Genomic DNA, 53,422 nt, shown 5'->3' on the forward strand with positions numbered 1-53,422 from the left:
GCAAGGCACTTCCTGTCTCTGAGCCTCAGTCTCCTCAGCTGTAAAAAGGGATGAGTTGTTGACAAGATTAAAACGCCTGGTTTCTGCAAAGCCCCCAGCAGGATATTAAGTAGTTCATGAAAGGGAGTTAGTACTCATCCCATGAATTTGGAAAGGCTCACCTTGGATGTGATGAGCTCTCTCTACTCACACCTCTACTCCAAGCTTTACCCTGGAGCCCACTGTCCCCCACTCTGAGTCTCTGGATCTTTGTTTGTTTTCGTTTTTCGCTCTTTTTAGGGCTGCACCCACGGCATACGGAGGTTCCCAGGCTAGGGGTCCAATCAGAGCTGTAGCCACCAGCCTACGCCAGGGCCACAGCAACATGGGATCCAAGCTGCGTCTGCAAACCACACCACAGCTCCAGGCAACACTGGATCCTTAACCCACTGAGTGAGGCCAGGGATCGAACCCTGCGTCCTCATGGATGCCAGTCAGGTTCATTAACTGCTGAGCCACAACAGGAACTCCTCAGGATTTTTTTTTTTAAAGGAATTTTGAATCCTTTATTAGAGTGGGGGTGGGTCTGCAGGGCCTTTTGCTTTCGTTTTTTTTTCTGCCAAAGCCCTGTCATCTCTTGGATCCCACCTCCTTCAGGTCTTACCTCTTCAGGACACTTCTGGGTCCTTGAGGGCCTCAGGCCCAATGAAGGGGATTTCTGCCTCAACATTCCAATTCAGCTCTAGTGTGTAACACATATTGGGGCAGAGACACAGGAACTCTCACGTGTTCCTAGTGGTAACCCAAAGTTACTAAGACCCAGCAATTCCACTCCTAGGTACGTACCTGAGAGAAACCTACACACAAATAATTACAGCAACATGATTCACAATGGCTAAAAGGTGGCAACAACTCAAATGTCCATCAATGGATGAGTCGTCCCGCCACACACTGGAATACACTCAGCCTTAAAAAAGGAAAGAAACACACTGACACTTGCTACCACGTAGATGGACCATGAAAATACCACGCTCAGTGAGAGAAGCAGACACAGGACGACACACCGTGTGGGATTCCATGGATGGGAAACATCCAGAACAGGCATGTCCACAGACACAGAGAGTGGGTTCCTGGTTGTCAGAGGCTGGGAGAGGCAGGTGAGGAGTGACTACTGATGGGAAAGGGGCTTCTTTTGGGGTGATGAAAATCTTCTGAAACTGGAGAGTGGTGATGACTGCACAACTTTGTGAATGGGCTTAAAGACACTGAACTGTTCACTTCAGAATGGTAAAAACAGTGAATTTTTGTGTTACACAGATTTTAACTCAATTACAAAAACATGTATGATATAGTGTCTCTCCTGCCACCCCCTCCCCCATGCCCCCGCAGGCTGCCTCCTCAAAGGCAGAGCCCAGCACCATCTGATCACCACTGTGGCCCTGGTGGCCAGCCCAGGGGTCAGGCACTCCATAAATGTTTTGCTGGATGAATGAACGAGCATGTGAATCAACACATATAGGCACCTGCTCGTCTTGAGAAAGAACACTCCATTTCTTCAAGGTCTGGATGAATCAGACCGGACCCTGGCCATGGGAACATCAGAGCCTTCTCCTCCCACACCTGCTCACTCGGAATCCAGATTTCTCACCAGCTCAGGCACACCTGATACGGCCAGATGTACTTGATCTTTCTCGACGAGAGAGGGCAAATCAGTGAGGACCCAGGCCTTTAGCAAGTAAAACTTTTATTAAATAAACTTTCAGTTTCTCCAGACCAAAGAGAGGCGTTTGGGACATGAAGATGATGTCTGCAGCTTCTCACCTGAAACACGCCACCGTGACAAGGACCTCGAGGCTCAAACAAGTCAACCCGAAGTTCCCTCCAAGTCTTTTTCTTGTCTTTCTTTGTGTGTGTGTGCGTGTATGTGTGTGTGTGTGTGTGTGTGTGTGTGTGTGTGTGTGTGTGTGTGTGGCGGTTTGTCTCCAAAAGTCAGTTTGCAAGTTGAAACTTCATGAAATTACTCGTAGCAGAAATAAAGTACATCGTACAAATCACGTAGGTCTTTGACGTGGAGTATAAAAATGGTATTTACAGCCAGTAAACATGGACCAGAGGATACACGCCACTGCACGCCAGCACGCACTCCCAAGCAGGCCTGGCGGGGGCGGGGCAGGGCGGGGCGGGACACGGACGAGGCCCCGTAGCCCCTGAGCACACACGCTTGCACACGCAGACGCACAGGACACAGGCACGCGAGAGAGTATCTCGGAACAATTATCAAACTCTGGAATATCGAAACAGGTTGGTCAGAAGATTTTTTTTTTCCTTCCTTTTTTTGTTTTTTGTGGGTTTTTTTTTTTTTTGGCTATGTTTTTTTTCTTTTTTTCCTTTTTTTTTTTTTTTTTTTTTTCTGGGTCGGTCAACACATTTTGGTAGAAACAAAAGGGAATGCTTTTTTTTTTTCTTTAAAAAATTTTTTTTTCTTGAGCTTATTAAGTTCTCTGGCGCCTCGTCTGGCGTGAGGCCCCACCGGACGTCCGAAAAAAACCGAACTTGACTCTGTGCTTCAAGGGGGGTTTTCACGGTTTGAGTAGCTATACAGAGGCACCCCACAGGATATCCCTCCCCGCCCCAAGTAGGAAACAAAAATCCACTGTTTGATTTTGCCCCCATTTCTCTTCTTCTCTTTTCTTTGTACCTGCTCAGAAAGACCGAAAAAAAAAAAAAAAAAAAAAAACTTTGCAGAGGTATCTCCGGTGAAGGGGTGCTTGGCCAGTGCAGGTTGGGCCTGTCCAGTGCACGTGGCAATCTTGGTCATGAGATTGTGAATTCCAGGCTGGTGATCCAAAGGCAGGGAGGGTGTCCACCTGCCCTTGGGAGAGGGCTCAAGGGGTGGGGGGCTTCCCCCCAACCCTCTGCGCCCCCGACGGAAAGCTAAGGGCTATTGGTCACATGAGTAAGGCTATGACTGGGCGGGGGGGCGGGGGGAGGCTTGGGGGAGGCCAAGGGGTCTCTTTTGTGCCTACATCAGGGGAAGGCAGGGCCCTGGGACGAAGGGCATGGGGGCTCTGGAAGCTGCAGCTAGGACCAGGGACACTGAAGCCGGCTGAGCCCACAGGCCCGCGAGAATAGAGAATCGTCGGTGGCGGGGGGTCAAAGGTCCTGGAGGTATATCGCGTTAGGTGCTGATTCCCAGTGCTTCGCCGGCGCCCTGGTCTGACATGACAGCGGGAGGCAAGGGGACACTGGGCTGCCCCGCCAGCCTCAGCCCTTCTGAGCGTCCCTGCTGAGTGACCGGCCCAGGGTCACCTTCTCTTGGATGGAAGGAAGTTGAAAAAGTTTGGTCCCATGATCTATACTCAAAAAATATATATACTGTCTATAGCTCTATATATATATGCATATATATATATAGGAAAAGTTGTGATTTCGTTTGGGGAAGCCACAAAGTTTGTGTGTCAGGGGGTGGGGGGAGCAAGGAGATCTCCCAGGATCCCCCCACCCCCACCACCGCAGACCACGAAGCCCCCTCCCTGCTCCATGTGGCCTTCAACAGAGCTTCACATTTTGGGGAAGGGAGTAGGGGAGAAGGGAGAGGAGGGGGGGCTGGTGTCCAAACTCAGTTGTAATTTACGGAAAAGTCCTGGATCAGTTGGAAGCGGGAAACCCTCCTGGGGTGGGAAGGCCCCTCACCTGGCGGAGAAGGGAGGGGCGTTAGGGAGCGGCGATGGGGGAGGGGGCGCGTCGGCCGATGACATCACCTCCCACCCACCCCACTCCCCTGGCCAGACTGGGGTCTGGGAGCCCAAGGGCCCCCATCTTTGCAAAAAGAGTCCATTTCAGGGTTTGGAGGCTGACACGCCCTGCTTGGAAGGGACTAAGGGTTGCCAAGCCCGTGTCCTTATCCGGCTACTGGGGACAAATATCTGTTCCCGACCCCTTTCCTCTGCTCCCTGCCACTGAAGCTCCATGAAGCAGTTCCCCGGCCCCATTTCTGGTCACAGTGCCTGGTGCACAGCAGGTGCTCAGTGAGGATGAGCTGCCAGCAAGTTCAAAGCGCAAGGATCGCTGGTTGCTGGCTTCCGGGGCGGGGTGGGGGTGGGGGGTGGGGTGGATTTCCGTTGGCGCCCTCCCAAAGACATAGGACCCTGTGACTCAGCACCCTCAAATCTGTAGGTGCTGCCATGGCAGGGTCTGGGAGCAGGAACAGCCCCTCACTGAGCACCTGCTTCGCACCAGACCCAGGCGAGCCTCAGTGATCTCAGTGGCCACGGTGGTAAAGAGGAGAAAAATCAAAACGAGTTATCGCCAGCTTTCCAGGTAGGTGGCGGGTCCTGGGCTCAGCTGGGAAGACACCAAGTGCCCTGAGGGATTCCGTCCCATGGCCCCTGGGGGAGACCACCTGCACGGGCCCATTTGACAGATGAGGCTTGTCAAGGCTTAAGATCGGTTGCAAGTTTCCCCACTGGCCCCTTTTAGGCTCACAGTTCATTCCCCAGAGAAGTAATGAATTGACAGAGCTGGTCACCCTGATGGCACAGACACTCTTGGGTATCTGCGCCTTTGTTGGAGGGGATTTCCCTCCCACCCTGGCATGCCATTGGGTGGGAGCAAACTTTTCACTCTTCCATCAACCCACGGGGTATGAATTATGCCAAATGAAGAGTTCCCAGAGGGGCCTGGCTAGGAAAACAGATTCCTAAGACAGGACAGAAGACCCTCCCCACAGCCCGCCCCCACCCCAGACCTGCCTTCCAGGTGAACTTGGATTCATCATTCAAAGCCTTCTCCAGGAAGAATGCCCTAACCACCCTCCCCACTCCCATCCCATTGCTCTGCTTCCAGCCCTGACAGGGAGGACCAGGGGGACTTCGTCCAGCTCTGTCCCCATCAACCAAACCTGGGGGCTCCTCGTAGCCTCTTACAGCATCCCCCCAACCTTGGGGGGTTTGGAGAACAAGGAGGGGGTGAGGACAAGACCAGGGTGGGGGTGGGGCCGCCTGGCGGCTCACCTGGGCCAAGCCCGCAGCCTCAGGGCGGCTGTGGGCGCGGTCAGTAGGGGTGTCCCGGATCTTTGGGCCGCTTCAGCTGCACTTTGAGCCTCTTCATGCCGATCTGAAAGCCGTTCATGGCCTGGATGGCGGTCTGCGCGCTGGCTGGGTTGTCAAAGCTCACGAAGCCTGCGGAGACCGGGGTGGACCCACGATGGTGGGCAACACGGGCGTCCTCTGCTCGCTCCAGTGCTGCAGCCCTGGCTGCCCGGCTCACGGGGTCCTGGGGGTGGGGGTGTGTGCTTGCAGGGGCAGATGGCCCGGGAAGGTGGGAGGGCTTGCCAGAGGATGCACAGCAGCCTTGGCCTGCTTCTGACACCACCTGGACTTGCATGTCTCTGGGGATGGGGCGCTCACTCCTTACCTGGGGTCTGCTCTGCTGAGACCTCCCAACAGATGTGGGGGACAGGTGGGGCCCCTGTGGGTCACAGGAAGGCCACATTCTCCCTCCCCACCATGTCTGCCTCCTTCTATGCCCTGATGCCAACCCTTTAGCTCCTGTGAGACATCTATCCATCTGCAGTCTTATCTGCCCATCTGATTCTGTCCTTGTGTGCATGTGTCTGTCTGTCCTTGTCTCTCTGTCTTTATGTGTGTCCTGTGTCTTTGTATCCTTGTGTTTCTTCTCTCCGTCCCTCACTATTTGCCCCTTCTTTTTTTTTTTTTTTTTTGGCCGTGCCCAAAGCATGCAGAAGTTCCCAGGCCAGGGATCAAACTCTACCCACAGCAGTGATGATGCTAGATCCTTAACCCACTGAGCCACGCAGGAATTCTTGTCTCTTCTCTTTTTGTGTCTCTCTCTGTTACCATCAGTCTGTCTAGCCCCAGTCTCCCTCCACCCTGGGCCATCGTATTTTTTTTTCATATTGAGTTATTTTATTTTTTTCCATATTGTAATATTTTTTTCACTATGGGCCATCAGAAGTGCTCTAGCGCCACCCCCGCCTTATTTTATACCAAAGTAACTCTCTCCCTACTCCCATCCCTTGTCTGTTGGTCCTCACGGACTTCCTGGAGGACTGTGCAGAGGCCACAGGGGCTGGGGAGCTCTCAGAGGGGTGGGAGCCACATGTGCTAGCATTTAGGGGCGGGATACCCAAGCTCTGTGTGAGAGGCTGGGTGGGAGGTCAGGCAGAGAAATGATGGGATCAGGGCTGAGGTGTCTGGCTGAAGGGTCTCACTGGGGAGCCATAGGGAAACCTGGGACTGGGATGGGTGGTTATCTTCCTATCACCCACACCTCCCCTTAAGTGGATGAGAAAACCGAGCCTCTGAGAAGGCATGTGACCCCTGACTGCTGAATGCAACTGAGAAGGTTTTCCTCTAGAAATTTCCTTCTTCCTTGTGGAAGCAGGGTATAGAGGAGGGGGCCTGGGCACTGGAGCGGGGCGGGTGCAGGGGGAAGCCCTTTACTTGCTGTGTGACCTCAAGCATGTTGCTTGACTATTCTGTACCTCTTTTTCCTCCACTTGTAAACTGGAACAATTTTCTCTTTTATGGGCGAATAATAAGTATATATAGGAGATGTTTAGAATAGTCAAAAGCCGATCCTTCAAAGAGGATAGGGTGGGGTTAGAGTCCAGATGTTGGTTCTAGTCTAGGTTCTGCCTGTTTGCTGCTGTATGACTTTGGATGAGTTACTCACCTCTCTGAGCTTTAATTTCTTCTGTTTTGGGGGTCAAGGAAATTCTCCCCACAGCCCACAAGGCCCTGCATGACCTGCCTGCCCTCACCCCCTCCTTCTCTCCTCCTCACTCACTCTGCTCCACACACAGAGGCCTCCTCACTGTTCCTCCATTGCATCAGGCCCCATCCTGCCCCAGGACCTTTGCAGACGTGGTTCCTTCTGCTTATAACACTCTTTCCCTAGATTCCCCCATGGCTGGCTCCTCATCATTCACGTCTCAGTTGAAACATTGCCTCCTCCTTATCATTTTCTTACTAGTTTCATTTTCTTACTCATTTTTCTTACTAGTTTCATTTTTTCTCCATGCCATTTATAACCCCCTGGCCTATATCCTATGTTTGTTTCTTTCCATCTCCTCCCCCTAGACCTATGCTTTCTAATTCAGTGGTCAGCAGCCACTGGCCACAGGGGGTTATTTAAATTCAAATTGCGGAGGGCAGGGATTTTTGTTGGTTTCCTTCACTGCTGTGTGCCTGGTACAGAGTAGGTGCTTCATAAGTGTTCATTCTGATTATAAATGTGATTCTTTTGAACCAGACCTGTCTCATGACTGACCACACCCTCCCACCCCACCATTTCCAAGGGCAAGGGGCACATGGGATGGGGCCTGGTAAGCAGGGAGGGGCACCCACAGCACAGACTCACCAAAACACTTGCTCTGGTTGGTGGCCCGATCCATAAACACCTTGGAGGAGATGATATTGCCGAAGGGCAGGAACATCTGCGTCAGCTCCGTGTCTCCAAACTCCTGGGGGAGGTGGTAGATAAACAGGTTACAGCCTTCGGGACCTGCAGGTGGGGGAGAGAAAGACATAAAGCCCCCAAGGAGAGGAGGTGGACCCCCGGGGGAGGGGCATGAGTCCGGAGCTCACATCTGGTGTCTCCAGCTGTTGGGAGAGGGGTGCCCCCTTGACACCCAGAAAGAAGGAGCATCAAAGTAGGGGAGAGGGGAGGCAGGGCACCTTCACCCCTTATCTATATAACCCCAAACTTGGACCCTCCAAACCTCTAATGGCCCCCGGGCCTCAGGGAATTTATAAAACTCAGATGACCCCCATCCCCCAGAACAGAGAGAAATCCCTCCATCCCAGACCCCAAATAATGCAAAAATCCCAGACAACCCCAACCTCTGGAAAATCCCTAAACCTCAGACTCCAGGTCATTTACAGAAATCAGATGAACTGGGCGTGGCATATATGGACATGTTGCATTGTCTTTGCAATAACTCTAAGTCTAAAACGGGTTTTGTTTGTTTTGTCTTTTTGCCTTTTCTTGAGCTGCTCCCATGGCATATGGAGGTTCCCAGGCTAGGGGTCTAATCAGAGCTGTAGCCGCTGGCCTACACCACAGCCACAGCAACGCGGGATCCGAGATGCATCTGCGACCCACACCACAGCTCATGGCAACGCGGGATCCTTAACCCACTGAGCAAGGCCAGGGATGGAACCCAAAATCCCATGGTTCCTAGTCGGATTCCCCAACCACTGCGCCACGCCGGGAACTCCTAAAACGGGTTTTAAAATGAAATGTTCAGGAGTTCTCCAATGGTCTAGTGGTTAAGGATTCTGTGTTGTCACTGCTGTGGCTCAGATTTGGTACCTGGCCTGGGAATTTCTGCATGCTATGGGCACAGCCAAGAAAAATTTTTAAATAAAAAATAATAATAGGAGTTCCCATTATGGCTCAGTGGTAATGAACCTGACTAGTATCCATGAGGTTTTGGGTTTGATCCCTGGCCTCACTCAGTGGGTTAAGGGTTCAGCGTTACTGTGAGTTGTAGTGTAAGTACAGACATGGCTTGGATTTGTCGTTTCTGTGGCTGTGGTGTAGGCCGGCAGCTGCAGCTCCAATTTGATCCTTAGCCTAGAAACCTCCATATGCTGCAAAGCTCGGCCTTAAATTATAATAATAATAATAAATAGGAAGATAATTTAAACATAAAATGAAACGTTCATTTTTTGAAATGACCACATAATAAAATAAGACAAGTAATTCCCTGGTCCCAATCTCCAAACATCCAGATATTTTTTGTTGTTGTTGTTTTTGGTGTTTTGGGTTTTTCTGCTTTGTTTTGTTTTTGCTTTTTTTTTTTTTTCAGGGCCACACCCTAGGCATATGGAGGTTCCCAGGCTAGGGGTTGAATCGGAGCTGTAGCAGCTGGCCTACACCACAGCCACAGCAATGCAGGATCTGAGCCACATCTGTGACCTACACCACAGCTCACGGCAATGCCAGATCCTTAACCACTGAGCAAGGCCAGGGATCGAACCCTCAACGTCATGGTTCCTAGTTGGATTCGTTAACCACTGAGCCACGACGGGAACTCCAATCCAGATATTTTTTAAAACCTTAGATAATCCTCCAAACCTGGGATAATTTTCAAAGCTCAGATGATGCAAAAATAAAATCAAGTAAAATAAAAAGGTAATTCTCCAGTCCCAAACCCCAAATATCCTGAAGCCACAGATAATTTTAAATGATATACCATACCAACCAGAGATAATTTTTTGAAACACAACTAACTGTCAAAATCATCCCTTTCCCTAATAATACCCACTGCAGGGCTCACATAAGAATAAATAATAATAGGGAGTTCCCTGGTGGTCTAGTGGTTGAGATTCAGTGCTTTCACTGCTGCAGCCCGGGTTCAATCTCAGGTCTGGGAACTGAGATTCCTCATCAAGCTGCTGCATGCCAAGGCCAAAAAAGGAAAAAAAAAAAAAAAAAAAAAGAATGAATAATAAGAGCATTTAAAATCCTTGATTATTCGAAGGCATCAAGAGTCCTCAAACCTGCTGCTAATCTTAAACCTACAAAAGACCTTCTCCAAGGCCCCCCAAAACAAAGGTAACCCTCAAACCACTGAGAGTCCCCCCGTCCTTGCAATGAATATTCCCCACCCCAGAAAATACAAAAATCAAGATTAGCCATTCACCTCCACTTTACCTTTCTATTAGGACCACAGTTGCCCTAATAGGATTGTTTTTCAAAATGCAAGTATGTGTACCACACAAGTGACACTTTACAAAACAATTTTGAGCAGACACAAATTTTGTGTTTGCCTGTGTGTTATCTCCTCTCCAAGAAACACCTAGGTGAATGCAGACGGTCACGCCCAGCTGAACTGAATCTCCTAAGCAACACACACGCATACACACAACTCCAAAAACCAACTTTCTCAGTTCTCCAAGTGTATTATGAGCCACACCTGTCCCCATCTGAGGTTACAACTCTCCATCTGATGACAGACAAGCCTTTCCATCACTTCACAGTCACTCACATGGAGCAGCCCTTCAGCTGCCTCGTCCCTGTGCAAACTTCCGGTCTTTTCCAAGATAGTGCCCAATATATTATCATATTCATGTATTTCTTAACCATCAAACACACATACAACTGTGCTACCATTTTTACTAGGGTCTTATCTTTTATTTCCCTTTTTTTTTTTTTTTTTTACCATGTCAGAGCCAACATTTCTGAATTGTGTACCCCTGACCCTATTTCTCCCACAAGCCGAGAGGTTCTGCAAACTCTGGTGACTCTCCAGAAGGCATACGTCATGTTATAGCAGCAGGGACTGCATCTGGACCAGCTTTTACCTACTGCACTCCGGCAGCATTCCCCTTCCTGCAGACCAAGGGCAAGTGAGAAATTGTACAGAGCCTTACAGAACTCAATGAACAGGCCAGGCCATTTGGAAGCTTCCCATGTCATGGGGCGACTTGGGGCTTTCCCAGTTTAGTCAACACTCCTCAGCACCCACCCATCCCAACTCCAACTAGATACGTTAAGGAGAGGAAGAGACTCCCAGGTGCTGAGTGCCTACTAAGGGTCAGGAACAGGCCTCTTGACACAGATGGTTGCCTATGTGGCAGACAAGGGCAATGAAGTGCCTTCCTTAAGATGTTACAAGTCAGATCTGGGCGGATCTGAATCCTGGTTGTCCGACTCCAGAATTTTAACTCCTTTTCCCCTTGACTTTAATGAGGAAGCCTTATTTTACCTGAGATAGCTTATTATCCCACCCCTAAACTCAAAAAAGAGTTTTCTCTCCAAAATTTCTGAGAAACACCCCGTTCTGGACAGGGCTCCTGGTGGTGGCAGGTCACTGCTATCCCTACCAGGTCGACTAGAGAGAAAGAATCAGCTGCACCCCAAATACCCAGGGGCTGTGCTGGGACTTGAACCCATGTCTGTGCAGACCCCAGGCCGAGCTCTTAGCCGCTTGGCTGCCGGGCCGAGGGTCCTGGAGGTGGAGGGGGCGGTCAGAGGGCGGGGCTGGCGCCCAGGGGAGGTCACAGCCCCCTCACCTTCTCGCTGCTGCTGCTGCAGGAGGGGCGGCGGCTGGGGGACGCTGTGCGCGATGGGCGTGATGGCCGCGGTGGGGTACATGGCTGCAGAGACCAGGAGTGAGACACAGGGCAGAGGCGGGCGTGAGGCCGGCAGGCAGCAGGGTGCACGTGGGGGCGGGGCTAAGAGGTGATGGGAGGGGTCACGGCTGAGGGTGGGATCAAGACCCGCTGTTGGGGAAGGCGAGGGGCGCGGTCACTGGAGGGCAGGTCTGAGGGAGGAGCCAAGGCAAAGGGAGGAGCAGAGTGGGGCGGGGCCGTGAATCGAGGGGTGGGGTCGTGGCTGAGGGCGGAGCCAAATCCAGGTTCGTGTGATGGGGTCGTGATCACTGGGGGGCGGGTCTGAGGGAGGAGGGGCCAAGGCACCAGAGAAGTAGAGTGGATGGGATCCTACATGCCTAAGGGCGGGACCAAGGCAGTCTTTAGGAAAAAGAGCCAGAGAAGCGGGCGAGGCTCCGGCAGAGGCTGTTCAGAGTGTGGGCAGGACATGAAGGGCGGGACCAAAGGCAGGCTTGAGGGGCAGGGCTAGATGTTAAAGGAGGGAGGGGGGCCAATAATTGGGATTGGGCCCAAATTAGGAGTCCTGACTAGGCAGAAGCGGGAGAACAGAATGAGAGGGCGGCCCCTGAGGTGTGTGGCTAGGGGCGTGGCGTGGCTAGCCCAGGAAGCTGGGAGCCGAGGGGCTGGGTCACGCGGGGTCGGGGCGTGCTGCCTCCCTCCCTACCTGTGTACTGCTGGACTCCGGAGAAGGCAGGATGGAGAGTCTCGGCCACCGTCGGGCTCTGAGCTGCGGGGCGGAAGAAGTGGCTGAACGGGGCGGCGCAGCGGAGGTCTTCCATCCACCCCGCAACAAAGGTCAACCCCAGCTACATTTCTGCATAAACGTTTTACAGATATGATCCTCATTTTACAGGTGGGAAAACTGAAGCTCGGAGAAGTGAAGCAGCTGGGCCACTCAGGTAGGAAATGGCAGAAACCGAACTTAATTTCTTCAGTTTCTTCGATTCCAGAGAGGTTTAACCATCACCCCTAACTCTTGTCCCCATTCTGGCCACCCTGCTCCACACTTTCTTCTCAGGATTCTCCAGGCCTCGAGGCCTCTGCTTCTAATCACTACCCACCCCCTTCCCTTCCTCCTTTTCCCTCCTTCACACCTCGATCATCAGACAAGCTTTGGATACCCCATGCGGCTGTGACCTTCCCAGGGTCCCTATGCGCGGACTCTCCAACGCTGGAGAGTCTGGAGGAAATTGAGCCAAAAAACTACTTGAACGGCGAGAGGCTGCTAGAAGATGGAGTGGTGATGGAGGAGTAAGACAGTAAAGGGGTCACACCAACGAATTACTTTGTAGAGATAGAAGAGTTTTGTAGGAGTTCCTGCGCTGGCTCAGCGGAAACTAATCTGACTAGCATCCATGAGGATGCAGGTATGCAGGTTCAATCCCTGGCCTCACTCAGTGGGTTAAGGGTCCAGCATTGCTGTGAGCTGTGGTGTAGGCCAGCTGCAGCTCCTATTCTACCCCCAGCCTGGGAACATTCATATGCCGAGGGCGTGGCTCTAAAAAGACAAAAAAAAAAAAAAAAGAAAGAAAAGAAAAAAGAACAGCTTTGTATGCTGACTGTAGTGGTGGTTACATGAAACTTTACCTGTGATAAAATGGCATAGAACCACACACACACACACACTGTAAATAGTGAAGTGTGAATAGGCTCTCCAATTCCTTTTGGGTTCATACTGCACCGATGTCAGTTTCCTAGTTTTGACAACATACTGTGGTTACCTAAGATGTTAGCATATGTAAGATGTTGGCATCTGGGGACACTGGGTGAACAACAGTACCTGGACTTCTCCGTACTATTTTTGAAACTCTCTGTAAATGCCAATCATTTCAAAATAAAAATAAACAAATTCTCTGCGGTGGGAATGCAGATGATGTACTTCACCTAAGCAAAGTATGGGGAGATGTGTGCCTTGAAATCATGGCACAGGGTAGAGAAAGGTGAAGACTTCTGCTTCAGGAGGACAGACCCCAGCCCAAGTCAGTGTATGATCAATACTGAATGAAGGGGGGAAGAAATCTGGGCACTAGTATTTTCTCAACTGGTAATGATTAATAATGAAGATTGATGGTGGCTTTCTTGGTGCCAGGTGACACGTTAGCATTTTACATACTGACTGCATCATCGGTACAACCTCACAGAATGACTGGTTTTATCTGCCCCATTTCCAGATGTGCAAACTGAGACTCAGAGACTTAAAGAAACCACCCAGGGTGCCCAAACTGGAATTTGAACCCGGAAACGTCTGGATGCAAAGTTCCTATGTTTAAACTCTTTCTCTGTGCCCACAGCTATTATCTGTCCAACCGGGACTCCCTTTGTCCTGCCCCTTTGTTCCCTGGGCACCAAGGCATAGTCATGCTTGTCCCAGGGATGCCCTCCCTGCCAAGCTCCTAGGCCCTGGGGACCCCATGAGTTACCTGGATAGGGCACAAGGCCATTGGCATATACGGTTTCTAGGGCGGGGTGCCCACCAGGGAAGGGCACGACACCTGCGAAGCCATTGGTGATGGGAGCCACAAGGCCGGGCACGGCGGCGGTACCAAGCAGCGGGGGCGAGTGCAGTCCTGGGGAGCAGAAGAGCATCATGTGGCACCCGGTCCCAGCCCTGGCCCTGACCACCCATCCGCAGGCCCCTGATGGACTCTCACCAGAGGCAGGGGCGATGGGCGTGGCAGGCAGCCCATTAAGGCTGACGGCGCCGATCTGCTGGATGTGGCAGGGTGAGAAGGCCACGCCGGGGCTCAGGTAGCTGCCTGAGGTGGACAGGACCGTTGTCTGCTGCTGCATGAGCTGGGGGAGGAAAGGGAGTCAGCTTGCACAGTCAGTGTGGCACCTGGCCTGAGATCATGGCTCAGTACCTGGGGAGGGTCAAACTGTGCGTCTTGGCCCAGGTCAGGGTCAGGGCTCAGTGAGGAATTAGAGCTCAGCCTGGGCTCTAAGGTCAAGGCCTAGACTAGGTTCAAGGCTCATTTAGAACTTGGTCAAGGATTGGGGTTCAGCCTGGGATTAAGGCTCTGTCTGGGACCAGGGAACCGCCAATGTTGAACTCATCCAAGAATAGGTCTCAGTTTGGAGTCAGCCTGGACGTTTATTTAGATTTGGGGCCAATCTAGATTTGGGGGATAGTCAGGATCTGGGGGGGTCAACCCAAGGTTGGGTCTTTTTTTTTCGGCTGCCCCACAGCCTATGGAGTTCTTGGACAAGGGATCGGCTCCAAGCCATAGTTGCATCCTAAGCTGCAATGCCAGATCTTTAACCTACTGTGCCCAGCCGGGGATTGAACCTGAGTCCCAGTGCTCCCAAGACACTGCTGATCCCGTAGTGCCAGAAGGAACTCCCCAAAATTGGGTCTTAATTTGATGTTCACTGAGGGTTGGGGCTCAGGCCAGACTGAAAGGCTCGGTCTGGGTTTGGTCTCAGCCTGGATTTGGGGGCTGAGCCTGAGGCCCTGTCAGTTCAGAGTTGGAGTTCAGCTTGGGCTCAGAGCTCAGAGTTCATAGTTGGGGGCTCAGCTGGGGTTGGGGTCAAGAAGCAGCCTGGACTTGGGGATTCAGCCATAGCCAGAAAAGGACTCTGAGTAAGAGAGAGTAGGCAAGAGACAGAAAGATGGAGTTCCTGTCGTAGCTCAGCGGTTAACAGGCCCGGCTAGCATCCATGAGGACACGGGTTTGATCCCTGCCTCACACAGTGGGTTAAGGATCTGACATTGCCAGGAACTGTGGTGTAGGTTGCAGATGTGGCTTGGATCCTGTGTTGCTGTAGTTGTGGCCAGTGGCTACATCTCTGATTGGACCCCTAGCCTAGGAACCTCCATATGCTATGGGTGCGGCCCTAAAAAGACCCCCCCAAAAAAGAAAGATGAGCAAAGAGGCAAAAACCCTCAATAGACTGAGCCGGACCCCCAAAGTGGTCTCAGTAGCCCTACTGAAGGCAGAGGCCTGTGGGCCAGGGTCACTCACAGCCTGGGCGTAGGCACTGTAGGGGCTGAAGGGCAGTGTGAGGGATGGTGTCAGGATGCCCAGCTGGCCCACCATCTGCTGCATGCGCCGCAATGTCCGCTCCTTGTCAGTGTCGGCAAACTTGACCACCAGGCTGGAGGAGGCACCCTGCAGGGGCAGCCACGAGCAGGGAAGGAAAGAAGGGGGGACCCCTGGAGTCTGAGGGGTATTGGGGTGTAGATACCAGCAGCTGTAAGCCCTGCCCATGAGGCCCCACATGCCACAGTAAGTACAGCCTGGAGATCAGCATCTTGGGTCTCGCACTTGACCCTGTGAGCACAGGTGGGGTATGTGGGCCCCAGTGTAGGACCCTGTCAGCCACAATCTCAAAAAGGTAGAGAATCCAACTGCTAGAGAGGAACAATGGGGCCCGGATGGAGGACCCTATAGCTGCCACTCACACCTGAGAACAGGTAAGTGTCCAACCATCAGAGATGTTGAATACTTCCTTTCATGGAGAGCTCACTCCCTATCCGGTCCGCTAGCTCCATCACTGGACAGCTCTGAGTAGAAGAAAGCCTGACCTTGGGTGAGCTGACCCCTGCCTCTCCAGGAACTAAAACTAATGCCTGGGTACCCAGACAGCAAGAGAAGGGAAGATCTGGGACTATCCTGCTCTTCACACCTACTTTCCAGAAAAGTAGAAAGGAGAGTGGGTTCTCCAAGGCCTGTCTTCCCCATGACAGATCAGGACATGTATGTACAGTGATGGAGGCACCTGGGCAGGGCCACCCCCAAAGCCTGTGTGGTCACCCCGGCCTCTCAATGTTGCATACCCACAAGCTCCAGGCTTCAGTCTTGTCACTGCCCATCCCCACTCTGGCCCCACAGGGACATTTCCAAATGATGGGGCTCCTTCCCTCTCCTATGGAAACACTCTGGGACTCCCCATCACCCTAGGAGGAATCCCAGGCTGCTCAGCCTCCAAGAGCGGGTCCCGCCAGCCCCACCTTCCCCTGCTCCTGCCCCTCTGGGGTTCACACACATTTGCACACACTTCCACATGCATTCTACCCACAGACTCACACTCACCATCCACATTCACACACATGCATACACTCACAAATACATACATGTATACTCATACACTCATATGCACACATGACTGCCTACACTTAGATTCACACATGAGCTCACCCATCCACAGGCACACTCACACTCACTCTTGCCTTCACACACACCTACAGATGCACACATGCACGCTAATTCCCCCACATCACCCAGGCACACTCACACCTACTTATAAACACACATGTGCATCAACCACATGCTTGCACATGTGCACTCATACACACACCCACTCAGTACACTTGTCACATGAGTACACACGTGCATAGGCACCAACACATACATACTCACGCATCCATATCCATTTACATACATCTCATGTGCACACTGACACACTGACACCCATCTACTAACCATCCTTTCACACACAGACACACATGCACACTCTCAGACATGTGCACACCAACACACACCAGCAGTACGTCCATGCACACCCCACACTTACTCACATGCTCACACACATACAGACACACAAACTCACACATATACCCATCCACACCATCATCAGGGACTGCACATCTTCCCCTGCCCCACCCCATGCCCTCTCTGAAGAAGGGCCCGGGGCTATTGGATGGCTGGGGTGTAAGGCCAGGCCCCCTCACCCTTTTCCCACCCGCCTTACCATGACCCAGGGCAGCTCTGACTCACCGGCATGGTCTGGCTGCCGTGCAGGGCGTGGATGGCCGCCTGAGCCTCCGTGTGGGAAGAGAACTTCACGAAAGCACAGCCTGCTCCAGGAGAAGGAGAGAAGGTGAGGGCCCATAGGAAAGGGGCTGGCAGCCCTGCATGGCCAGTCAGCACAGTCATGGGCAGCCCGAAAGGCAGACAGTCAGACAAATGAGAGATAGCCAGCCATTTGTTCAGACAGACAGCTAGACAACAGCGGATTGGACAGTAGGACAAGGACATAGCCAGCCCAATAGCTGCTTGTGGAACACACCATCAGAGCGATGGTGGGAGGCGGTGCAGGGATAGTGGGAGGTGGTGCACAGTTGGGTAGGCAGGCCCTGCCCTGTAGAACAAGTGACAGGGGGCAGGCTCAAAGGACCTCCAAGCCATGAGATCCAAAGCTGTAATCAGATATGCAGAATTAAAATGACAAATCACCAGACAGAGACACAGAAGATGCAGCGCTGTGGGCACACATAGGCAGGGGATACACTTGGACCCAGACAGATACACCCACGTGACCAGAACTGGATGGACAGGGATGAAAAGTCACCACGCAAGGGTAGAATCAGGCAGACAGAGACCCCCAGACACAGGCAAATCCAGATAGACAATCATAGGGAGAGACCACCAGCTACCATTCCAGACAGACAGAGGGCTATGGACGAGCCAGGCAGATCTGGGGGAGGCGGGAAATGGTCTGGAACCGGATAGCAGGGACAGTTGCACCACTTTGTGAATATACTGAAAAGCACTTCACTGTACACTTTTAAACGGGAAATTTTACAGCATGTTATCTTATCTCAATTTTAAGAAAGAGCCAGGCAAATAAATAGTCAGGGACCATCAGATACATTCAGTCCTAGTAAGATAATCACTCCCAGACAAATGAACCCAAGTACGCAGAATCAAGTAAACAGACAGAGACCACTAGACACATGAAGCCATTTGGTTATTGAGAAAGAGTGGCAAGGGAGTTTCCGCCATGGTGTAGTGGAAATGAAGACAAGTAGTATCCATGAGGGTGCAGGTTTGATCCCTGGCCTCGCTCAGTGGGTTAAGGATCCGGCACTACCATGAGCTGTGGTGTAGGTGGAAGATGCAGCTCGGATCCTTTATTGCTGTGGCTGTGGCTCTGGCCGGCAGATATATAGCCCAGATTGGACCTGTAGCCTGGGAACTTCCATATGCTGTGGGTGCGGCCCTAAAAAGTTAAAAAAAAAAAAAAAAAGTGGCATAGGTGGCATGAGACTCAACCCTAGGCACATACAGTAATGTGAAAGGCAAGAAAACATGTTGCTGGAAGTGGTTCAACACTCATTTCTAGGGGGTGAAACCATATAGGAACGGTGAAGTGAGTAGGATCAGGCAGACAGTCCACAGGACACAGGCAAATCCAGATGGGAACAGTTCCAAGAACAAAGTCAGGTGGAGACTGGCAGCTGCAGACCTCGTGGGACCGGAGTCTCTGCTCGCCCCGCCCGCTAAGGGCTAGCCCCGCCCACAACCCCGCCCCCGCCCCCGGGATCCAGGGCCCTCTCCTGTGCCCACCCGCCCCACCCATTCAGTCCCGTCCCACAGCACCCCCCTCCCCCGCAGGAGCCAGCCTCACCCCCAGCCCTTCACCTTTGCTGCTGCCATCAGGCCCTCGGAGCACAGTGCACTCATCGATGACCCCGAAGGGCTGGAACAGCCGCAGCACGTCCTCCTCTGACTGCTGCTTGTTCAGCATCCCCACAAACAGCTTCCGGTCCCCTGTCGGCGGAGACACCACCTCAGCCGAGTCCCAGCCTCCAGGAATTTCTCCGTCCCTCCGGCAGAGTGGAGGCAGTGGGGCTCCTGGACCCTGCCGGCCCCTCTTCAGCACATGTGAGGGAGGACACAGCCGCACACTGCCCCTGCCTGGGTCTCTCCATTCTCCACGTGCCTGGGCATTCCCATCTCATGCAGTGCCCCCTACAAGAAATGCCCTTGCTGCCCTGCAGCTCCCATCTCATGGGAAAAAAATGGCCCTCCTTCCTGTGCCGTCAGAGAGACAGCCTACACATAGTACCAGGACTAGGAACTGTCTTGCCTGGCCTGGTCCCTGCTTTTCTGTCTGCCATCTATATTTTCCAGGCAGGGGTGTAAAATCTGATGGCCCTTACATCCTGTCAGTGCCCAGCAGAGCTCCAGGCCCAACCTTACCAGGGCTCAGGAGGGGACAAGCAATGAATGAATGTTGAATGAGTGAAGGCAGGTGTGTGCACAGGAACAGCTGCCTGGGGAGCCTGGGGTTGGCTTGGGACCTGGCTGGAGGCCTAGCTGGGACCTGCCCAAGTCTAAGGCCCAGGGGCCAGTCTGGGCCAGATTCTCATGTGAGGCCCCAGAGCCCTGGCCCTCTGGGTAATTGCACTGCTTCCCTGTAATCAGGAACGTGGCAAGCTTCCTCTTCCAGCAATGGTGAGCTGGGTCACTATGGAAACCCCTTCTCTGGAAGCTGTCACTCATGGAGGAGGGAGGGAGGGAGAGACACAGAGTCAGAGAGAGAGAGAAAGGGATAGGGAGAGACAGAGACAGGCAAAGAGAGAGACAGTTAGAGACAGAGAGACACACAAGCACAGAGAGAACCAGAGAGAAAGGAAGAAGGAAAAGGTAAGGAGAGAAACAGAGATATGGAGGGAGAGGGAGACAGAGAAAGATAAAGAAAGAAAGAGAGAGATGGAAATATATAGATCCCACCTCTCTAATCCCTGACCTACAATGGCAGCCAGGTTGGAGAGTGTGAAAACAGGCTCCCAGCCCAGATGGGCTTTACCAGACTCCTACACATATACAGAGGTCCTAAAAGCCCTGCCCCTCACATTACCTCCAGGGCTGGCTGTTCTCCCTCAGCACTCAATCCATCTGAGATGGGGAGGGGGGCTCAAAAATATCCAAGAATGACCAGCATTGGATCCAACTGGGGACAGCCAAGCATCTCCCCCATGGCACACACCTACCCTGAGGTCAATCTCACAGACACTGGGCCCAGCCTGCAAACCCGAAAGCCCAGCCTGGAAGTCAAGCATGCATGCTTTATATACACCGCCACTCACGGCCCAGGCATGCAGATGTGCACATAGATGGGCAGACACCCCTGCCCCACGCCAGTCAGAAACACACACACACATGTGCATACAGGCAAACCCATGTGTGCATGCTCACTTACTCAGATGTGCAAACGTACACACACACAGTCCAGAAAGTGATCGACGGTCCTTCAGGGACCCCATCCCCTCTGTGTCTAAAGATCCCCATTGTTGCACCCCGAGATGAGTGGGGTATTTCAAGTTCTAGGGGAAAGCATAGGACCTGGCCACATCCCTCACTGCTGGGCCTGTGGCCCTGTGCTTAGCAAGAGGGGACCCAGCCTCCCTACTCTCCCACACCTACCCTAGCCGGGGGGCCTCTGCCTTTCCCACCACCTTTCATGCAAAAGTTTCCCTCCTTTTCCCATTCCTCTGCCAACCCGCAGCCTGGTGGCCACGGAGAGATGACAACTACCTCCGCGGCTTTCACTGTCCGCAGGTTTCACCTGGATTGGCCGCGCCATCTGTGGAGAGACAGAGGACGGAGGTCAAGGTCAGTAGTGGGGGTGATGGGGGTGGGAACTTCACTTGAGCTCTGCCAGGCAATCCTGGCCACCTCCCCAGCCTCAGCATCCCACCAACCTCTGGCAGCAACAAGCATGCCTCCCCAGGTGTATCAATTTGCAATGACAGCCCAACTCCTGCAGTGCCTGTATGTGATGTGACTTTGTGGTTCTTCTCATCAAGAACTGGAGTCTATTTCCCCACCTTTTGCATCTGGACTTGGCCATGTAACTTGCATTAACCAAAAGAATGTGGTGAGTGTGAAGTTGTGGAGTTCTAAGTCTTGGCCTCAAGTGACCTTGTAGCTTCCATTCTTGCTATCTTGGAACCCTTGGGATTGCCAAAGACAAGTTCAGGTGAGCTACTGGAGGACGGAATAGCTCACCTACAGAGACACCTGCTGACAGCACATGGGAGTCCTGGCCCAGCTAGCTCCCGCCGAGCCCCAACTGACTGCAACTGCATGAATGACTAAGGACAAACCAGCAGAAGAACTGCCCAGCTAAGCCCAGCCTGGGATTGTTAACCTACAGAATCATGAAGAAATAAAATGTTTGGGCCAGTCTGTTACTCATCAGTGGCTGACTGATACACCAAGGCAGCTATTTTCAGTTGGCTCTCTTGGGTGGAGGGAACTGTCACATCTGAATGGACCAGCCTGCAATCTGGACTCACTGTTCTGGATAATTTTCTTTTCTTTTTTGGCCACTCCATGGCATATGGATTTCCTGGGATCAGATCCCAGCCACAAATTGAGACCTATGCTGCAGCTTTGGCAATGCCAGGTCCTATAACTTGTCGTGCAAGGCCAGGGATTGAACCTGTGTCTTGGTGCTGCAGAGGCACCACCAGTCCTGTTGTGCCACATAAGGAACTCCTGTTCTGGATACTTCTGTTCCCCACCCCCAGCACTGAAACTGATGTTTAATGGAAGAAATCTTTCCCTAACACCCGGTCCTCCAACTTGCTCAGCCATGGATATAAGCTAATGTGGATATTTCAGAACAGACTTGAAGGGATGTGAGGTGGGGTGGCATTTGCCTCCCCACTGGTTCTAGGACAGAATCTCCCTCTCAACCTACTGTCTCTGGTGAACTAATCACCCTTCAAAACCCAGCTTAAAAGCCCCCATGGGGGCAATCCTTCCACCTTTCTGGGTTCCTTCCTCCCTCTGCCTCAGGGCAGGAAATGTCTATGCCTTTCTCTGTCTCCCTCCAGGCTGAGACCATAGCATTATCCTCCACCCCCTCATAGGGCAGGGTACATGAGAGGAGTTTGCTGAATCAAACTGACCAGGAGGAAGTAGCCAACACCTACCAGCATAGAAGGCACCTGGTTCCTCCACAGCTGGCCTTAGGTTGGAGCAAGTGCTGGTCCCAGCCCCCCACCCAGGTCAGACAATCTCAGAGTAGATCTCCATTCAGAAGTGCTTGATAAATGTCAGTTTTTCTGATCACCATGCAGTTGCCCAGCAAGCTTCAGAGAGAGGCACAATTTTTACCCCATTTTTATGGATGTCAAAATCAAGGCCTGCAAAGGTTATTTGTCTGCTCCCCCTCCCCTCTGAGAGCCTCTCCCCTTCAAATAATCTCTCTGAGTGTATGTCCAGGGCATATATGGGCCTTCTCAATTTGAACTCAGCTTTGGGAACCCCAGAACCAGAGAGGCCTCTGTCTCCTGCTTCCAATGCCCATAATTCCCCCAGCCCAATCTTCCAGCTGCCCAGTCACACCCTCAGAGGGTCCCTGACCACCTGGGAAAGGCCAAACCACATCTCCTTTCCCCCCACCCTGACATACCCAGACACACCCTGGCCCCTCTCCACCTGGGTACCACACCCCTCTAGCTGGAGGCAGGAGGGGAGAGTATTTCAACCAGATGGGACCAGTTTCTGGGCTAGGGGCAGACTGAAGTGGTGATGGGAGGTGGGAGGGAGAGGGCACCTGAGCTCCAGACTTCTGTTCCCCCACCCCTCCACCGGCCTCTGCTGGCCCTCACCTCCTCCCCCCTTCCCAGCACCTTGGGCAGATGAGGATGGGGTTGCCATGGCAATGCTGATTCACCACACGGAAGCTGGCAATTGTTGTTGCCATGGAAACCGCCTCTTAGGGGCGAGCCCAGCTCCTGCCTTGCACAAAAGAGATATTTAAATATAATCTTCTGGAGATGGATGAGTTGAGGGAGGGAGCGAGGGAGGGGGACCATGGGGAGGGACCCTGCCCCCATCACTGCACCCTCCACCCCCACCCCATTCTCAAGGACTGGATACCTGCTTCCCATCTCCCCCACCCACTGCAGAGCCTGGGACCTTCTCCCTCCTACTGGGAGGCCCCTTCCGCCTCCTGGGTGGCCCCTTCCCCCTCCTGGGTCAGCTCGGCAGTGGTGGCGGTGGGGTAGAAGGGGTCCTAGTGTGGCTCTGAGAAGCCAGGTGGGTAGCCCCCTTCTATTTCCCCACTGGAAAGCCGAGGCTCCAAGGCCCGACCATCCACACCCCGTGGATCCGCGCTTCGCCTTACCCACCGGCCTGGAGACGCGCGCCAGGCTGGCATCCATGTGCCGCCGCCCGCCCGGCTGGCCCTGGGCGCACAAGCGCGCACACGCCGCACGCACGCTCGGGCTCCAAGCCTCGCTCTTCCGCGCCCAACGCCTAGGCGATCCGCCCGCCAGAGGCCGGGCCCTGCCGGCGCTGCCCGCCCAAGCCGGGAGGAGGCGTGCCAAGGGAGAGCTGGGTCTCCCCCCACCCCACCCCACCCCTCCTGTCGCCCCTGCCCGCCCATATGGCTCTGCCCACCTCCTTCCGGCTCCCTCTCTCCATCTGTCCCACTGAGGTCTCTGCCGAGTGCCCTCCCTTCTTCCTCCACCTTCTCTGGCTCCCTATCGCTGCAACCTTTCCCTGCCCCCTCCCTTCCTCTTTTCATTTATTCAACAACATTCCCGTGTACCTAATGCTGAGTAATTTTGCAACCTCAGGGAGCACCCCACTAGTCTGCCGGAGAGGGAAACAGGCATATGCAGACACCCCCAGACTCATGGGGTCAGGGTTGGAGCAGAGGCAAGGATCAAGTGCTTGGAGAGCCAAGAACAGTGAAGAACTGAAGGATTTCCTGGGGGTGCACTGAAGATGAAAAATCTGCAGTGGGTTTTGAGGTACAAATAGAAGTTGGCAGCCCAATGGTCCAACATGGTGGAGCGGATTGGAGCAATACCTACATCCACCGACTAGTTTAATCTCCAAACAACTTTATGAGGTGGAAAAATGCCCCTTTTACAGATGGGCAAATCAGAAAGGGAGAGGAGAAAGAAGCAGAGGACTGATCTCCTGCCAGTTTCCTCAGTGGCCTCTGAAGACCCAGGCCCTCCAGCCAAGGATCAAGTGGGCTAGGGCTCTGGGAGTGTCTGTGTCTTTGGGGGTGGGCATACATTACATGGCTGGGACACAGTCCTGGCTGGCTCTGCTGCCCAGCTTTTGCTGAGTGATTTCAACCAAGCCACACACTATTGGGAAAACAGGGCCCCTTATTCCTGACCTGTGTGTATTATGGACGGGGAAACTGGGACTACTGGTGGCGGGGCAACTGCAGGTAGTCCTCAGTAGACAGACTGGGGCCCCAAATATTTTCTGGGATTTGCAAATTTGTGCCTTTAGAAGATGCAGTGGCCCAGGGAAAGCCCCAACTAGTTTGTTTCTGGGTGGCGTGGAGAGGAGGGAACCAAGATGGACCCCTATCTAGGTCGCCTGGGCCACCATCCCAGCCTCTTCCTCTCCCACCCAAGCCCCAGCCCAGCCCCCATCAAAGCCCCAAACCAAGCCCCTCTCCTGCTCCGCATGCTGCCATGCCTCCCTTTTGCCCTCAGGGTAGAGTGCCAGCTCCTGGCATTGGAGGATCCTCTGCTGCTCAGTCCCAGTCACTCCTGCCCCCTCTGCCTCTCACACTCTGAGGACACTGGGTGGGACCAGAATGTGACCCTGAGCACCCCCCTCCTTGCCCTACAAGCCCCCCTAAATGCCACCTCCCCCGAAGCCTTCCCTTCCACACCCATCTGCTTTGGTTGCTCTGCCCAGGCATCGTCCCAACACACAGACTTGTCCCTTTTTGAATGAGCTCTTGAGGTCAGGGTTGGGGGGCTCTGGGACCCCCTCCCCAGCAAGACCCAGCACAGGGTCCACAAACGAGAGCTGAGTTAAGACAAGACAAGACCTGTGGTTTGCAGACTCCTGTCCCCTGGGCAAGAGTGAGGCAGGCGTGCCGGGCACAGTGCCCGGCACGGGAAGTAACCCAAGAGATTATGCCAGGCATGTCTGCACTGTCCCCATTTCATGGGAGAAAACGAGCTCGGGAAGAGATGTGGCTGGCTAGAGTCCCACAGCTCCACTTCCCTGGGACCGCGTGTTCATCCATTCATCCAGCATATATTTGCCGAGCGTGTGCTCTGCATCTGGCCTGTGTCACTTTACAGGATCCTCATAACACCCTGCAACCCCATTTTACAGACAAAGACAGTGAGGCCTGGGAAAGCCAAATCATTAGACATTCGGCACCTTTGGGCCCCCACCTGTTCCCAGGGCTGGCTCGACTCTGAGCCAAGTCATGGGATGGAGGGGTGGGTCCTGGGAAGGGGGTTCAGGAGGGACCTGTCAGGGGGAACTCACAGCCAGACACACTCATCCCTTTCCAGGGTGCTCAGATGTCCAGCAAGGTGGTGCCAGATCTGGGGTGTACCTCACCCCCCAAGAACTTCACAGAAAAAGAGATGATGCAGCCTCACATGGCCCAGCCATCCAAGAGTCCGGAGCCAGACCTGTTGCCTGACGGCCGAAGGGGACCCTTCCCATCCTTAGGGACCCCATCCTGGGCTTTGAGAGCATGGCACAGAGCCTCTGTGGGAACCAGAGGCATTGCCCAGTGTGGATTCCAGGGTCCTGGGGTCCATTCCAGCTTCTATTCTGGGATTCTGTTATTTAGCGTAGGATCCTATTCCAGAATGCTGAGATTTGATTAAACTGCATCCCCCACGGACGTCACTCTCATACCCAAGGAAGGAATCAGAAAGGGTGTCCCTTGCTGCAGAAAGCAGCATGATGGGGTAAGGGGGCTGGGCTGAGCCCTGGCAGGGGTGTGGGGGAGGGGATGAGGGAGGGGGAAGCACGGAGAGCTGGCAAACAACAGGGGCCACTTCCCTCCTGGTTCATCAAGAGATGAAAAGACTGGAGTTCCCGTTGTTGTTATGGCTCAGAGGAAACAAATCTGACTAGCATCCATGAGGATGCAGGTTTGATCCCTGGCCTTCCTTGCTCAGTGGGCTAAGGATCTGGTGTGTGGCCATGAGCTTTGGTGTAGGTCGCAGACACAGCTCAGATCTGGCATTGCTGTGACTGTGGTGTAGGCTGGCAGCTACAGCTCTGATTTGACCCCTAGCCTGGGAACCTCTATATGCCGCGGTGCAGCCCTAAAAAGATTAAAAAAGAGAGAGAGAGAGATGAAAAGACAGATACTGTCTCCCCCAATACACACACACACATATATACACATGGGGACAGGAGAGACGGTGGCTGTCTCTCTCTCTCTCTCTAATGTGACCCCATCTTCTGGCGGAGACGCCTAAGAGGCGGACTCAGACACCTGTGCTCAAATGCTGCTGACAGGCAAGGGGGGCCTTCTGCCCCAGGAGCCCTGGACTTTCCTCATGCAATGGAAATCAGCGAGCAAGCCTCCAGCGCTTGTTCTGTAAGGCTGATTCCACTACCACCGGTGTTTTTGGAGAAGGAGGCTCAGCCCCCAGATCCCCCCCTTCTTGCTCATGAGAAGTGGAAGATACACGAACTCCTGGGTTTGCGCCTGATCCAGAGGCATCAGGTGTCCACCAAAAGCAAAACACCAGGAAGGATCTCTATGTGAAACAGCAAAACCGGAAACAACCCAAATGCCCACCAGCAGGAGAACAGACAAATAAATGGTGTATTGGGGCCCGGGAATACCACACAGCGATGACAAAGCACATACCACTGAGACATGATATTGAATCTCATCAGTGTCATGCCAGAAGAAAAGTGGGGGTGGGGTGATTACCACAAAAGTCAGTACAGTGGCTCCTCCAACAGGGACAGGGTCTGGGGCTTGGGGACAGGGGATGGGGTGGTTTCTGGGGCACCAACTGTGTGGTGATAACAGGTGCTTGCTTTATAATCAGCTGGGTTGCATGAATATTTCTCTAAGTGTGTATTTTTCAAATTTGAAGAAATATGTTTCTTCAAGCCAAGCTCTACTCCCAGAGGATAGTGCCCAGAACTGGGGGTGGTCCTCAGGGGCCCCTCTGTCCCCGGGGTCCAGCCCTGAGCCATCTTCTTATTTATCAAACATCTGTCCTCACCTCCAGGGGGCAGGGGCTAGCTTGCAAGAAACCCAACCAGAGAAGCCAGAGGCTCAAGGCCTGTGGAATGGGGTGGGTGGGGCTTCAGGCATCACCCTGCTGGGTGACCTCAGATGAGCCCCTCCCTCTTTCTTTGCCACAGTCTCTCCATCTGTCCAGTGGTGCTAGCAGCAGCCCCAGTGCCCCACTGATGGGGCAGTTGTGTGGGATGCCCCTGCAGTGCTGGGGAACAGTGATAATTCTAGGGAAACTGAGGCTCATAGAGAAAAAGGGTATTGCTTGAGACTCCTCGCTCCTCCCCAGCCGTGAACTGTTATCAAAGAGAGACCTGGAACTTCATATCTAGACGTAGGATGACACTATACCATGCTGCTGGTCTAGACCTTTCCAGGTCTGCATTGTAACATGGTAGCTGATCCCAGGTCTAGAATATTCTAGATTTGAACTGTCTAAGATGGTAGCTCTAAGACACATGTAGCCCCTAGCCACATGTAGCTGTTGAAATGTTTTGCTTTTTTTTTTTTTCCTTTTAGGGCCACACCCACAGCATATGGAGGTTCCCAGGCTAGAGGTCCAATCAGAGCTACAGCTGACAGCCACATACACAGCCACAGCCACAGCCACAGCCACGCTGGATCCAAGCTTCATCTGCTACCTACACTGCAACTCACGGCAACACCAGATCCTTAACCTACTGAATGAGGCCAGGGATTGAATCCACATCTTCATAGATACTAGTCGGGTTCATTTCCACTGAGCCACAATGGGAACTCCTAGCCGTGAAGTTTAAATTTACATTTATTAAATTTTTTTAAAAATTAAATAACATTAACAATTCAGTTCCTGAGTCACATTTGCCACATTTCAAAGGCTTAATAGCCACACAGAGATATGGCCACCATAGCACAGCACAGCACAGACAGAGCATTTCCACCTTTGTAGAAAGTTCTGTTGGACAGTGATGGTCTAAAATGGGGATTGGTGGAGAGTTCCCATTGGGGCTCAGTGGAAACGAACCTGACTAGCATCCATGAGGATGCAGGTTCAATCCCCGGCCTCACTCAGTGGGTTAAGGATCTGGCATTGCTGTGAGCTGTGGTGTCAGTCGCAGATGTGGCTTGGATCCTGAGTTGCTGTGGCTGTGGTGCAGGCTGGCAGCTGCAGCTCCAATTCAACCCCTAGTCTGGGAACTTCTATATGCCACTGGTGTGGACCTAAAAAGACCAAAAAAAAAAAAAAAAAAAAAGAAAAATTTTAAACAATGGGGATTGGCAACTGCACCCCAAACCTGGCCCCTTGCCTGTTTTGTTGATAAAGTTTTATTGGCACACAGCCATGTCCATTCGTTTACTTGTTGCCTGTGATTGTCTTATGCTTTGAGTAGATGCAACAGAGGCTGTATGGCTGGCAAAGCCAAAAAAATGCTGCTCTCTGATCCTTTACATAAAAACTTGGCTGATCCTTGGCCTAGAACATTATAGAACTATGCCGTCCAGTACAATAGCCAACAGCCATTTGTGGCTACTGAGTGCTTGAAAAGCAGTTTGTAGGACTGAGGAATGGAATTTTAATCGAACTTAGTTATAATTATTATAAAGAAAAACTGAAGTCTAAAAACCTGATACCTGACTCCATTCTTGGAAAACCTTTTATAAAGTAAGTTTAGATAGAGCGACTTGGGCAAATGAATCTAATTTTCACCTGTCAATTTTATAAAATGCAAATACAGATTGAGCCTCTCTGATAACAACTGAGGGTTCCAATTGAAATGGACAGGGGTGGGTGCAATAATCCCACCGGATTTTTGGAACACTTAGGATGAAAACTAGGAATGTGGATGATGTTGATAATAATCATTACATGGGCCATACTGACTACCTGTTGATAAATTTTGGAGAGATACTGGGTTAAAATGAAAGCTAGCACTAAAATTCATTTCACCTATTTCTGTTTCCTATTTATTTATTTATTTAGTCTTTTTAGGGCTGTACCCATGGCATATGGAGGTTCCCAGGCTAGGGGTCAAATCCGGAGCTGTAGCCACTGGCCTATACCACAGCCACAGCAATGCCAGATCCAAACCTCATCTGCGATCTACACCACAGCTCCTGGCAATTCTGTATCCTTAACCCAATCATCGAGACCAGGGATCAAACCTGTGTCCTCATGGATGCTAGTCAGATTCGTTTCCACTGAGCCATGATGGGAACTCCCTCTGTTTACTCTTTAAATGTTGCTCCTAGAAAAATGTCAGTGCTATATGTGACTTGCATTCTAGTTCTGTTAGCACTGTTCTAGAATATTCACCAGCTCCTTATGTTCCTAAACAGCATTTCTCAACCCTGGAACTATTGATTTGGGGATGGATAATTCTCCACGATGGGGAAGGGGCTGTCCTGTGCAGTGGAGGGTGTTGAGCAGCATCCCTGGCCTGTAACCCCGGGATGCCAGGAGCATCTCCCAGTTGTGACAAGCACAAATGTCCCCAGACATTGCCCATCGTCCCTGGGGGCAGTAAACACCCCCATTAAGCTTTGTGTGTTCCCACACTCAGCACACCAGGCAAGCTCCTGCCTCCAAGTCTTGGTACACCATGTCCTCGCACCACCACCATCTGCCACAGTCCTCCCCATCCCTCAAGATTCAGCTCAAATGCTCCACCTCCAAGAGGCTGCAGTGTCTGCCCTCCACGAGGTCATCAATGCAGGTCACCCAGTTCTCCCTTGAGATGCTGTCCCCAGTCACCCTTCCAATGTCTGGTCATCTTGTGGGTTGAATGGTGGGCCCCCCTAAAAATATGTCTAAGTCCTAACCCCTGGAACCTGCAAATGGGATATTATCTGGAAAAGGCATCTTTCCAGGGGTAATTAAGGGATGGGTCTTGACAGGAGGTCATCCTGGATTTGGGGTGAGCCCCAAACCCAATGACTGGTGTCCTTAGAAGAGAAAGGCAGTAGGCAATAGGAGAGATGCAGACACAGAGGAGAGACCACGTGATGATGGAGGCAGGGAGTGGAGTGGTGTGCCTATAAGCCAAGGATTGCCAGCCACCACCAGAGGCTGGGGGTCGGGGGAGCCTGGAACAGAATCTCCCCCAGAGCCTCCAGAGAAGGGCAGCCCTGCTGACAGCCAGCCTCTGGCTCCCAAACTGTGAGCCATTAAGGTTCTATTGCTTTTTTTTTTTTTTTTTTTTTTGTCTTTTGTCTTTTTAGGGCCACACCCACAGCATATGGAAGTTCCCAGGCTAGTGGTGAAATTGGAGCTGCAGCTGCCTGCCTACATCTCAGCCATACCATCATCACAATGCCAGATCCAAGCCACTTCTGTGACCCATAGCTCATGGCAATGCCAGATCCTTAACGCACTGAGCAAGGCCAGGGAGCGATCTCGCATCCTCATAGATACTAGTCAGGCTTGTTACCACTGAATCTCGATGGTTCTGTTGCTTTAAGACACTCAGTTTGTAGGGCTTTGTTAAAGATGCCCTAGGAGACAGGTACACCCCCTGATTTACCCCTACCCTCAAAGCCAGGGTCTGCCCTCTAGGGGCTCCCAATCCAGGGGGAGACATAGGCAGACACAGATATCCACAGCCCCGAGAGTCAGGGATGAGCAGAGGGACAAGATAAAAGTAGAACAGAAGCTCTCCAGGTAGGAAGGCAATTCCCCATGGATTCTCAGGCTGGAGTTCTGGTGGGATCCTTAATATCCGGTGAGTGAGAAATATTTTTTTTCAGGGCCCCACTTGTGGCATATGGAAGTTTCCAGGCTAGGGGTCAGATAGGAGCTACAGCTGCCAGCCTATACCACAGTCACAGTGACTTGGGATCTGAGCCCTCTCTGTGACTTACATGACAGCTCACAGCAACACCGGATCCCCAACCCACTGAGTGGGGCCAGGGATCAAACTCGAGTCCTCATGGATACTAGTCGGGTTTGTAACCCACTGAGTCACAACAAGAACCCCAGCGCGTGAGACATCTTTAGGAGCTAAGGACTTCCGGAGACCAACACAGATGAGCTTAACATCTCCAAAAACAGAATTCACTTGGAGTTCCCGTGGTGGCTCAGAAGAACCAAACCTGACTAGCATCCATGAGGACGGAGGTTCGATTCCTGGTCTTGGTCGGTGGGTTAAGGACACAGTGTTGCCATGAGCTGTGGTGTATGTCACAGACATGGCCCAGATCTGGCATTGCTGTGGCTGTGGTGTAGGCCAGCGGTTGCAGCTCTAATTGGACTCCTAGCCTGGGAACCTCCACATGCCATGGGTGTGGCCCTAAAAAGATTAAAAAATAAAAATAAAAACCACTTTGCACCCACACTTCTCCCACTCCTCTCTCCATCCTGGTCAGATGGACAAGGTGGTGCTCATTTTGGAGACAAGGGTAACTGAGACTTTGAACGAAAGTCACTGTCAAAGTCACACAGCTTGGGATGGGAACCCACAGGAGCATGGAAGTGGGGGAAGGGGCAGTGCATGGAGGAGAGGTTCTGCAGAGCAGGGTGTGGGGACTGCAGGCTATAGGGAAGGAGGAGAAACCAGTTCCAATGGGATGCTGGGGCCAGTTTGAGCTATGCTGGGTCTAGGGTGCCACCAGGGCGTGGCTTCTGCACACAGAGTGTGTTTATTCCACAGGGTCTAAATCACCTTTGCATATGCTGTTCCCTCTCCTGGCACACCCTTCCTTCTCATCTTTCAAGTCTCTTCTCAAATGCCACCTCCTCAGTGAAGCCCTCCATGACCTTCTCTACAGTTTCTTCCCTCTACCCCACCCTGTTATACTCTTCCAGTGCTGGAGATCAGAGAGGCTAAGTTCCTTACTCACAGTCACACAGCAAGAGCAGGCTGGAGCTAACTGATGAACACTTGGGCCTCCTTGCCATTCCACCAACACACCAAGCACCATCCTGCCCCAGAGCCTTTGCATATGCTGTCCCTCTGCCTGCTAATGCTTCCTCATCCTTCAGGTCTCAGCCCAATGACAGTTGCATGCTAAGCCAGATTCCCTTGTGCAATCTGCAGAGTGCACAACCACACCGATGTGAAGTATAGAGCACAGGAGGCAGTAGGTACAGTGAAATGCTTATTCTGGTGATGACTTCTGTCTCTCTGGTCCTGAGTCCAAAGGCATGTAGGCTGCACAGCTGATTCCAGGCAGGATCTTAGCCTTCCCTCCATCCACCCCTCTTCCCATACAGCACCCAGGACTTACCCCGGGCAAGGTCTTCTGTTCGTGCAGGGCAGTCTGAGCTTTGATGGCAGAGTCCCTGGCACAGTAGGTAAGAAAGGCACAGCCTGGAGGGGAGAGAAATAGGGGTGTTAAGAGAAAAGGATGCCATACCCCATGTTCACAGCAGCATTATTCATAACAGCCAAGAAGTGGAAACAAACCAGGTGTCCAGTGACGGATGAAAGGATAAACTAAACACGGTCCACCCCTACAAAGGAATATTAGCCTTAAAAATGAAGGAGATTCTGACACTTGCTACAACATAGATGGACCTGAGGACATTATGCTCAGTGAAATAAGCCAGACACAGAAGGACAACTACTGTCTGATTCCACTCACAGAAGGTCCCTGGAGGAGTCTAACCTATGCAGACAGGAAGTATATGGTGGAGGCTGGGGGGCGGCGGGGCATGAAGAGTTAGTATTTCATGGGGTCAGATTTTCAGTTTGGGAAGAGGAGAAAGTTCTGGAGATGGAGATGGGGGTGGTCGCACAATAGGAGTGTACTTAAAACCACTGAACTCTGCACCTAAAAATGGTTAAAATGGTAAACTTTATGTTATGTGTTTTTAATAATCACAATTAAAAATTTTTTGGAAAGAAGGAAAAATGGAAAGAAAAGGCTGGAGCCCCCTTAGTGGGGGCAGTAGGAGTAGCTTGGCTCTCCCCTCCCACACCCATGCATCCCACTGGGTGAGATGGGGAAAGACAGAGAGAAAAAATAGCTGTTAATTAAATCCATAGCTGATGCTAAACAGCTGGGCGAAGTCGGGGTGGGGTGGGGGTGTGGGGCCTGGGGAGGGGGCAGAGATGCTGTCCCAGGCAGGAGGGTGGCGAGGGCACCAGCAGCCCCAAGGAGCGGGTAGAGGCCCCAGAACTGGAATGAGGTGCACAACGGCTCGGCCACTAACCTGCTTTGTGGCCTTGGTTGGGGTGCTGCCCCTCTCTGGGCCTCAGTTTCCCCCTTCAGAATGAATGGCCTCGGAATACCACGGGATGGACCAACCAAGGGGCGGGGCGAAGCTAGAGGGGGGGTGGGTTTGGCGTCAAGGGGTAGGGCCAATCAGGAGAGGCAAGGGGCAGAGCCGCCTCCCCCCTTCCAAGTGGTCCAGAACAAGGGTGTGATTGGATGACGTGCTAGGTGGGGGAGAGAGGGAAAGCAAAGCTTGACAGCCACAGAGACAAGAAAGGTTAAGAGACAGAGACAGAAGAGAAGGGAGCAGAGGAAGGTGCCCAGAGAAAGGCCAATGAAATCAAGGCTATTTTGAAAGATGTTTGCCTGAGGGGGCAAGGGGATGCTGACAGGTGTCAGGTTCCCCGGGATGGTCGCAGGGGTTCTGGCCCCAGCGCTGGGCCTTGCCTCGCTATCCTCTGTGAAATGAGACCCTTGTTGGGTGCCCTGATGCTGTCGGACCCTGTGTCTTCCACCCCCAGCTCCCTCCCCTTGGTCTCTCTGCCTCCATTCACGGGGACCCCCTGTGCAGACCCCCTGGGAACAGCTCCATGGTGTCCAATTCCGCCCCAGGTCTGGAGCTAATTAAAGCTGCATTCTGCTGGGCTATGCCCGCTACGTGGATTCTCCCACCAACTGGGCTTGGTGATGGGGAGGGGTCCCTGCCCCAGGCCTGAGAGGTGCCCTGGAGCCCTGAGGAGGGTGGCACAAGGCAGAAGGAGGACAGTTTCTAGCATTTAAAAAACATTTGTGTTGGGAATGTAAAATGGTGCGGCCGCTGTGCAGAATAGTTTGGCAGTTTCTCGAAAAAGTTAAACATAGAATTACCATATGATCCAGGAATTCCATTTCTGGGTATATACCCCCAAAGAATTGAAATCAAGGGCCCAAAGAGATACCTGCACACCCACGTTCATAGTGACATTACTGACAGTAAGCAAAAGGTGGAAGCAACCCAAATATCCATCAACAGATGAATGGATAAGCAAAATGTGGTCCATCTCTACAAGGACCACCAAGGAAGAAAAGAGATTCTGATACCTGCTGCAACATGGATGAACCCTGAAGACATCATGCTCAGTGAAATAAGCCACAGAAGGACAAAGACTGTCTGATTCCGCTCTTAGGAGAGCCTAGACTCAAATCCACAAAGACAGGAAGTAGATGGTGGGGCCGGATCTGCAGGAGGGGATGGGGAGTCAGGGTTTCTTGGGGACAGAGTTTCAGTCTGGGGAGATGAGAAAGTTCTGGAGATGGATGGTGGGATGGTTGAACAACAGTACATATGTACTTAATGCCACTGAGCTGTGCACCTAAAGATGGTCAACTTTTTAATATATACCTTACCAGAATAAAAAATTATAATTGGGATGTATTACACATACACTCTCTTGTGTGCTTAGCTTATCCTGCTTTGGTTATATTTGATGCATACATCTTCTCCCAATACATGCCTTGTCTTTTCACTTATGTGTGTGTTTCTATTTTGTGAATTGAATCTCCCAAGGTCTTCAGGGAAAGGAGAGGCACTAAGAAAATTGACCATAGGGCCTGAGAGAAATTAGGCATGATTGGCAAGAAATTGGGCTGCAGGGAGTTGTAAAATAGGGGTGAACCCCTTTCTCCTTGGGTCCTTTCTTACTCGTGGAACTCTGTATGCAGAATGTGGAGCGTGCTGGCCTTGAGAGGGTAGGTGGGACCCCTGAGCAACCCTTCATCAGCCTCTAGTCTGGAAGGTTTGCAGAGCAAGGGGGGAAGAAAACCCTAAACAAACAAAACATGAGCCGCTGTCCCTGGTACTGAAATGTCTCCCAGTGGTTTTCTTGGCCCCGTATCTTTTCTGCCTCTGAGCTTCTCTTTTCTAGTTGGCGAAAATGTGTGATGTTTACCCGTTTCTGGATAAACAGAGCCTTGAATTTTGGTTTCTATTAGGGTTGAATTGTTTATCCCCTCCCCCAAATTCATATGTTGTTCTCCTAACCTCCAGGACCTCAGAATGTGACCTTATTTGGAAATAGGGTTGTTGGAGATATAATTAGTTACAGAGAGGTGATACTGGAATAGGGTGGACTCTAATCCAACAGGACTGGTACCCTTAAAAAGGGGGGTGTATTTAGACAGAGACACATGAACACAGGGAGAACTCCATGTGAACGTGAAGGCAGAAATCCGGGTGTTGTATTGACAAGCCAGGGAGCAGTAAGGATTGCCAGCACCACCAGAAGCTGGGAGAGAGGTCTGGATCAGATTCTCCCTCTTGGCCTCAGAAGGAGGCAGCCATGCTGACACCTGGATCTCAGACCTCTCTGGCCTCTAGGAATGTGAGAGAATACATTTCCTTTTTTTTCCTTCTTTCTTTCTTTTTAGGGCCACACCTGCAGCATACAGAAGTTCCCAGGCCAAATCGGAGCTGTAGCTGCCAACCTACGCCTCAGCCACAGCCAAACGGGATCAGAGACACGTCTGCGACCTACACCACAGCTCACAGCAACGCCGGATCCTTAACCCACTGAGCAAGGCCAGGGATCGAACCCGCGTCCTCATGGATACCAGTTGGATTCATTAATGCTGAGCCCCAGCAGGGATGCCCCACTTCTGTTTTTTAAACCACTTGGTTTGCAGTACATTGTCTCAGCAGCCCTAACAAAGGAATACAGGTCCCAAGGAGCACAGACTTTTAGTGATGTTCACAAAGTTCATTAGTCTCTAACGCTAATAAGCTTATATGCAATATTGATTCATTTAATCCCCATAAGAACCCCACAAAGGAGCTGTTAGCATTGTCCTCCTTTTACAGACAGGGGGTTGGGGTACAGAGAGGGGAAATGACTTGTCTGCGGTCACACAGGGGGAACATCTCAGGCAGTCAGGTTCCTCTGACTGTGTGCTAGACATTGGGACTCACTGCCTGGAGTTTGCATCTTAAACATTTCCCCCAGGGCCTATGGGTAGTGTCACAGGCACCCGCCTTACCTTTCCCTGTGAGGAACCTTAAAATAGTACCACCTTTCTGAGAGATAGGGGGCTGGATCAAATGCTGAAGAGGCTTTGGACCCTATTTCAATGGTGTGGGGAGGTGGGTCTGCTTTGCTGTGTCCTAGTTCAAGAGGGACACTCCCAGGAAAATTTCAGCCCATCCAGTGCCCACACTGGGTCAGCCTCTCACCAGATTCCAGCCCTGGCTACCCCTACCCCACCAACTTTCTCAGGTGTTCTGCAAATCACACCACCAAATCCCACACCAGGCAAGCCCTGGGGTTCAGCAGAGGTGGGGCAGGTCCAGAGGGCAGGTCTGCCTGCGAGAATGGACTACCCAGAATGCTCAGCACTTGACAACCCTATGGTTCCCTTCACCCCCACCCCCATTTTCCCAGCCTGGCTAAAGACACCTGAGATGGAGCAGAGACCAACAGAGGGATCCTTGGGAAGCAAGAGATCTCCTCAATGTATGAAAGTTGTCTATCAGTTAGATCCACCTCATCATGGCCCTTCTGCAAGAGAGGGAGCTCCCCGTCCCTGGAGGTAAGCAAGCAGCAGCTCCCCAGAAAAGGCTCTCCTTTGCTTGGGACTAAATATTGGGGTTTTGGAGGTTTATTGGGGGGGGGGCTTTTTAGGGCCGCATCCACAACATATGGAAATTCTCAGGCTAGGGGTCAGATAGGAGCTACACCTGCTGGCCTACACCACAGCCACAGCAATGTCAGACTCAAACAGCATTTGTGACCTACACCGCAGCTCACAGCAATGCTAGATCCTTAACCCACTGAGCAAGGCCAGGGATTGAACCCACGTTCTCATGGATACTAGTCAGGTTCATTACTGCTGTGCCACAACAGGAACTCCTAAATCTCAGTTAAGCTGCCAGTCTGTGGTCATTTGTAATGGCCAACCCAGGAAACTAGCACAGATGGGGACCCAGGAGAAGGTACAGTTTGGAAGGAAGATGTGGAGCTCGGTTTGGGCTCTGCTGGATCTGAGGTTTGGGGGTCATTGGGGGAAGCACCCCCAGGACCAACTAAAAAATCCCCCAAATGGCCCAGGAAGAAGTACCATCTGTGTGCACAGAACCAAGCCTTGGTACAGCTGCTTCCCCCACCTGTCGGCTACTTTTAATCCCACGTTACAGAGGAGTGAACCCAGGCTCAGATATGCTGAGCAGCTTTCCTGAGCCCATATGGTAAGGGGAAACAACCCCTAGTATTAAACCCAAGAGCCGAGGATGACTTAAGTCACTGGAGTTTGTTACACTGATCTAGTGAACTAAAAAAAAAAAAGTTTTCCTTTTTACTCTCCATTGCTCTTATTCTCGTGCATAAGTCTGGGATTTTTGTCACTTCCCAGGAATTTTGGTGGGTAGGTCTGGGGACTGTCCCTGATGGATGGTGGCTGTGTCACTGGCTGCACCCTGACCCCAGCCACACCCCAGGCCTTGGCCTCTCACTGTCGGCCCTTGAACTCGCTGTTTCCTCCGCCTACACGACCTTACCCTATCTTTGCCTGGCTCCTTTCTCCTAAGCCTTCAAGTCCCAACTGGGTCACTTCCTTGGGAAGCTTCCCCATCCCCAATCGACGCTGGGTTCAGAAGGGTGGGGGCAGGAAGTGTCCCGGTCACTGATGTGTCCTCAGTGCCCAGCACTGGGCCCAGCACACAGCACAGGCTCAGTAAGAATTTGGCTACCTTTCGTGGTCTTCATCCTGGCTTCGCCCCGCCCGGATCAGAGCAGTGCCCGCCCCTTCCCCCGGCTCCCGCCCACCCCCTCACAGTCTGTCCTCCCTGCGGCCACCAGAGGGCGCCTGTGAGCACCTGGGTCCGGTCCCGCCCCTCCTTGGCCCACAGCCCTCCAGGGCTCCACCTCCCAGGGATAAAAGCCCAAGTTCTCCCCATGGCCCGCAAAGCTCTGCACTACCTGCCGTATTCCCTCTCTGCCCTCCCTTCTTCTCTCTTTCCCCCTCGCTCACTCTGCTCCAGCATCACAGGCCTCCTCACTGTTCCCCCAACACTCCAGGCACGGTCCTGCCCCAGGGCCTTTGCACAGGCTGTTCTGGAATATACTTTCCCCAGTTATTTGCACAGTTCACTCTCTCACTTCCTTCAGGTCTTGGCTAAAATGCCACCTCCTCAGTGAAACCTCCTTTGAGCACCCTGTTTAAAATGACAGTCCTCAACCACCTCCTACCCTGTTCTATTTTTTCCAGTGCCCTTATCACCATCTCATATGTCACATATTTTAATTTTTTGTTTTGTTTGTTTTCTGTCTCCCCAACTGAAATGTCTCATCCAAGAGGATAGGAAGAGGTTTGTGTTTTGTTCACTTTGGGGTAAATAGTGCCAGGCACACAGCAGGTGCTCAATAAATACTATTTGACTGAATGAATGCTTTTGCTCCCCAACTGACCTGCCAATAGCAAGACCACCTCCTTGAGGGCAGCGACCGAATCTGATTCACTTTTCTCCCTCCCCTCCCCCACCATGCCCAGCATGGGGTCAGTCAGTATTTCCTGAGCACCAATCAGGCACCTGCTGTGCGGAGAAACAGCTGCAGGAAGACAGCCTTGTTCATTTCTCCCTGGTCACTATCATCTCCTCCTCCCCTGCCCAGCCAGGACCTCAGCCGAAACCCATGTGTGAACCTCTAATCTCAAATCTCTTTGATCCCACCCCTGCATGCTGGCACCCCAGGTTCTAGATCCAGCTCTAATCTAGTGACTCAAGATGGGGATCTGGGGAGTTCCCGTCGTGGCGCAGTGGTTAACGAATCCGACTAGGAACCATGAGGTTGTGGGTTCGGTCCCTGCCCTTGCTCAGTGGGTTAACGATCCGGCGTTGCCGTGAGCTGCGGTGTAGGTTGCAGACGCGGCTCGGATCCTGCGTTGCTGTGGCTCTGGCGTAGGCCGGCGGCTACAGCTCCGATTAGACCCCTAGCCTGGGAATCTCCATATGCCGCGGAAGCGGCCCAAAGAAATAGCAAAAAAAAAAAAAAAAAAAAAAAAAAAAAGATGGGGATCTAACCCTGCCCCATGCCTTTCTGCTGTGTGATCTTGGGCCAGCCACTTGACCTCTCTGAGCCTCCACTTTCTCATCCATAAAACCATAATACCATCGGAGTTCCCGTCATGGTGCAGCAGAAACGAATCCGACTAGGAACTATGAGGTTGCTGGTTCAATCCCTGGCCTCACTCAGCGGGTTAAGGATCCGGGGTTGCCCTGAGCTGTGGTATAGGTGGCAGTCAAGGCTCGGAGGTGATGTTGCTGTGGTTGTGGTGTAGATGTAGCTCTGATTCGATCCTAGCCTGGGAATCTCCATATGCTGCAGATGCAGCCCTCAAAAGCTAAAAAAAAAAGAAAGAAAAAGAAAGAAAGAAAAGAAGTCATAATACCATCCATTAGGGATGATAGGAGACACTCCCTTCTGCTCTGGGGCCACTCTCTCCTCCTCCCCCTCCATCCTCTTATCCTGAAGTCATCCCCAACTTTGCTGAGAATAGTGGGGCTGATGGGAACTTCTTCCCTATGCATGACTCCTCCCTCCATTTATAAACACATTAGTTCCTGTTTTGGGGGCAAGACCAAGGACACAGGGCTCACAATTCACTGGGTACATAGTCTCTGGGCTGACCTCCTACCTCCCTGGCTGCTGCTCCTTAGCCTCTGTTGCTGCCCCCTCTTCCACCCCAGCCTTATACACTGGGGCTTCTCAGGGCTCATCTGGACCCCTGATCTCCTGTCTGCAGCCATCTTGACTCCTCCAACAGGTTTAGTCACCATCACTGCACCAGTGATTCCCTCCTCAGGGTACCCACCCAGCATCCATCCGCTTGTCCATCCACCCACCCATCCGTCCATCACCTATTCATTTATCATCCATTAACTTATCTAACCATCCAACCACCTTCTGTATTTCAGGCACTGTTCTAGGCACTGGAGACATAGCAGTAAACACGAAAGGCAAAAACATCCCATCTAAATAGGGCTTCTAGTCTATTGGGAAGAGAGAAAAACAAATAAAATAAAAAAGTAAAGTCTATGGTATGACAGTTTTCATCTTCACAGAAAATAAAGGAAAGCAGGGAAGAGGGATTTGGAGTGCTGGAGAGTGGCTGACATTATACATCATGTCTGCAGGGACGGCTTCACTGAGAAGGTTAAGTTTGCAGTGGATGAGGGAGACAGCATGTGATTATCTGGGGGATGTGTGGTCCAGGCAGAGGGCATGGCCTGTGCAAAGACCCTGGGGTAGGACTGTACCTGGTGTGTTGGAGGAACAGTGAGGGAGTCCTTATGGCTAGAGCAGAGTGAGTGAGGGGGAGAGAGGGAGGAGGTGAGAGCAGTGAGGGGACAGGGCAGATCATGCTGGTCCTAGTGGGCTACAGGGAAGGACTTGGCCTTTTACCCTCAGGGAGGTAGGGGCCCTGGAGGGTTGTGGCAGAGGAGGGCGGGGACTGACCCAGGTGCTCACGGGCACCCTCTGGTGGCGTTTTCAGGGAGGACAGATGGTGAGGGTGAGGGAGGAGGACGGGGGACCAGGGCAGAGGAGACTAAGCTGGTCCAGGTGGATGATGACGGGGTGGACAGGAGAGGGGGAAGAAATTAGTGGTTCTGGAGAAGTTTAGAAGGCATAGCTATCAGGAGGGAGGGGTAGGGAGGCGTGACAGAGAGGGGAGAGTCAGGGGGTGACTCCAAGTCTCTGTCCTGAGCACCGTTGAGGATTTGTCTCCATCACACCACACTGACCAGCAACTGCTCAGGCCAGAATGGTGGTATCATGCTAGATCAGTATCCCCCCTCAGCACTGCTGACATCAGGGCCGGGTCATCCCTCTGGGGAGGGGTATCCTGGATGCTCTGGGGGTGTGGAGCAGAATCCCTGACCCCCACTCAAAGCCCCAAGTTGTGACAGCCACAGATGTCTCCAGACACAGCCTGGTGTCCTCTAGATGCAGGATCTGCTACGTGACACTCACTTTACTAGATCCCTCCTATTCCTCACCTCCCCCCACCAAGAGGTGATGATTTATTAATTTTAGTTTATTTTGTATCTTTGGGCCACACTACCCATGGCATACGGAGGTTCCCAGGCTATGGGTCAAATCAGAGCTGTAACCGCCAGCCTACGGCACAACCACAGCAACGCAGAATCAGACATCTGACATCTGCGATTTACACCACAGCTCATGGCGACGCTGGATCCTTAGCCCACTGAGCAAGGCCAGGGATCAAACCTTCGTCCTCATGGACTCTAGTCAGATTCGTTTCCACTGAGCCATGATGGGAACTCCTGATTTGACTGTTTAAATGTGTCTCTAGGAGTTCCCATTGTGGCTCTGCGGAAACGAATCCGACTAGTATCCATGAGGACTTGGGTTCGATTCCTGGCCTTGCTCAGTGGGTTAAGGATCTGGCGTCGCCATGAGCTGTGGTGTAAGTTGCAGATGTAGCTCGGATCCTGCGTTGCTGTGGCTGTGCCTTAGGCCGGCAGCTGTAGCTCTGATTTGACCCCTAGCCTGGGAACTTCTATATGGCACGGGTGCGGTTCTAGAAAATTAGCAAAAAAGTATCTCTAGCTGGTCCTTCCCCTCCACGCCCAGCTCAGGCCTCACCCTTTCCACCTGGACAACGGCTGGGAAGCCTCCCTGACCTGTGGCCTCCTGTCCTGCCCCCATCCCTCCACACAAGCCACCAAAGAACCATCCCCCCACTCAGCTCTCATCTGCCTATGTCCCTCCCCAGCTTTAAACCCTGCCATGGCTCCCCAGTGGCCTCAGGTCAAAGCCAAGATCGCCAGCCTTAGCAGCGCTTCCCAACCTCACCACTGCTGTGTCCTGGCCACTTTCTTCAACATTCTCTCCACTGCCCTTAATGTCCCTCTGCTTGTAATTCTCCAGACACACAGCCCCCTTCACGCCTCCAGGTGCCTGACTCTGGGATTCCAATCCCTCCCTGATATTCCCATCTTTCCTCTAGGCAGCTTTTTCCCCAAATCACAATCTAAAGACACACATAACATAAAATTCACCGTCTTCACCATTTCTAAGGGCACAGCTCCATGGCGTTAAGTACATTCACATTGTCCTGAAACCATCCCCACCATCCATCTCCAAAACCTTCTCATTTTCCCAAACTGAAACTCTGTCCCCTTGAAATGCCGACTCCCCCTCCGGCAGCCCCCGCCCCACCATCTCCTTCCTGTCTCTATGGATCTGACTCCTCTAGGGACCTCCTGGGAGTGGAATCAGACAGTCTTTGCCCTTCTCTGTCTGGCTTCTTTCACTGAGCATCACGTCCTCAAGGTCCATCCATGTTGCAGCAGGTGTCAGAAGCTCCTCCGTTTTCAAGGTTGAATCATATTCCACAGTCTGGATAGACCACATGTTGTTTATCCATCATCCCCTGATGGACACTTGGAGTGATTCCACTCTTGGCTTCTGTGACTCATGCTGCTGTGAACATGGGTGTACAAGTATCTCCCCGCTTTCGGTTCTCTTGGGTCTGTACCCAGGAGCAGAATTGCTGGGTCACATGGTAACTCTGTGTTTAACTTTCTGACAAACCACCAGACTGTCTTCCACCCTGGCTGCACCATTTCACATGCCCACCAGCCCTGCACAAGAGTTCCAACTGACTTCTCCTCCTCAACAACACCTGCTGTGTTCTGTTTTGTTTTCATAAAGGCCGTGCTGGAGTTCCCATCGTGGCTCAGTGGAAACAAATCCGACTAGGAACCATGAGGTTGCGGATTTGATCCCTGGCCTTGCTCAGTGGGTTAAGGATCCAGCGTTGCCGTGAGCTGTGGTGCAGGTCACAGAGGTGGCTCAGATCTGGCATTGCAGCGGCTGTGGTGTAGGCCAGCAGCTGTAGCTCTGATTCGACCCCTGGCCTGGGAACCTCCATGTGCCATGGGTGTGGCCCTAAAAAGCAAAAAACAAGAAAAAAAATTAAAAAAAAAAAAAAGGCCATCCTGAGGGGTGAGAGGTGGCATCTTATGGGATGTGCTTTATGTGATGTTGCCCAGCCCTCAACCCAGGCTCACCCTCGACCCCAGACACCCCTCTCTGCCTCTCCCCCAACACACATCAGAACCCTTAGAACCAACTCAGCCATTCTGTCCGCTTTCTCCCAATGCACTGTGCTTCTCACGGGCACACAGTAGGTCTGGTTCGTTTAAAAGTGGCACACAGTTGCAGGACTCAAAAAAAACAGCTGAGAGAGGGGTTGGGCAGGTAGGTGAAGAAATGACCTTGCAGCCCTGCGCACCCACTTGGGGTAGCTCTAGATGCTGCCAGATCCCTTCCAGGGTAGACAATGCTATGATGAATATGCTGTGTGTCCCTAGGGAGGTGCCCTCCCTTCTCTGAGCCTGCATTTCCCCACTGTCTATAAGGTTAATCTAAAGACCCCCAGCTGTGGTGGGAATGTCTCTTCTGGCCCCTCCTCCTAGCAGAGGGTCAGGGACAAGGACTTGATGAGTGGCCCCTCGTCACCTCTCAGATGTGCAAACCCCACCATCAAAGGCTGCTGGGAGAAGCAGGAGGCTGGTTGGGGGTGCTCATACATTTACCCTTCTCAACATCCCCAGACAACCCGTCATCTCTTAGGAGCCCCTCAGAGGAGCTGGGCTCAGCCATGGTGGCAGAAATATCCAGCCACATTCTGGGACACTTGGTGCCTTAGTTTCCCCACCTAGAAAATGGAGAACCCATCCATGTTTTCCAGACATGGAGCTCCTCCTAAGAGACTCTGTCCTTTCCCTGCCCACAACCCTCCAGGCTCTCACCTCATTCACAGTTAAGCCCAGTCCTCTCCAAGACATGTGAGACCCTGCACAACCTGCCTTGTCCTCGCCCTGCCCTCACCTCCTCCCTGTCGCTCCCTTTCTCTGCTCCAAACAAATGGGCCACTGTTCTCCCAACCCAGCTGATTTATTCTGACCTCAGGGCCTTTGCACATACTGTGCCCTCCTCCTGGAATGCTTTTCTCTTGGCTGTAGAACAACTTTCTCCTTGGTCTTGCAGGTCTCATCCCAAGCGCTGCCTCCTCAGACACCTTCAGTCCCCTGAAGTAAGCTGTCACCCTCCAATCCTCCAATGTCACACATACCATTTTATTTCCTCCATAGCAATTCACTCCTACCCACATCTTATTTTTCTCTTTACTCATTTATTGTCAGTACCTCTACCCCTTGGATTGATTTGTGTCCCCAGAGCCCAGCTCAGTGCCTGGGACATCCCAGAGACTGGACAAACAGTTGTTGACTATCTGGTTGCCTAACCACTGACTGACACCAACCAAGTGCAAGACACTACTCATAGTGATTGCATTAACCACATCCTATAAGTTAATTTTAATTTTTACAACTACTCTGTAAGGCAACTATCAATATTCTTTCTCTTTTACAAATGGGGACGCCAAGGCTCAGAATAGATAAGGTGGATTGTCTAAGATCCCACAGAAATAAAAAAGCAGAGCCAGGAATAGAAACCAAACCTGTCGGGTTACAAAGCTGATGGTCATTCTTATTCACCAGGTGGTGGGGGGGCAGTGGTAAATGTTGGGGAGTGTCCACCTTTGATCCTTCAATCCGTCATCCATCTACCCATGCATTCCTCCATTGATTCATCCATCTTCCCACCTATCTATCCATCTATCCACCCATTCCCCTACCATCCATCCATCTATACATTCATCCCTTCACCCATCCATCCATCCACCTACCCACCCACCCATCCATCCATTTATCCACCCATCCATCCATCCATTTACCCACCTACTTATCCCTCCATCAATCCATTCAGCCTTTCATCCACTACCCACTCTATCATCCAGCAATACACTCATACACACCAAATCATTGTCACCCATCCATCCATTCACACCTGCACATATTTACTCATGTATCCATCGATTTTTCCATCTGTTAGCCAGCCCACCCTCCCCTATTCAACCACCCCCTCACCCTCCCACACTGTCATTCCCTCAGACTCTTGTTCATCCACAGGCTCTACTTCAAAATGGTGAACAGGACACGGTCCCTGCTCTCATAGAGCTTACATGTCAGCGATGATCACCATGACTACAGATCAACAGGACTATTGCTAGGTCAGTGTCTTCAAAACCTAGAAGCCTCCCCTTTTGGAGCGGGTCACCTTTAATCCAAGGACTGTCAGCATCCCTGGATGACTCTCACCCTGAGTCTACATTTCCACAATCACATCTCTTTCTCTGTCTCCTTTATTTCTTTTCCAAAGTAGGTCAAGTCTCAGGCTGGGAGGTGTGATGCCTGGCTATATTGCTGTGTGACTTGGGGATGGGTGTCACCTGTCTCTGAACCCTAATTTTGCATCTATGCATGGGGGGGAGGGGAACCTAGTTTTCTAAGAAACACTGTGACCTGAGCACATGTCTGCTTCTTTGCGTCCCTCTCATCGCACACTCTTTCATCCATCCAGGTATGTAGGAAGTGTACATATCCTCAGTAAGGCTGGGAGGCTGATAGTGGCAATGACAGTTAACAGGACTTGTGGCTCCCTTTCCACAGAGGTCTGAGATCCTCCTCTGTTCTAAATTCTTCTATGGCTCCCTAGTACCCTCAGGGAAGAGTCCAAGTTCAGTCCAGCATGAGAGGCTCTTCAGGATCTAGCCCAGGCTGACTCTCTGGCCTCTTCCCCCGTGCATCACTTAATTCCTCTTCTACTCCAGCTCTGTCCCTTCACACCTCCAGGCCTTTGCAGACCCAGTTCCCTCTGTCCACATTCAGAGGACAGAGACATCCACCTAGCTGACTCACTGCTGTGTTTCACACCCATAATGAGGCCCACAACACAGTAAGTGCTTCTGTGAATAAATAAATGTTCTTTCTGCTTGGCATGCTCCTGTTCATCCTACAAAGCCCCAGTTCTAATGCTCCTCCTCCATGCAGCCAGATTTCCCAGGCAAAGCCTTCAAGTTCCTATCCAGTTCCCTCAACTCTGCATCCCTTCCCTTTGATACAACCCTGACCATTACAGTTGGAGGGGCCAATGTCTAGTTCTGTCTCTCCATCAGAAGGATCTCAGATTTCTCTTGCTTAGTACAAGGCAAGGCCCCAAAAGGCTTTCAGGAAGTGTTGGCTAAATGAGTGAATATGGTCCTACTGAGTGCTCCTAATGGCTAGGGTCTCATCTGCCAGTATCAGGGGTGAAGAGCCAGAAGACTACTTCAGCGATAGCTCATGGGTCCACCCCCCAACCCATGCCAGAAGCTCTCAGAGGAGCCCTGCCAGATATTCACCCCCATCAGAAGGGGACCCTGGGGCTCCCAAACCCTTTGCTGTTTTCCCACCAGGGCAAAAGCTCCGCCCCACCCCCCACCCCCTGCCTGAACTTTCCCTGAGTCAGCGTTGCTCTGGGCCTTTGCACGTGCTCTGCCAGCAACACCTTACCCCAGCAGCAGATCTTCTCACCCTTCAGGTCTCAGCTTAGTCATATAGTAAGCACGGACTCTGTGCCCAGTCCTGTGTCAAGAGCGCCCCGCTGGTCTCCCAATTTTTTTTTTTTTTTTTTTTGGTCTTTTTAAGGCTGTACCTTGGCATATGGAAGTTCCCAGGCTAGGGGTTGAACAGGAGCTTCAACTGCCAGCCTACACCACAAGCCACCGCAATGCCAGATTAGAGCCTCATCTAAGACCTACACTGCAGCTTGCAGCAATGCCAGATCCTTAACCCACTGAACGAAGCCAGGGACTGAACCCACAACCTCATGGATACCAGTTGCATTCTTAACCTGCCGAGCCACAACAGGAACTACTGGTCTCCCAAGTCTACAGATGACAAGGCTGAGCCTTGAAGAGTTAAAGACAGCTGCCCAAGTTTCCATAGCCAGCAAGATGCAGAGAATCCATACTCATCTTAATTGCTCTCCCAAACTGACTGCTTTCTCCAGGGAGCGCCCCCTGGTCTCTGTACCTGCAGGGGCTGGGACCTCCTCTTATGTATCCCTGATGATATGTTTCTACCATCACAGCCCTGACATCAGCACCCTGTATCCTCCACCTTCCTCACTGTGTCCCTCACCATATGGGATCTGGGGGTGGGAGAGGTCTGGGAGAGGATTTTTATCTGTTTTGCCCAAGATTGTATCCAGGGTCTAGAACAGAGCCTGGGACACAGCAGGCTCTCAATAAATGTTGGTTATATGGGTAGATGGATTCATGGCTTGTTGACTCCATCATGCCCACAGGGATTCAATTCGCAAAGAATCTAAGCCCTGCAAAAACGCCAGCACACAGTAAGCGCTCCATTCATGCTCTGCCTGAAGGAAGCCAGAAACGATGTCACAGTCACCCAGAAGGCTCCGGGGGCCTCATAAAGGCCTCTTAAACCAATGACTGGTTGGGTGGATGGGGAAACTGAGGCACTGGGTTGGGGGTGCCTGGCCTGAAACCACACAGCCAGCCCTGGTGGCTCGCCCCAGCTCCCTGCCGCTGTCCCTTCCCTCGGTTCCCCCCCTCCCCCGCCAGGCAGCGCCTGCCGGCCGCCCATCCCGCCGTCTCCCTGGGGCTGGCACGTCACACTCGGAATCTCACGCCTCAGAGCTCGGCGTGCTCCAGCCTCCCCCCTGCCGCCAGTCGAGCAGCTGGCGCTCCCATGGAAACCGCAGGCCCCCACCCAGCCCTCCCCACCTGCACTGGCCCCCCTCACAACCTCCGCTTTAAGACAAATATTGTCATTAACATGCAAATGCATATGTGATTACCATAAATGGGGGCTGAGCGGCAGCGGACGAGTCCTATCTCGGGCGCCTGCCCCGGGCAGGATGGGCATTAATATTCAGCCTGATCGGGTGAGGGACAGCCCAAGCCACACCAGGCACCGTGTGTGTGTGTGTGTGTGTGTGTGTGTGTGTGTGTGTGTGTGTGTGTCGGGGCGGGGGGGGCGGGGAGTGCTCACGTGCACTCAGGCCCCTTGGAGGGAGGGTCCCAGAGGGGGCTTGTCCCCCAGCAGAAGACTGGAGGGGGTGATGACTGCTCACTGGCCAGCCGGAGCCCCCCAATTCCTGGCCTGAGCTCTCGGCTGCACTGGGGGCACCCAGGGAGGCCTCTTTCTCTGGGTGAGGCATAGATCCGGACAGGGAAACGGTCTTGCAGCCTCCCTGCTCCCCCTTCTCCATCTCTCTCCCCGACCCCGCCCTCTCTCTGCCTCTCCCAGTGCGTGGGGGTTGGGGGCGGCCCCTCTCTCTCCCCCTCCCTCTGTATCTCTCTCCTTCTCTGCTCTAGCTGTGTCTTTCCATCTCTCTCTGTCTTCATCTCTCGCTCTTAAAAACAAAAAAGCCAGCGCCCAAGGCCTGCCCACCCTTTCAGAGGAAGCTTCACTTCCTACCCTACCCTCTCCCCCAACCCCTGCCCTATCCCCAGAGCCCCGGGAACCCCTGCCTTTCTCTGCGCCCTAGCAAGGCCCCACTGCACAGGCCCTTAGGAACTGCAGTGCCCCTGCCCTTGACCATGTCAGATGTCACAGCCCCCCGCCCCCCCGCCCCCGGCTCCCAACACCACCGCTGGGGGTCCTCCCCCTTGGCTTGGGGGAAACTGTCATCCCCCCACCTTTCACCACACAGATATACTTCTGCTTCTGGCCTCAGAAGAGGTGGACAGGTGTGTGACAGTTGTGGGATCCAGTATTTGCCCTCCCAGCCTCAGTTTCCCTTCTCTATGAAATGCATGGATGCTCGCAAGCCCACCACAGTGGGGATCAAACAGTCCCCAAATGTGAAAATTTAGGGTGAGATGGTGATCATGAGAATAATGCGACACTAGATGGCCCTTCTCCCACTAGGTGCCAGGGGCTGGGGTCAGGGGGACCACAATGGAGGTTTTCATTTTACCTCACTTCGGCCCTTTCGGCTCCCCAATGCCCAGCCTCCAGGGGCCCAGAAGGCTCTCAGGGTATTTCTCTTTACAACCTGGCATGTGCACTTCCATCCCACTGATCCCAGCCAGGACCCCCAGTAGGCCCCCTGCACCCTGTAGGCTCTCCAGAAACTAAACCAGATAAGTGTCTGTGGGAGGTGCCTGGATCTTCTCCCCACAACATAACTTTTCATTCGTCACTTCACTTCTCTTTGGCTGAGGTCCAGAGAGCGGCAGCCACTGATCAGAGGTCACACAGTTAAGCTCCATACACAGGTCTCAATCCTGGCTCCTGGGAGACGCTCCCCACCTCTAGCTCCACCCAGCTCCCTCCTACAGATAAGGCCCTGCCAGGTCCAGCACAGGTGGGGTCAGTAGGGGGACCCATCTGTGTCCTGAGATATTGGAGGTGGTTCTAAGCAGAAGGCCCTCCACCTCCGTTACCCCCAAACCTCCATTTCCGTCAGGACTTGTGAAAAGCGGAGGGTGAAGGCGGGGTGTCGTAGACACCCAGCTTCCTAATTTTCATTCTCCAAGGAAAGATCACAAATGGGAAACACCCTGAGGCACCCCCAATTCCAATATTCTCCAGAAAAAAGTAACCTTACATTCCTGAGACCTTGCTCTGTTAACAGCAGGTAAACTGAGGCTCTTATCCAGGTGAAAACTCAGCCAGTCCCTCCTTCACCTCTCCGTGTTGTGGGGGTGGGGTGGTCCCCAGGGGGATTTTAAAATGAGAAAGGCGGGGAGGACCACAAGCATCTCCATCTCCCTGTACCCCATCTGTCTCCCTGACACAGAGCTCATCAACAGCCTTTTAAATCAACATTTGGGGGGGCCACGTGGACATCCCCCATCATCAGAATCCTTCTAGAAATGGGTCCTTCAGACACACAGGGGGTGGGGGCGGGGGAAGGAACACTCTATACAGCCATGGACACTTAGTGTGTCTCCTGGGTGTGAGCACTCTGCCCTCCCAGGCCACAGGGAGGAGTTAGATTTTCCAGGCCCTCTTTTTCCTTTTTTTTTTTTTTTTTTTTGGTGATGGTAGGATTTGAAAAGAGGTGGGGGATGGGAGGGGTCGCTTTCCTCCCCCAGGGTACCAGCTGGAGGGTCTAGCTGAAGTGACAGGCCTAGGCTCCAAACCACCAAACCCTTGCTATGGTTTGTCTCGACTCGTCATTCATTCATTCATTCATCCACTCATTCATTCATTCATCCAACACACATGCATTCATGCTTACCATGCCTGCCACACTGAGGGAGGGGACAAATGGGGTGTGAAATAGGTCATGGTCCCTGATCCACCCCCAAGTCCCTCCAGAGTCTTGCCAGGGGTGTCAGCACAAAGCCTTCACTGTTCCCACCCCTAGTCCCTACCCTGCCAGGAGAACTGTCTGGGCCACCCCAATTCAGATACTGGGCCGTGATCAAAGCCCAGGGCTGGGGCCACAGCCCCTGGCACCCCCTCCGAGCATGCCATCAGAGAATCAGGTGGCAGGGAGGCAGGCAGGCCTCCCCACCCCACCTGCCTCCCCCGCTGGGCTCACAAGTCACCCACACCTCCCTGTCCACCCCAGGATCTGGGCTCTGCCAGATGGACGGTCCATGCTCGTCGTCTCTGGCCTCAGCCCTCAACACACTGCTAACAGGCTTGGCCAGTTTTAACTTGAGCCAAAGGTGGAGGCGGTGATGGTGGGGGAAGCATAGAGAAATGGAGGGGGGAATGCTGATCCAAACAGAGAGGGTGGGCAGAGGAGGAGGGCGAACGGTAGCCTTTTAACCACCGGAGGCTGGTGCTCCCCCCAGACTGGCTTAGCTCCATGCACCCCCACACCCCCACCCCGATTTCTTTGTAGTTACCGATTAGCCCGGGATCCTGGGCATCCGTGTCCCCCGCGGCCGGCTGGACCTGCCCCGCCGGCCTGGCTTTGTGAAAATGACCAAAGCAATGGAGTCCAGAGGTGCAAACTTCCCCGACGGGGCCTGGAGAGGCCAAATGAATCGGGGGGCAAGGAGGGGTGGCAGTGTTCAGGCAGCTCCCCCAGCAAAGGGGCAGGAAAGAGTGGGTGAGGGAGGGAGGAAGGGGTGGGGGTGTAGAGGGAATGGGAGGGAGAGGGAGAGAGAGAGAAGGATGCTGGAGGGGGGAGGATGGGAGGTAGAGAGAGATGAGAGAGGAGAGAAAAGGAAAGAGAGAGGGAGAGAGAGAGAGGGAGAGGAAGAGAGAGAGAGAATGCCGGAAGGTGGGGAGGGAGGGAGAGGGGGCGGAGGAGGGGAGGGGGCCAGCTCGGATCTGTCAGCTGCACCCCCAGAGGGGGGGAGGAGGGGGTGGGAGGAACGGGGTAGGGGGGGAAGAAATGATGCCGAGGCAGAGGCAAGCAGAGGGAGGAGGTGAGGAGAGGAGGGTTGGAGGGAAGAAGATGCCGGAAGGTGGGGTGGGGAGGCCGAGGGAGGAGAGCGGAGGGGAGGGAGGGGGCCGGGTGCCCACCTTTGTGCATGCCCGTGTAGGGGTCTTTGAGCACCGTGAGCTCATAGATGCGGCCGAACTGCTCGAAAAGCGGCTTGAGGTCCTTCTCGTCCAGGTTGCGCGGGATCTGGCCCACGAAGAGCTTGATGGCGTCCAGGTCCTTCATGCCGTCGGGCTGCCCCCCGGGGGGCTCGGGCCCGCTGCTGCCCACCGGCGAGGGCCGCGGTTGCAGGAGCTGCTGCTGCTGCCGGCGCGCCTCGCTCTCTGTCAGGCGGGCCATGGCGGGTGAAGGCAGGCAGCGGGCGCGGGACCGAGCCGGCGGCGGCGGCGGCGGCGGCGGGCGGCGGGCGGACTCGCAGCTGGAGCGACGGACGCCGCCTCCCGCCTCCCTCCCGCCCGGTCCCCGCGCCCTCCTCCCTCCTCCGCGCGCCCGCTCGCTCCAGCATCAGGACCACAAAAGGGCGGCTCCGCAGCGGCCCCTGGCGGCCAGAGCGCGCCTCGCGGCGGCGGCGCCCCCCGGCTCGCATCGCCCATCTCCCATCCCGCCTCCGCGCTCATCGCGCATCCCGCATCGCACCCGGAACATCCTGAATCCCACATCCGGCATCCTGGCGCCCAGTCCGATCCAGTAAACTGAGGCCAGCCGGTCCGTAGCCGCTGTTTTCTGGGTGGGTGACGGCAAAGCAGGACAGACCAGGCTTCCAGGTGGCACAGGCTCCTCCCACTAATAACAACAGTAAAAACTAAAAGTAGCGCACAGTTCTACAGGGTGCTTACTTGGCATTTACAGGGCTGTCCCTGGCATGTTTGTTACAACTCATGAATAATAATAATAGTAATAATAGCAACAAGAAAGAACACTTTGATAATACTATGTACTAGGCACTGCCATCAGCACTTTTAAGTTTGTAATTTATTAAAACAGAAATAGCAATCTTGTTATGTCAACAGCATCCAGAAGTGACACTTTTTGCCACACTTGCCATGTGCACATACTGTTCAAAATATTTTCAAGGATATGGGCACATTTGGGCCAAGTGCTCTGTGGGTGTCATGTCACCCTTGCTAAAAACTCTTCATCAAAACCACAACGAGGTATCACCTCAAACCAGTCAGAATGGCCATGGTCAAAAAGTCTACAAGTAATAAATGCTGAAGAGGGCGTGGAGAAAAGGGAACCCTCATGCATTGTTGGTGGGAATGCAAATTGGTGCAGCCACTATGCAGAACAGTGTGGAGTTTCCTCAAAACACTCAATATAGGAGTTCCCGTCGTGGAGCAGGGGTTAACGAATCCAACAAGGAACCATGAGGTTGTGGGTTCGATCCGTGGCCTTGCTCAGTGGGTTAATGATCCGGCGTTGCTGTGAGCTGTGGTGTAGGTCGCAGACGCGGCTTGGATCTTGCATTGCTGTGGCTCTGGCGTAGGCTGGCAGCTACAGCTCCGATTAGACCCCTAGCCTGGGAACCTCCATATGCCACAGGATCTGCCCAAGAAATGGCAAAAAGACAAAAAACAAAAACAAAAACACTCAATATAGAACTACTATATGATCCGCAATTCCACTCCTGGGCATATATCTGGAAAAGAAGAAAACTCTAATCCAAAAAGACACATGCACCCCAATGTTCATAGCAGCACTATTTACAACAGCCAAGGCATCTGTCCATTGACAGATGAATGGATAAAGATATGGTGTGTGTGTATACATATATATATAATGGAATACTACTCAGCCATAAAAAGAATGAAATAATACCATTTGCAGCAACATGGATGGACCTAGAAATTATCACATGAAGTGGAATAAGCCATACATAGAAAATAAATATCATATGATATCACTTACATGTAGAATCTAAAAAAGTGATAAAATGATGAGAGTTCCTGTCGTGGCACAGTGGTTAACGAATCCGACTAGGAACCATGAGGTTGCCGGTTCCATCCGTGGCCTTGCTCAGTGGGTTAAGAATCCGGCGTTGCCATGAGCTGTGGTATAGGTTGCAGATGAGGCTCGGATCCCGCGTTGCTGTGGCTGTGGCGTTAGGCC

General features: G+C 52.7%; 1 protein-coding gene and 1 long non-coding RNA gene across 10 annotated transcripts; one reads left to right on the plus strand and one right to left on the minus strand.

Annotated features, from left to right (window-relative positions):
- Positions 2,368-51,749, minus strand: CELF5 (CUGBP Elav-like family member 5). 9 transcript variants are annotated; one of them, XR_002341694.1, is made up of 13 exons: positions 51,394-51,711; positions 32,061-32,143; positions 20,384-20,435; positions 18,488-18,616; positions 16,841-16,920; positions 15,086-15,232; positions 13,775-13,916; positions 13,544-13,690; positions 11,788-11,850; positions 11,025-11,108; positions 7,363-7,465; positions 4,992-5,159; positions 2,368-3,672 (listed from the first exon to the last, which is right to left on the minus strand). XR_002341694.1 is itself a non-coding variant. In XM_021084138.1 (13 exons), the coding sequence occupies exons 1-12, from the start codon at positions 51,650-51,652 to the stop codon at positions 5,032-5,034; spliced, it is 1,455 nt and encodes a 484-aa protein (XP_020939797.1). In that variant the 5' UTR covers positions 51,653-51,695; the 3' UTR covers positions 2,368-3,672; positions 4,992-5,031. The 9 variants fall into 9 exon arrangements, 7 of the variants coding, with proteins under 7 accessions (XP_020939797.1, XP_020939795.1, XP_020939801.1 ...); XM_021084138.1 differs by having other exon boundaries at positions 7,363-7,506; positions 20,387-20,435; positions 51,394-51,695; XM_021084136.1 differs by having other exon boundaries at positions 7,363-7,506; positions 51,394-51,695.
- On the plus strand, positions 3,619-22,680 carry LOC110259366. Its single transcript, XR_002341696.1, has 3 exons — positions 3,619-4,299; positions 11,977-12,022; positions 20,358-22,680. It is a non-coding gene; the product is annotated as an uncharacterized LOC110259366 (long non-coding RNA).

This window comes from Sus scrofa, chromosome 2 (assembly GCF_000003025.6).
Source record: "Sus scrofa isolate TJ Tabasco breed Duroc chromosome 2, Sscrofa11.1, whole genome shotgun sequence".
Lineage (NCBI taxonomy): Eukaryota > Metazoa > Chordata > Mammalia > Artiodactyla > Suidae > Sus > Sus scrofa.

Excerpts from the sequence above, each read along its gene's own strand:
- CELF5 (XM_021084136.1), bottom strand. The coding sequence starts at position 51,652 with ATGGCCCGCCTGACAGAGAGCGAGGCGCGCCGGCAGCAGCAGCAGCTC. Across the intron at positions 11,851-13,543 it reads TGGCCTTGTGCCCTATCCAG|CTCAGAGCCCGACGGTGGCC; the intron begins GTAACTCATGGG and ends TCCGCCCCGCAG. Across the intron at positions 5,160-7,362 it reads CAACCAGAGCAAGTGTTTTG|GCTTCGTGAGCTTTGACAAC; the intron begins GTGAGTCTGTGC and ends CGGTCTCCGCAG.